At 40.5% G+C, this 60,948-nt stretch overlaps 1 long non-coding RNA gene and 1 pseudogene across 3 annotated transcripts; one reads left to right on the top strand and one right to left on the bottom strand.

Moving 5' to 3' along the window:
- The first annotated feature begins 4,727 nt into the window (after nt 1-4,727).
- LOC131226964 (protein WVD2-like 4) lies at nt 4,728-50,444 on the top strand (annotated as a pseudogene).
- On the bottom strand, nt 16,080-35,960 carry LOC131227322 (uncharacterized). Of its 3 annotated transcripts, XR_009162194.1 has the most exons (9): nt 35,760-35,960; nt 35,522-35,684; nt 20,424-20,578; nt 18,428-19,428; nt 17,740-17,896; nt 17,414-17,527; nt 16,650-17,180; nt 16,393-16,436; nt 16,080-16,303 (listed from the first exon to the last, which is right to left on the bottom strand). It is a non-coding gene; the product is annotated as an uncharacterized LOC131227322 (long non-coding RNA). The 3 variants fall into 3 exon arrangements; XR_009162193.1 differs by lacking the exon at nt 18,428-19,428 and having other exon boundaries at nt 35,522-35,950; XR_009162195.1 differs by lacking the exons at nt 18,428-19,428; nt 20,424-20,578; nt 35,522-35,684; nt 35,760-35,960 and adding an exon at nt 18,008-18,125.
- Nucleotides 50,445-60,948: the final 10,504 nt, after the last annotated feature.

The raw sequence follows: 60,948 nt of genomic DNA, 5'->3' as shown, positions 1-60,948 counted from the left end.
TCTTCATAAATGACTTGCCAGTAATATCCTTATTGAATCACCTTGTGAGTTAAGGGCCTTCCGCCCAAATGGTTTCCACACATGCCTTCGTGGACTTCCCTTAGGACATATTTGGCTTCGTCAAATTGTAAGCACCTCAGATACGATAATGAGAAGCCTCTTTTATATAAGACATCTCCCAAAATTGTGTACCATGCAGACCAATTTTTGATTTTGAGGGCTTCTAGCTTGTCCTCAAGCAGCTCGCCCTGTCACAAGTAGTGCACGATCAGGTCCATTCAATTCAAGGATTGGTTTATTGTGAGGGTCTCCTTTTTGGTGAGGATGGTTAATGTTAGGCGTGGACAAAAATTCAATTGGCATAGTTTTGGCAAGCTTGTCGTCGACCGCCGCAACGAAATTGGCTAGGGCGCCCGCTTTGGAATGTTCTGACGTGGGGATCGGATGACCTCATACTTGTCTAATTCTTTGAGCAAGCCCCACGCTTTTTGCAGATAGGCAATCATTCTCTCTCCTCCGACTTGATATTCCGTAGCGACCTAGTTGACTATGAGTTGGGAGTCACTATAAACTTTTAACACTCGAACTCCTATTGCCTTGGCTAGTCTGAGCCCGAAAAGAAGTGATTTATATTTTGCTTCATTGTTGGAGGCTGGGAACCCAAACCTTAGGGCGTACCCTATATTGGTTCAGTCAGGTGCAACGAGGATCAGTATTACCCCGCTTCCCTGGGAGTTTGATGACCAACCCACGTGAATGGTCTATTCTTATAGGCTGGCATCCTGCTCCTCTTTTGTCTCTTACAAAGGAATGGGGTAAGTAAATTCGGCGATGAAGTTAGTGACAACTTGGCCCTTGATCGTTGTCCTTGGCTGGTATATGATGTCAAATTCACTAAGCTCAATTGCCCACTTTGTCAGCTGTCCAAACGCCTCAAGTTTTTGTAAAACTTGGCAGAGTGGTCGATCAGTTGGAACCACAATAGTGTGGGCTTGGAAGTATGGTTGAAGGCGTCGAGATGATATGATTAGTGTTAGCACTAGCTTTTCTATGTCTAGGTATCGCATCTCAGCCTAGAACATAACTTTGCTCATGTAATAGACTGGTAATTGCTTATTTTTCACCCCGCTTATTAGGTCCAAGCTGATCACTGTTATCAACATCACCAAGTATAGTAGTAGTGGCTCCCCTAGCTCTAGCTTGGACAGTACTGAGGGGACCCCAGATACTCATTGAGTTGTGGAATGCTTGCTCATACTCATTCGTCTAGGTCGGCTTTATGTTTCCCTTCAGTTATTTGAAGAATGGAAAGCATATGTCCGTGGCCCTAGAGACGAACTTGTTTAAAACTGCTACCTTGCCTATCAGTCATTGAATCTCTTTTATCGTTCTTGGTGAGCTCATCTCTAAGAGGGCTTGGATCTTATCAGGGTTGGCCTCTATCCCTCTCTGGTTGACTAGAAAGCCTAGATACTTCCTCGAGCTAACGCTAAAGGTGCACTTATTAGAGTTTAGCTTCATCCGATATTTCTTTAAGATTGCGAACATTTCCTTTAGATCTGTCATGTGGTCTCTTGCCTCGACACTCTTGATGAGCATGTAGTTCACGAAGACTTCCATCATCTTATCGATCTGCTTGGCGAATATTTTTTTGACCTTGTGCTGGTAGGTTGCTCTGATGTTTTTCAATCCGAATGGCATCACTCGGTAGCATCATAGCCCTTTGTCTGTGATGAAGGCCTTTTTTTTCTTGTTGTATTTGTGCATAGTGATTTGATTACATCCCGAGTATGCATCCATGAAGTTGAGGGGCGCATGTCTGGTAGTATTGTCCACCAACTGATCGATCCTCGGGAGGGAAAAGTTGTCTTTTGCACATGCCTTATTGATGCATGACAGGCTAAACTAGAATATATGTGTGAGCAAAGAAATTATCCAACGAAATAAACTAAGCAAATCGATTGAAATATTTAACATTCCACATCATAGTAAAGATAATAATGAAGGAAATATACAATGGTTGAAGACCATCATCACAATTCTATAGTACCATATTCAAATCATGTGTGGATTGGATCCGGTGAGGGATGAGACTTCCCAATCTTGTATAGTTTCAATCCAACAGTCAATGCAGCTTTTCTAGTCCAGGAAATCAAAGGATTTCTGAAATAGGGACGGTTGAAAAATCTGAAAGAGGGTTTGAATCAATTCTCATATTTTCAGGGTATGGGGACTTCAAGAATCTAATTGTAAACAATAGCAATCAAAGAATACTAAGCATAGAAAAAGAAGAAGAAGTTTGGAGGGTTAGAAACAAAATTTAGAAGAAGAGAAGAGATTAGGTGAAGAGAAGAAATTACCACAGAGAGAAAGGGAAAGGAGGCACCAAGCTTTCATTAAAAACATCATTAGGTTAGGGTAAAAAAGACACTAATTATAAAATTTGAATTTTAAAAATGACTAAACTACCCCTATAACAAAAAAATGCGCAAAACAAAGCTTTCTAAAAAATCTCGCATAACAGATCGGTCTTCTAACTCATCATACTCGTGTGTCCTCCTAATATGGGACCGTCAATTAATTCAAGGATGGGTGTAAGGTCTTCAAAATCCTCCTTAGTTGTGCCACGAACCATCATCGAGCCATAAAGATGTACTTGTCGGCCACCTTCGTCTTTGATAAACTTTAAAGGGTCTGATGTCCTCACCAACTCCCCTCGAGTGAGAAGAAATCAGCACCGACGAGTTAAGACTTTTGTGCATCTCGAGAAGTTTCGGATCAATCCACTATAGTTCTGCTTCCTTAAGCCACGTGGAATCAGATAGTGGCTTGTTCTTCCATTTGACAAGATACCTATGGAAGCCCCCATCTTATGTGAAAACAATCTTCTCATCTACTATCCCTTCAATGTCTTCCATATGGTCAATTGATAGCAGAAGGGGTGGAGTGGGTTGAGAAGTAAAGTTGGAAAGTGGCCAAGTGTGGGATGAAAAAAATAATGGAAGGGTTAGGACAGAGGACTGGATCTTCCACATTAATCATCGGATTTATTCCCATTTTAGGTGAAAGGTCTACCATGTACGCTTTAAACCCAATTTTACGTAATACTTTGAATGATCCAATACTACGAGTTTGTAATTTCTTAGTGGAACCCTGAAGAAACCGCTCTGGTCTAATCATAACCATTACATAATCTCTTTCATTAAATTTTGTCCACCTATGATGTTGTTCAGTTGAACATTTATAATTATCATTACTCACATCTATTTGATGTCTAACATGTACATGCAAGTCATGAATGTGTCGTGCAAATGCATCAGCTGACTCAGAAGATCTTTGGGTAATTGACATGGGTACAAGTCTATGCGCATCCTACGTTTGTACCCACTAACAATTTCAAATGTACTCGACCCTGTAGATTTATTGAATGAACTGTTGTAGGCGAACTCAACTATAGATAGAATCAAATCCCAAGTTTTCACATGTTCACCCACTCAGCATTGTAAGAGGTTTCCAAGGCTGTGATTAACCACCTCAGTTTAGCCATCAGTTTGTGTAACACCTCATACTTTTCAGTACTTGAGTGTTACCATGAAAACTTAGCTTAATGTAATCACAAAGCCGATTTGTCTAAACATCCACCTCTGTTCAGACTTAAATCCAACCATTAGGAGGATCTTCATTTGTAGATCGGGCCATCTGGCCCTCAAAGCATAAGACCAGTGGACTTATACTGACTTTAGGATGCCTAGAACTAGTGAGGAGTAAGCATTAGACACTTGCGTTATTGGATCGCCAGATCCAACCGTGGGAATGCCAATAATGGGTATGTAGGACCCTATCAAAGATTAATCAAGTCGTCCATTCGTTGATTTCCAAATCAATCAGTAATATTGGACCCCTAGATCTACCATCCATTCGATTTACAACTAACATGGAGTGGTCTAACACTTCAACACAACAATTGAATTGTCTGATCTATATGGATGACATGGAGGTTCATCTAAGCTGGACTAGGAACCCTTACAACAGTTAGGATCAAACTAGGAAGCTATTTGACCATTGGATGGATGGAAATCATAGTTTGAACCCAAAAACAAACGTCGTGTAACCCATCTGATTAAAATAACATCAGTTTAAAATAAATAGTGGCCCTGGGTGGCTCACTAGTTAGATGAACGGTTTTGATAATGGGAGTGGACCACACACCACCTCGAATCAAGGATAACTAGCACTTAATGGCTATAATTCAGATGATATAGCCCACCTAAGTCATGGATCTACTTCATCCTTTGGGCTGCCCTAATGCGGGCTGACAAAGCCAATGAACGAGTAGATTTTTATCAGGACATCTCTGTGGGCCCCATCCTTGATGCGTGTGCACGACCCGTGAGTGCACCGGCCATTCACTGGACTGGGGAATCTGGTCAATCGGGTTTGACCCGATGGAAATGGCAAGACACAGGGAGCTTTCTCCCGCCCGATCTAATTCAAATGGACAGCGTCCGTTTTTGTTTAAACTTAGCCCACCATGATCATCCTTTGGGATGATCCAAACCATCCACCTTGTAGAGAATCCGAATTTTACCAGTCCCTGCCCAATATTGTCCATCGGATCTCATAATCGTGCGCACAATCTCAGCCACAAACTAGGCTGCGTGCGGCTGTTTTGCCGAAAACGGTAAAATCCGTTTTTCTTCCTCTGTCCAAACCGCTACTGTATTTGAAAGCTGCAGAGAGAGAGAGAGAGAGAGAGAGAGAGAGAGAGAGAGAGAGAGAGAGAGAGAGAGAGAGAGAGAGAGGAGAAATCTAGGGTTTCAGATCGCGAGAAATTTCGGAACTTGAACTTGCAAGAAGATTTCAAGCGCCAAATCCATGGAAATCCTCGCATATCTCGATCGATTCGCTACTCATTTGAAGCATTTCACCTTCAAGCCCTACCTCTAGTCTTTTATTTCGAAGGTAAAACGGAATTCGTGCGTGTACGAGACGTCGTGGAAAACTGCTATTCGTGGTTGGAAACTGGAAAGAAAAGGTAGAAAAAGAAAAGAGAAGTAGAGTCTAAGATCAAGAAATTCATTTCTTCTTTTTATTGTAGATATTTTGCTGTTATGTATTTGCAAACTTGCCAAATAAATGATGTTGGAAATGTGTTGCTATTGAATCCATATTTTTGGCTGATAGATTTAGCTATGATGGTGGATTCTGAAAATGGAGTTGCTTCGGAGAATGAAAATGGTGTTCCTGAGAAAGCCACTTTGGTAGATGGTTCAAGCCTGAATATTGGAAAAGAGAATGAGAATGTTGAAAACGGCATAGACTCCATTCAAGTGAATGTTGTGCCGGAAGATTCATCAAATGTTGACGTTGTTGATTCTATTTCTGCTGGAGCAGAGGATGTTGCCTTCTTTGTGACCGTTTCCGATAGTAAAAGTTAGAATGTTTTGAAGGTATGGACTGAAAATTGTTTCTTGAATTCTATACCGTAGATGAAGAACTTGGTGCAGGTAATGAAACATGACCTTCTATTTATAGAAACCTATGGCCGAACGGGTTGATCATTCAAAGAATGATAAAAAGATGCCAAAGAGTGAAGCAGTTCAGAAAGGTCCAACGGCGATTCCACAGAACCAGAGGCCGAGCCTTTCCCAGAGTCTTTCCTTCCCATCAAGAGGAATTCTTATGAGCAGTTTGAAGAAAAGCATTGATGAGAAACAGATGAAATCCGATACAAAACGTGCCCATGTCAATGGCACGGATGCAGCGTCGGTGGTCTCCAACGGCTCGCTTACTTCAACGTCCCGTTCAAATATTTCCAACAGGCGAGTTTCTGCCGGATTGAGTTCTATGGATGCAAAGATGGGTGGTCTATCTGCCAGGCGAACTACTTTGGCATCAATGCCTGGTACTCGACGGTCTCTGGTGAGTACTGAGAATTGAGATAATTGGTTGCAGGCTACTTTCAGTCATAGGTCAACTACAAAATTCATGTGATATTTCAAATGTTGGATATCTAATTCTGCACTCCATCTATTCTTGATCATCAGTCTGTGAAGTCTGGCTCATTAAATGCAACTGTCGATGGCTCATCCTCCGAAGCCTCACAGTAAGTTCTTATATACATGTTTAGCTCTTACTGATGATTTGGTTCTTCTATCAAATATGAGAAAGCGCTTTAAGAGCTAGCTATTGGTTTTCTTTATTTGTTGATTGACTGCCGTGTATGCGTCTTGCTGTATTTTTCTTGAAATCTGGATTTTACCCTTCAATTTGCATTTTGATATCCTTCTAAAAACTTAACATATAATTGTGTAGATCTCAACATATTTACTTACACATACTTCATATTTATATGCATTTGAACATATCTAGTTTCATCTTCCTATCTTGATTCACTGTTGCCAGAAGCCTGAGTTTTGCCTTTCCGTCTGCAATTTCTATTCTTGTGAATGTTTTAACATAAAAATCTGCATATCTTTATATATTTACTGACGTGTCTCCATATTTACACGTTATTAGTTTGTTGTGCTTGTTTAACACCTTATGTATGCTTTTGGGACGCAGACACATAAGTTACATTGATTTTTGACATATTATATAATCTGTCCCCTGTCAGTTTTAAAGTGTGAATATGTCATCACAGGTCATGTGATCCAAATCCAAAACCATCAAGACAAGGATTGCAAATCAAAGATGATGAAGATGCCCACTCAACTACCTCGTACTGTTTCTCTGTTCTCATCTCCTTATTGGGCTGTTAGCATTCAGTGGAATCTTTAATTTATACAGTTTCTTTTTCTTCATTAGGCTTATGATAGTTTCTATTATTTTCAGAAGCACCACCCGAAGGAGCAATGGTTCTGGTTTTGCTTTCAGGTTAGATGAGCGTGCTGAAAAAAGGAAAGAGGTGAGTTCGACTTAATTTATTAAATATGTATTTTCAGATTTTATTATTTTATTAATGGGCTAGTTTCAATTTGAACGATAATTAGAGGCATTCTTTTGTTCCAGTTCTTCTCAAAGCTAGAAGAGAAGATTCATGCAAAGGAAGTGGAGAAAACTAACCCGCAGGCAAAAGCAAAGGTGTTCTGAAAACACATTTTTATGCCCCTGACACCCCCCCCCCCCCCCAAAAAAAAATAAAAATAAATAAATAAATAAAATTGTGCCCTCGCTCATTTTTGTACTTCATGGTTGTTTTATAGGAGAGCCAAGAAGCAGAAATCAAGCAGCTGAGAAAGAGCTTGACCTTTAAAGCTACACCAATGCCAAGCTTTTGTCAGGAAACCCCTCCTCCTAAGGTTGAATTGAACAAGGTAAATATTTCTGCCACATTTCATTTTTATTATTATTTATTTTATTTTATTTTATTTTTTTATTTTATGTTTTTAACAACTCATCAGTGCATTTTACCATGTAACACGGAAATTCTGGGCATGGCATAAAAGAATCCTCACATTCGAGTTATAATAAATTTCCTTTCATGGTTCATAACATGCTTGCAACACAAAAAACTAGGGGTGGAAAGAATGTGTTAGGGAGAAAAATTGCAGTTACAAAAATAATTGCAGATCACATATTTTGTTCTTTCGTGATGATCACATTTATCAAGTTCAAAAGATAGGTTCTCCTTCCTTCTGGTTTTTAAAGTATGTTTCACCTTGGATATCAGTTTAATATGATGATTGAGTGAGATAATTTAATGTGTTATCAAGTTTTCTGCATTTCTTTATGAACAGCTTAAAGATAATTCTAGATGTCCTAGAGTTCTCAAAAGAATCCCAAGCAATAACATTAGAAGAATTCTCTTCCACAATCAATGGCTTGGAATTTTTCTATGGAAATGATTATTTCATTTCATCACCTCCATGATGTAACCTGTGACAAAATTACTGATAAAAACTGAAGAAAAAGCTGTACTTGGAGCTTTCCCCTTCCCAAATTCAAATATCATCTTACTAACTTCCTCTCTTCAAAAGCCGATCTAAACAATCTGCATTTCCAAGATTTAAAGATTCAAACCTCAGTCCATCGGGGTTAGGTTTCCTAAATTCTTTCTTAAATAATCATTGCCTCTTTCTTGATCTTTTTTGGTTACTCAATGATTGTTTCCTCCCACTCAAGTTTATTGATCAAGTTCATGCTTCAGCATTCGTTGCCCAATGAAGTCCAATTTTTCTATCATCCTCTTAAGCCATAAAGTTTGCAATGTTTATCTCTAAGAAATCTCCTTTGCTTTTGTTATGTTTTGATACTCATGCTTTAACGAGTATGTGTTGGCTTTTTCCTTCCTCAAAAGGGTCTTGGAAGTTTGCTCTTGATCCAAGAACTAAATATCATGAAGAATATTGTTGTTCCTATCATGAATATCCCTTAAGGGCCTGTAATGCAGGGGCATTTTCACACTGGACTCGAGTGGGGTGACATGCGGGATGCAGGGGCACACTAGGGGTGGGTGACCCATGTGAGGCGGGTGGCTCGTGTGAAGTGGAACCCATGTGAAGTGGGGCCCATGAGGGGGGTTCAGCCGAGGTCCTAACCCATAAGATGTGGGGCTTGAGCTATGAAATCAAGGGATTGATTTACCATGCTCTATCAGTTCGAGCTTTTAGAACAACTGGTTAATTATCCTGCATCAAAGTGGTATCAGAGCTGGAGGTCTTGTGTTCGAGACTCCTCACTGGGGGTGATTAATGTAGGGATATTTTTACATTCGGCTCACGTGGGGTCCCCTTTGAGATGCAGGGGCACACTCGAGGTGGGCGAATGAGACCACAATTTGGATGATTGTACATCATTGCCACATGTAACAAGAAAGAGTCACTTGCAAAACTAACATAGGAGTCTAGTCCCCTCCAAAAGAGACTAAAGCCGTCTACAACACCTATTTTGTGCCTAATATTATGAAAAACCCAAGCTCTGTGGGGCCCACCATGCTATGTCTGTGAAGTCCACTTCCTTCATGAAGGATGTGTGTGTGTGTGTGTGTGTGAGAGAGAGAGAGAGAGAGAGAGAGAGAGAGAGAGAGAGTTCTCCCTGTCTGATGGGACCTATTAGAGACCGCAACTACCTAGCTAAGTGTCAAAAAGAGGCACGAATTGTCCCTGCTTTTCTTGGGATCCTGGCGAGGGGATATCTTTCAATGAAAGCTAAACTAGTTTGGCCAATGGATAAAAGCCTGGACAAGCCAATCTGGCCTTCGACTTTTCTTGCTGCCAAACAACCCCCTAAACTCTCTAGTACATACCTTTATCCTTGCTTTCAGGTGTGGAAGCTTTTGATGAAATTTGACTTCCGGCTAATGGCAGCTCTCTCTATATTCTAACTCAAGCATGCATAAATCTAATATATATATATGGAGAGAGAGAGAGAGAGAGAGAGAGGAATGCTCACCTGCGCACCAGTTCTCACAAGAACTCATTAGAACTTTTTGAGAACTCATCTCCCGTTATATAAACCCAAGATCTAAATCATCCACATGATGCAACACCCCATGAAACACCCAAGTCCCAACTTTTAACTTGATCCAAAACATTGGTGGGCCATGGCAAAAGAGGGAGGCAAATCAAGGGAGGAAACTGTTTCATTTTGTCATGGCCCACCAAAGTTTTGGATCGAGGTAAAAGTTGGGCTTTGGGCGTTTCATAGGGTGTTGCATCACGTGGATGGTTTAGATTTTGGGCTCATATCACGGGAGATGAGTTCTCATGAGAATTGGTGCACAGGTGAGCATTCCTCTCTCTCTCTCTCTCTCTCTCTCTCTCTATATATATATATATATATAAGGTTCTATACGGTCGAGCTCATGAGAACTCCCCATGAGGTCGAGTTGTGTGGACCCCACCATGATGTATGTCAGACATTAATATTGTGCATTTGATGGGTCCCCTTTAAATTATTGGATATCCCAAAAATCAACCGTATACGGAACTCAGGTGGGCCATACCATCTAAAATCATGTGAAGACATGCCTAAAACATATAAAATCACTTTGTGGGTCCACTTGAAATTTGGATGCATTTGAAACTTGGTTTGACCCCTCATCCAAGTGGGACACATATAATAGATGGGCTGGATTTGTGAACCACATCTCGGTGGGCCCAAAAAATGATTATGAATGTTTTAATGGAGGGTAACCCCTCCCAGCTTTTGTATGTGGTGTGGTCCACACAAGTCAAGGATTGACTTGATTTTTAAGCCCTAGGCCCACTATGGAAGATGCATCTGACTGATGGGGTAGATGTATGACATACATCATGGTGGGGCCCACACAGCTCGATCTCATGAGGAATTCCCATGAGTAGGGGTGTATACTAACCGAGCTAGCTCTATTAGCTCGCTTAACTTGGCTCGAAAAAGCTCGATTCGACTCGGTTCGAAGCTGAGTTCGAGCTAGCCGAGTCGAGCTGATTTTTTTAGCTTGAAAATGAGTTCGAGCCGAGTTCGAGCAGGCCCCAGATTGACTCGACTCGGATCGAATCCAGCTCAAATCGAACTCGAATCGAACCAGTTCAGTGACTTGGTTACTTTGCCATTGATGTTGCTCACCAACGGCTTCAACTGCCTCTTGACCTTTCTCCTCTGCAGCCATTTCTCTGCCTTGTCTCTTAATTTCCATCAGATTAGTTCTCTACAACCTATGTCACACCAAAGCTAAGGCCCACCAGCAGAAAAGGAGAAAGGAAGGAAAGCCCACCTCAGCTCCACCATTTCAAATGTTGGGTTTGTTGAGATAAAGATGGTTGGTGATGGAGTACATGAAACAACATCCGTTTTTCTCTTTTTTCTCTTTGTTTTTCTTGGTCTTTATGTTGCTCAGAAGGTGTTTGATAAAACACCTGTAAAACCATTGCCTTTGTTTGTAAAACAGTGGGATTTTGAAGTTGCAGTTCAGGTGTTTGTGGAAATGCCTCAATGGCGAACTCGGCTCGATCTTGGCTCGAACTCGGCCCGAGCTGCTGACCGAACCGAGCCGAGCTAGCCAGCCAGGATTGAGGACCGAGCCGAGCCGAGTTCGAGCTGAGGTCAGCTAGTGACTGAGCCAAGTCGAGCCGAGGCCAGCTCGACTCGGTTCGACTCGATGTACACCCCTACCCATGAGCTCAACCGTATAGAACTTTTTCCCACTATATATATTATGTATTATTTTTTCGTTTCTTAGTGACCCAAAACACTTAACCTAAGTTACCTTATTGGAGAAACCAAGTGTCCTTGAACTTCTTCCTTCCCAAGGTGCCACTGCAAATCTGCAATTTAAGGCTGCTTTTTGCTATTAAAGAATGCGATAGGGGAAGGCTTGCAACCATCTTGCATCCATCTTTGTATTTTTGATCTTGTAATGCCCTCAATCAGCTAAAAAGGTACAACTAAGGAAGTGATGCCGGCTAGATGAGAACAAAATAAGAAGAGTAGAATGGATTTTGGACACCACAATTTAAAGGGTTGATCTTATAGGGGTTTTTTTCACTCTGCAAGAGAATACTGTCCCAGAACTCACTCTTTTTTATGCCAATTTTCATTGACCTACAACATCTACACATCTTTATTGCACGTTCCTTGCAATCCTTCATGCTTGCATTAGGAAGCAAGGTAGGCTTGACAGAATGAAACTCTGCAAAACAAAATGCATCTTAAATGTGTAAAGGTGGGGAACTAAACGGGGCTAGGGCTGAGCTGAAAAGCTGTAATTTATAAAAAATGTTGAATGCTAATTATTAATAATAGAGGTATGGCTAGTCGCGTAAGAGAGAAAAGGAGAAAGGTGGTCACGTTTTGAAGCATCTTGATTCCTATTTGTAGTATATACCATGTCAAGTTTTTAAAGGAACGAGCTTTTCATTCTACGACATATGGGTTCCGATCTTTAACATGTTGATTAACAATTATCATACCGCAAATTGTAATAGGGATTGAATCGTATCAAATCACAAATTGTATCCTAAATCCTAAATAATTATTTGCTTATTTTCTTGAAGTATTAAAAAAATTCATAAAAATTTAGGAATCATCAATCATCGATTTCCCATCAATATGCACCTAGTATTTGTCAAGATATTGGCATTTGAGAACTTGTATACAGTATGCACATCATGATAGTGTTAAAGGATTCTTGTGTTTCCTTTATGCTTTTTCTTTCAAGCAATTATCTGTAAGAAAGACACAAGAGTCCTCAATAATTATACCTTTTGAGTGTAGAGTCACGTTGGAAAAAGTGGCATTCTATTCTATTGACTGCAGAAAAAGATATTTTGATTTGTTTTATTTGGGTTTTTGAATATCAAAACCCCCAAATTGATCTTGATCTTGATCGATCGATCAACGGGATATGATTCATATTGCAAATCACACGATTTTGACAACATTGGTTGGAACATGCATGAGGGAGTGTTGGTTTTGCCAATCGAGTGATAGAGTTTGTTCCCCATGTGGTACTCTTAATCCACTTGTTTATGAAAATGTGAGTAATGAAAGACTGGAATTGAGTGGTCTTGAAGTTCACTAAGATGGATGATGAGGGAAAGTAAGTTGGTTCTACTTTGTGTAGGATTGCAGTTAGGAGAGTTTGTTCCACATGCACCACCATTTTGAGGAAGTGAGGGTGGATACCTCTCAGGTAAAAAAAATAAGGAAACAGATTTAGAATGTGGAAGGGCTGGGAAAAAATAGAAAAGTGGAAAACATCAATATCTGAGCAGAGTACGAGCATCCATAAGCATGAGGGTGACCACTGCACATGGCATGCATGTGCTCCAATCCAAGCTGTTGAAATTGTGCGACCCAATGCTGATTATTATAATTGAAAATTGCTGAAAGGATGATCCCAAATCTCTGATCGGCATCCATCAATTGGAAGCACCGACTATGTTTGCGACAGTCCAATATCAATCCACTCTTCCCAAAGACACTTGATTTTGCTTGAGTTGTTTGGGAAAGTCGTGTGTTTTTCAAGTAAAGACAGAAAATTATCTGTTGTAATTATGCACAAGTGGAGTCTCGCAAAAGGGAATTGCATCTGCTCAAGGGAGAATGCAAATATGCCTATCCTCCGTACTGCTTTGTGAATTTATTGCCTTCAGTTAATGGAGGTGTCACAGATAACAAAAGGTAGAATGTAGTACTAAAAGAAAACTATCCTTTACCGGCAGTCAAAACCGCCGGCAAAGAGAAAACCGCCGGAAAATACTTTGCCCGCGGTCAGCTAACAGCCGGTAAAGCCTCAGTCGGTAAAGGCTTTACCAGTAGTCAGGACCTTTGCTGACAGTTGTGCTGGCCGCCGCTACATAGTCAAAAGCTACGGATAAAATTCGTAGACCAGTACAACCGTAGCCATTGGCACCGTAGCTCCTTAAAACTTTTCTACGGATTAAATCTGTAGCTTTATGGGTCATGGCCACTGACAATCCATAGCCATAGTGAAATTCTTTCTTATCAAAAAGTTTTTTTAAAAAAAAGAAAAGAACAGAAAAGAAAAGGTTACGTACCCTGGTTAATGTCAATGATCTCCTTGTTGCCAATGATTGCCATTGTTTCCAAGGGACCGGTTTCTTCTGTCGATCTTTGGTGAGCTGTGTAGCAGTAAAAGGCATTAGCACCAGTTAGCAGTTAAAATTAGCTCACACTCCAAATCACCATTCATTGTGTTCTGAGTGGCTGTGACATGTAAAACACAGATCCATCTTGAATTTACCTTGACATAATATAATAATGGCAGAGAAAAGGAAGTGTGCCGGTGTCACCTGTTTGAAGATAAAGCAGGGAATTTGTAAGACAATTAGAAACACTACATACACATACAAAAAAAAGGAAGAAAAGATTCAAGGTCTAAGTCAGAAAATAGACAAAAAACAAAACAAAATTTAACTTTTTTTCTAGAGTAATACTATGACCATTGATTTTGGAGAAGTGGGGTCTATGTAGATAATCCAAAATGCTGATCTAATGGACCAATAGTGGATGGGACCGGACCAAACACACTTTTTGCTATTCTAGGGGAAAATAAACTAGTTTACCTTTAAAACATCCATTGTCAATCCTTATAGATGCCTAAAGCTAAGAACACGAACTCGAACGTGACTCCCTTCCTTGAACTTTTCATCCAGCTTGCAGACTTCCTCATCAACCACATTAGATATCTGTGACCCACAAAAGAAGAATCTTTACATTTTCAGCCTGGGTTGTAACAACAACACTAGAAGGATCTTTAAATATGAACCAATCACAAAAAAAGAAGGCAACGCCTTCATCAGTATATTAAGAAAAGCTAGAGAGGAAAGAATTCAAAATCAATGCATGAATTGTAGTTTAACTCTCTAATGAGGAAAACATACATGTTCTTCTTCTTTAAAGGACTTTTAGTGTGATGTGTTCCCACCAATTTTTCAACTTGGTTTTTAAATACAGCACATTTGGGTTTTTAGTTTATGCAAGTGGGGCCATGGTTTAGTGATACAATCCATTAATATGCTGGGCCTGGTCATGGTTAGCCAATGAACCAAAAGTTCCCATGGATTGGAAGATTTTAGTTGTAGAATGCAAATTGTTGCTGTTTAACCATCTGGAGAAACTGGTATCTCCAAGTCATGGACTCAGGACGCAAAAGCTGCATCTCCATGTCATGGGCCTAAAAGCCTAATCTAATCTGCAAACAAGATCAGGAAGCCTATGAAGGTTGATTATGCATATTAAGCTGTTTTGGATGAGGGATCAGGATCATGGATTAGTGAAATCCACAGATTTCAAATCTCCTCAACTTGTTTTATAGTCAAGATTTAGAGAACCTGTGGATTTACCAATTCCAACTCCCATAAATCCATAGATTTCACAAAACAGAAAAGAAACCACAAGGAGAAGAATCATACATCAAGTAAGCATTCAAAACCGTTTCTCTTGTTTATGATGAGAAGAACATTCATACTCCATATCAAAAATAAAAAATAAAAAATAAAAAAATGCAACAACCAGTTGAGAAAACCAGCAATACCCGAAAAAATAGATTTAGGAGAGTTCAAGTGCATGTAGACATTCAAAATGCAAGACCCAATTGAGAATACCAGCAATACCCAATTGCCAAAAAGCGAGATATGAGAGTATCCAAGTGCATGTAGAAGTTCAAAATGATACCTACCAATTATTACGTATCTGGCCCATATTTTACTAATTTCCTTCCAAGTTCTCACTACATTGAATCTGTAAAGCATTTAACACCTTCTCTACTTTTCTTCTAGTTCAAGGTATTTTGACAAGAGAAATGATCAACCTACAACTGGTCATATGTCATGACCCACTCAAAAGCAACGTGCTGCAATTTCAATGCAACTTCATCATTATGAATGACCTGGAAGCACCCATTAACTTTTTTATTAAACTGAATGTTCTGTTTTTTTTTTTGAAAAGCATGAATGTTCACAACTTAATTCACTCCAACATTTGAATTCAGCCTAAAAGTCAATATTGACCTCTGAGTATCCATGTTTTTCTTTCCTGTTATAGATTCCCAACAGCAAACTATGAGAAATCAAATGAAATGTAAAATTACAACACCCTAGTAATGAAACTTATTAAAATAGATATAGTATGCACGAACTGTCAGTGGTACGTAACACCCTTCAGCCGTAGCAACATCTATTTGAAATACAAAATTTAATTTAAAAACTAAGCATGCTTCACTTAACATATGATATCTGAAGTAGTATATTCAATCGAATCTGATCAACCAGCCAAAAAGTGTCTAATTGATCACATTAAATTTAGTGAAGGCCTATTTCTCATAACAGAATAAACAGGAGGAAAAAATGAATCCCACCATGTATTAAAGTCAATGGAACAAAATGTTTTCCTGTTGGCTATATGCCATTTTAATCATCCAGTTGCATGCTAAAAGTCTAGTAAAATCCTTACAATGTGGGGACCACCTAAAGTGATGCCTAGCATGGAATGTTGAATGCTTGCCTAAAACAAATAAATAAATAAAATAATAATAATATGAGAAGCCAACCTTAATTGGGTGTTGGGAGACATGTTTGCAGCTCTGGCATTGTAGCCTCAGCACAATCTTTTTCATAGTTTTCGCCTGTAAGATAGATTTAACAAAAGGGCATTACAAAGTTTGGGGGCAAAGCAAACTGACTTGGTTTGTAAATTCTAACTACTATGCTATCAGTGTCCAGACATATACAAACATTTTCCATGTACCTAAAATCCAAATCTTTCAGAGGCATGGGCATCAGTCTGATGAAGAAGAACTTCCATACTAGACCACTTAAACTTTACAACATGCTCGCGGCCACAACCCATGAATTCTGCCCTGGGACCGAGAGAGGAAAATAGTTGATAAATCAAAACCTGCAGGCAATCAAAACTTGGGACCTAGCGAGGGAAAAGTTAACACTAAACCTGCGATGATTAAGCTAAATCTTTAAGTTGTTATAAACCAAAACCTGAAATGAGTAGGCAAAATAAACAATTATCGTCCGAGCTCAAACATGTAAGATGTTACAAACCTTAACCTAAAATGAGTAGCAAAAATAAAAAATTCAGTATACATATGTAAATGTGAAATCTATAATGAACAACCAAAACATTTTAAACCTGTATGCTGATACAAACCAAAACCTGAAATGAGCATCCAAATAATGATTTAACATCCAAACCTATATGCTCGCAAGGCTTTTGTACTCCATCTGTACAGTGTGTCATTTCGCTACAATGGACCACACTTCAAAAACACACAAATCAAATATTCTAATCATCCAACAAATAGCCTATAAAATGGGATGGTTAGGTACTATTTAAGTCATAGCTGCACAAACAAAGGACACCTGTCAAACTAATGAACGACCATCTCGTTAATACCATCCAATAATGGAAATTATACATCACTAATGCACAACATTTTCATAGCAAAGCGGAAAATCTTATATCCCAAATTGTTTAGGCTTTGACTCGGAAGACTTCTTCAGTAATACAACCACATGCAATCCAGATTTTTGTCATAACTTGCAGGTGCAAGAACACTATGGCAGATAATTCGAAATGATAGTAGAAAATTATAAGCTACATAGCACCATCGGAAACCCAACTAATTGAAGACAGACATGCAGTAAAAGTCTGAAGGCTGAAAAGACAAACATATGAGGTTGTTCCCTACCACAGCAATTGCCATAATTTCAAATGCTTGAATCCTGAAACACAGCCACCAACAAAACAAGAAAAGAAAAATGAGTTAAAAATGAAAGCACTTTCCAAAAGAAAATCTACTAAGATCATCAATGAAATGTATCTAATAGGGAAAGAGAGCTTGTCACTAGATATAGAAAGTACAAATTCCAAAGGTTTGATTTATTGGCTACACTAGAGTTCACATATTTAAAGGAGAAAGGAAGCTAAAAGTGAGAAAGCACATGATGAACCGTACATATTGTTGGATGACAAGACTTAGATGATAAGTGAAAGGACTTTGGAGTTCCCACTAGATGATAGAAATCGCCTTTCTTCAAGTCATGCCACAACAATCTTCCATTCTATGGTCCTTCACAAAGAAAATATTTCGATGAAACTCAAAAGTGAAGCAAATACTAATTAGCTAGATAGGGGGAATTTGGATGCCAAATGCATCAATGTACATGTGTTGGTTTCTATACACTTAGCTAAATAAATTGTTTCTCAAATTTGAACACTCCAAAGATAGTGATTAACTAGAAGAAACCACCGACAAGTAGAGCATGTGAGCCATTGCTATACTTTTCTAAATCATGTATGCTTAGAAGCATCAGATGGATTGTGGTGTTTTCTTTATAGTGGCACATTTACTGTAGGTCCCAGTTATGCACGTTTACTGTAGATCCCAAAGCCAACTTGCATTTTACATATGAATTGTCTAATATCTCCATAAATGATCCTACACCTAAAGAAAAGAAAAAAAAATCACTCTATAGCTTCATATTGTCAAACAAAAGCACTGACAGATGAAATTTAACAAATTACACATGAAGAAGAATAAAAGCATCACCAAAAAGATATATGAGAAGACAACATGTATAGCAACTTTTTGTCACTGAGAAAATTTGTTTCAATGTGTTGATGGTGAGTATCAAGTTGTGTTGTAGAAGAGACCACATATCATTTATGTCTCTCTCTCTCTTCTTCTTCTTCTTCTTCTTCTTTATTTATTTATTTATTTTTTAAATTGCTGCTTGACCTGTGGAGGTTTTGTTGAAGTCTTTGGCTTTAAATCTAGAGATGCAGTCCACATTCAACTATTCAGATCTGGGTTGCATTTGCATGTGATTATGTTGAAGACAAACAATCACACGATTAAGCACATTAGAACAGAGATAATGCAAAAAGATAAGATAAATATAGTATTGAAATTGATGAAATGAAAAGGAAAAAGATCCCATAACAAGATGAAATGTGAAAACAACCCAACCTGCAGAAATTGACAACTATATCCATAATATGCAAACCTTATACATGAATGACAAATTGTGAGACCTAATAACCAACACAAAAAATTTATAAGGATGCGGAGATTTACTCACAAAAAGACTAACATTGTTTTATTGTGTAAAAGAGCACTAAAACTGTAAAAAAGAAAAACAAGAACCAGCCAATAATCTTCAATGCATTATGAAATCCAGCTCATGGATAAGAGCACTAAAACTGTAAAAGAGCACTAAAACAAGAACCAACCAATAATCTTCAATGATGACAGTTGAAGAGGATTGAAAATTCAGGATTTTCTGCACTCCTTTTCTCTTGAATTTTAAAAGAGGCCCTTTTGAGGATTTGAAATCCAGGATTGAAAAGAGTCCTCATGATTTGGATGGTTCAGGTTGCATGTAAGAATCTCCATATATACATTTATGCCATGTGGAGGTGGATGGGTCATGCCATGGAGGATGATGATGATTTCTGTATTTTGATTGCGGCAAACGATTTCTGTATGAACAACTACCCCTTATTTTCAAAAATGACAACAATGTTATGCCTCTTACTATCAGCTTCACGACGAGCAAATAATTGGATTGTTAGGATGTGTGTGGTAACCTACAAATAAATGGTTTTGAGCATCAAAAGATTCATGCGTGGTGGAGAGAAAAAAAAAATCATAAGTAGGCAATAATGGAAATATGAACTAATACAGATGGGCAACGACACTTACTCAAACGACGGTGGAAATCGTGTCAGTCCACTAAATGGGCACCAGTGAACTTTCCTCATTTTGTTGAGTCAAGTCGAGTTTCTTTCAAGTCTTGACTAAATTGATTTTTTTCCCCAAGTCTTGATGGTATATGATCAGGTCGACTTGATTGGGCGAAGTTGAGTTTTTCTACAACAAATCTATGGATGTTACCATATTTTCTTGGCATAGCTTTTGTAAATTTCCTTGTTTTGTTGTTGTAAGGAATATATATTCTCCTTTGAGCCCTGACAATAATAACACAAGCACCATGAAAATTCTAGAAAGAAAATAGAAATCAAAGAAATGATGCTCATAATAGAGCTCCAAACTTTTCACCTGCATCTGTCAATGCATTTATAGGATAAAGGTCTACAACCTGATTGCTATCAACACCGCTAGGCATCTAGGCGGCATTATTTTTCTACAAAAAAGTAGATCAATGAAAAACATATATACCCAAGAGCATGGCATCCACCATTAAAAACAGTATGAGAAATTAGACCCATATAGCCTACACTTCCTTCCACCACCATAAACCAAATTGATTTTTCTCTCAACCTGGAAAAACTGGCATATACATAAGAGAGATGAAGCCAGCCAGTAAAAAATACCAATTTAAAATACTACTAGCAAAGCAAAATGGAAAATGTACCAATCACTTTCATAGAGAATGATAACATCTGTAGTAGCAAGGTTGATACCCAGACTAATGTATCAAGTAAATGCAATTTTGTTTGAGATGATGCATAACAGAAAAGACCAACAAGTTTCCTTCTCACCCAAAAAAAGACCATTTGTTTCAAAAATAAAATAAAATCTGAAATGGGTCTTTTCTCTATTTTGCCTACTCTTGAGAGGATTTGTGAGAAAATGAATGAAAACCATTTCAGAATTTTTTTTTAATATTATTTATTTAAAGGTGAATACACACACTCGTAGTCTCTTTCCAACTGCATTTATAACTAGAATTTGGTGAGTCTTCTAATGCAAAAAAACAATTCATTGAGCAGGGGATGACAAACATAAGGGCAAAAAAAAGTGTCCTACAATCTGATTGTAGCTCAGATTGGGAAAACATGTTTTTAAAGATCCTTGTGTTCATAAAGTTCCCTGTCAAACAAGAAAAGACCTTCCACAAGAAAATGTATAAATTGAAGAGACGTGTCTTTCGTATGCTATCAAATGAAACTAATATAAAAAATAAATGAAATTTGCTTGAGGATTTTGAGATAGAAATAACATTTTTTTTCTGCTGCAGCAAGACAGGTTACATAAGAGTGCTGGTAGAGTGTATTGGTGCATGTCCCATTAGACAAATGATAGGAAAATATATTTTGGAGCTTTGGGGACCTCAAACTTCCTCAGCTTCTCAATTGGCCATTCTTTTCTTTTAGCCTGAGATAGGAACATAAAGGAAAGTTTGGTGGGGATTAGTACTCAATTAAAGGAAAGTTTAGTGGAGAAGATGATTCAAAAAAATGTGTTAAACAATAATACTTATAAAAAAAATGAAAATAAGAAATTGCATATGTAAGTAATAAAGAAGTCAAAGTAAAAGAAGTTGCAAATGTAAGAATATCACAGAACTTGAACTGTAAGCTTCAGATGACAAGTTAACCAAAATGAAATGTGCTAAACAATTAGAAAGAAAAAAAAATCATCTTTATATGAGCTGCATACAGGATTGTTGGGTGCACAGAAATGGACAAGCATCGACACAGTAAAATAAAAAGAAGTGAAGTCCCCTGTTACATAGGAAAAACCAAAAATGAGCAGATCCAATCATAATAGCCATAGTTGAGCACAGGACTTCTTCTCAGCCAAGGTTTCAGGAAATAAAGGTAAAGAGACCACACACATAAACTAAATCTCTACATTGATGGTGATACACACACACACACACACACACACACACACACACACACACTGTAACGTCTTGGAAAAATCCGTACAAGGACCCGAGTACCACCTCAGGCAGAAATTACCCAGGACCAAAACATTTAGAAATTAGGTTAATGTTAGCAAGTGCTAAACTAGAGTGCTTATGAAATTAGCACTAATCACTTTAAATATGATCTGCAAGACCCAAAATGTGCAGAATCATTGACGCTACATTACCCTGAAATCTAGAATCCTTAAACCCAATTGCTCTCGGGAGCACACCGAAACTCCGTATCGGACCTGGACCGTATGTCGAAAGTCCAATTACCCCGAAACTATACGGATATGACCGCATTATTGGACTTGACCACCCCCTCAGAAATCAAGTCCTAATTGTGTCTAGAAATGCACAACTTGAGCCTGGAGCAAAGTGTGTGAGAAACGTGAAAATATTTAGAAATAAAAATCCGAATTTAAGTAATCTGAGTTGTGTCGCTTGCGGGTCAAATATAATGATTCAGACCATCAGAATCTGACCCAAATACACCCTCAGATCAGGAGAAATGTCCCACACATGTTGATGTACTTGTGGCCCTGATGGAATGACCGTGACCGTTGAACTGAAACTGGTCCGCCACGGTCGATCTGTAAATCTGATCGAAATGAAAACTTAGCCTGACCTAGATCCATGGTCAGGGAGCTTAAGTCCGACCGCACGTGGAAAAAGGGCCACCATAAGTGTTCCGTTGGACCGGAATGGTCCGTATTTGGATATAACCTAAGTATACCTTGGCCCTGGGGCCATTTCCATCAAACCTGGGCCTATATAAGGACCTTAAACCCTCTCTCTCTCACCCCATACAAATTTGAGAAACCCTAGGAGAGAGAGAAGAGAAAAGAGAAAGGAAAAGAGAGGAAGTGAGAGAGTGAGTTGGAAGTTCTTCCTGGGATTCAATCCCGCTATTCCACGCACTCAACTACCTTTCCTGTGTCGCTATACAGGCGATTCTGATTTCGTTCTTAGGTAAGAAAACCTAACCCTAACCTGTTTTAGGGTTTCAGATAGTGTAAGTTATGAAATAGCTAACCTAATTTATGCTATAGGTTGCCAATCTGCCGTAGACAAAGACTTAGCTTTAAAACTAAGTTTGTTACGAGTCTACCGGCAAAAGGTGCGGACTATAAACATATAGGTTATGGTTTTCAAGGCTTTCAATGTCGGTTAATGGTTAATTACTGATGTGGGTGCTATTTCACATGTCAAATGCGATGTTTGTTTCGCGTTTCAGATATATATGAACTATATTGACTATAGTGTATTTTAGGTATTTGTTGAAATGATTGAATGCGTGTAGAATTGGGATTCGTGTTTGCCATGATTATCTGTCATGGATAGGGAATAGTTGCATTTGTAACAACTCCTCGGCGAAATGATTTGGCCCAATATGTGTTACGGCCAACATACGTCATGTATGTTGAAGTGTGTAGACTAAGTGTTTGTCGAAATGTCTGAGTGAACATGGAACCATGATTAATACTTATTATGATAGATGTTTGTTAATACATGACTGTTGTATGTGTCGCAACTCCTATGTGAAAGGATTTGCCATAATATTCGTTTTAAGTAAATAAATCTATGTATGTTGGAATATGTAGTCTAAGTGTTTGTAGAAATGTCTGAATGATCAGGCATGTAGTATTTGTACTTTACATGGGTGTTGAGATAAGATTCTCAACTACCTTAACGATGTGTATGATTTTCTCCACGTAATTTGTATTCTTTGTCTGCTTTACTTAGACACTGCATATGTGTGAATTCATGTTTTAGTTGAAATCCATCAAATGCTCACATGCTTGTATGATTGAAATTGTTGATCCATTACTATTTTGATTAGCTTGTATGATTATCTATTATAATTGAATGTGTCTGGGACAACGGAATAGTCCAGGCAATCGGTAATAGGCACTTAATAGGTGGCTGAGATTGTCTCATCACATAGGACGTGTTCGATGAACCCGAGTCGTACCTTGGTTGTCGGCAGTGGTTAGGCCACACGGAGTGCTTACGCACTTCATGTCGGTCAATTCAACGTGCGCTCGTATTAGTCAAGCTCGTCAAGTAACCCAATTGACCCGATGTATGTTCACCATGTATGAACGCTACTGTTTGAATCTAGGGTACCAAACTCACCAGTGAAAATTCCTTAAAACTTTGGTACCTCGATCCGCTAAGATTCATGAGCCGGGTATGGTGGTATGGGACACCATGGTCGAGCTGTCGGCCTACGCTGGGGTGACGAGCCTCCCCGTAGTGTCCAGTGAGCAACACAGTCTCGTGAGCTGAATACGGTGGTTTGGGACACTATATTCGAGCTGTCGGCCTACACTGAAAAGGTGACGAGCCCTTTGTAGTGACCTCGAGCATACTCTAGGACTGCGTAAAGGCGACGAGCCCTTACGTAGCAATAAGAGTACATTAGGCTTACACTGATAAGGTGACGAGCCATTTGCATCGACCTAGAACCACAACATCGTATGAGAATTGTTAGGATTGACGACCCTAGAATGGATCATTGTTTGGGAATTGATATAAGGGAGGTACCTTAGCTTCCCAATCCTGCTGTATAAAAAGGACTAATAAGAACTTGGTAATCATGCTTATGCACCACATTGCATGTGCCGTTTGGCGATGTGTAGAGAGCACGAGGAAGTGACTAACATGCGTGTCCGTTAGATGAAGATCGCTGAGGGAGTGCAGGCGAGAGCATGCATCATTTATTCATACAATCCTGCATTAATCAGAGTATATAGGGATGTTCGATTGTATTGCCTTATCATTACTGCTTGATTGAATTGATAACATGTTAACCTTTGCTTTATTATTCCACTGAGTTGATCACTCACTCCCACGTTACAGGACGGTGTTTTAAACACCAACAAGACCCTGTTGTAGGTTCAGATGATGGCGCAGCCTGCGAGGTGGAGCCGGACTTCGAGGATGATGAGAAGGCATTCTCATATATGCACTATTCAGGCGGGTTTACATAGACCACTCTGATCAGTGGGGCTTTAGGGTTATACTTGTAGTGGACTACTACATTTTGGCATTTTGTATTTTGAAACCAAACATGTAATTATTAACCGGGTAATGCACACATACTTTGGGACTTATACTAATTTGTAAACTTATATATATTCGTTTCAGTCTTCTGCTCACGTATTACAACTGTCTCTGGATTATGTTTTGCAGTTTTGGCTTAATCTTATTCATGTTTATGCACTAATACAGACAACATTTAATCATCATTAAATATGTTGCATAAGTGATGCGTTGGAAATCGGGAGTTGGACTTTTACTCGACCCCCGATTTTCAGGGCATTACAAGTTGGTATCAGAGCATAATTTGGATTAAACCGGACCTGGGTTATGGTCACACGACCTACGCTGACGCATTTAGTCCTAGGTGGGTGCGAGAAAAATGTAGAAACGAGCTTAGGTTGTCCAGTTTTGCCAATTGGCGAAAGTTACCGAAAACGATCGCCGAGATCAGGTTTGTACACATTTGTGATCGCTTGAGACGACCCCGGATCATCCCTAGACCATCAAGCGATGGGTTTAGACCATAATTTGCCCAATCCCAGCCTTCAACAATCGAGAAAATACGTACTTACATCAGAAATTTCTCGAAATAACCCGAAACGACTCAAAACGGAGTCGGGGGCTAAACAAAATAATTCTAGGGGGACCTAGGGTGGGTCCCACATGTTTTTGGAGTTCAGGGGGCAGGAGGACCTCACCTAAAGGGCGAGCCCTCACCGGACTGTCCAGAGACCGGCGAGGACCTCGCTGGTTCCGCGAGGCCTTGCTAGCTAGCGTGCTTGGCCGGGCGGGCCGATGCTCCTAGGGCGTTGTATGGCCCACTGACGTGTGTTGGGATGAATTTAAACCCTCCTAACCCACCTCCCTTTCATAATTTACCCCTCCAAGCTTTCCTTTTTCTTCAAAATTCTTTGGTTCTCTCTCAAATCTCTCCTCCATTCACCCATTTCGTTATTTTTCTTCAACACACATACCCTCCCACCATTTTCCATCAAAACCCTCTCCTATCTCTCTCTTTTTCTTTGATTTGAGAGCACAAATCCCTCATTTGTGTCCCACATACCCTCAAGTTCAACAACCCCTCCTTTTCCCACCATCTTCTCTTTTCCATGGCCTTGTTCAAGCTTGTGACGACCATTTTCTTGATTTCCATGCTTCTTTGTCTCATGGGAAAGAAGAGGACTCCTACGGATGAGGCCGGGCTTAGTCGCCCTACTCGTTCAAGGAGGCCTAGAGGTGCCGCTGCTAGTGCTAATGTTGATCGGGAGATACGGACCAATCGGGAGCTTGATCCCCAGGCTCCCCTCGAAAATATCCTCCTGGCGGATATGTCTTATGGGAGATTTCAGGGTCGCAGGGTCCTCTTTGAAGCTCATATGGATGAGAAGCTCTTTGGGCAATATCTGGTGATGGACTGTCTAGTCGAAGCCGGGTGGGGTCCTGTGTTCGAGGGTGAGTACCGCGCAAATGTGGGCACAGTCCGAGCCTTCTACACCCACATTCGAGAGCCTATGTTGGAGCCCTTGTAGTTCAAGATCCCTGTTGGTAGAGATCGGGAGGCCACAATTGATGCTGGGTTGATAGCTCGGCTTATGACGATGCTGCTTGGCGAAGTGCATGCAAGCGAGAAGAATTTGAAGAGTGTACGTGAAAGGGATCGTCGCACGCGATTCCTTTGTGGACAACTGGCGGACAACTGGCTCGCTGAAATCCGAACAACAGTCTCCTAGCAACTAACATGACTGACGACTTTTGCCTGCTCTACCACATCTTCACGTACAACGTGTACCCTAGGTGGAGCAACCGCAGTGAATGCACCCGTCTGATGGTAGATTTCCTGTACCAAGTAGGGCAGGAAGAGAAGTTGTGCGTGCCTACACACGTTCTGCGGCAGATAGTTCTTACCACACACTCCACTAGAGCGTCTGATTCGCTCCCATTCGACCAACTCATATGCAAGATTGCACGGGAGTTTGGCTATAGACTTGGGGCGGAAGTGCCGGTGCCGACCCATTACATCAACGAGGCTACTCTCAACCAGATGAAAATTGGGCCACGACAGCGACAAGCTCGCCTCAATGAGAGTGAGGACGAGACGGCTAGTGAAGAGTATGATAGCAAGGAGGAAAGCAGAGAGGAGATAGAAGAAGAACAGGAGGAAGAAGTGGAGGCTCAGGACACGGATGATAGCTCCCCACCTACGGCAACGGACAATGACCCTGATCGGGCTGCTAGGGAAACCCGTCTAGTTCAACTTGAGGAGGGCCAGGCTGCCCTACGACAGGAGATAATTGATACTCGGGCCCTCGTGAAGCACAAGTTCAAGAAGTTGACCCGCACCTTGAAAGCTATCCTGTGTTGCCTGTAGGATAAGAGCGCCCCTCCTCCGTTGCCAGACTTAGATGTTTAGTCATCCATGTCGTTGCCCAGTAGTTTGCTTTGTTGCTGTCTTAAAATGTCTGTGTTTTAATGTTTAAGTGCTTAGTAGTATCGTAAGTAAATAGTATGTTTGTGTTTGTTAGTTGTCTTAATGTTAGCAGCTTTACTTGTAATAGCTCATATGCGTTTCCTGTCATGATTCATGTTATGACGTATCTCATGTAATTGTGACAATTTTGGTAAATGAAATGCATGAAGTTTCTTTAAGCTGTGTGTAAATGCTATGTGGTTGAGTTTGTGGGCATGCTGAATCTGACCTGGGTTGCACCCTATGTTGTATATAAGGAATGCCACCTAAGGCCACACGGAGTACGGCACGTCTCACTCTTGGTGATTCGTTTGACGGGGCACCTCCCCTAAGCGATAGCCATACGGACCCCAGTTCGGGCCTGTCTCCCTCTGACACTATGCCGGACTCTCAGCCGGCCACTGGCCCCACCAATGGGCCTACACCTGTTGTGCCACTGGTTCTAGAGGAGAACCGTGCGTCTTCCTCAACGCCACCTGTATCTCAGTCGGCTCCCCCTACTGATAGGTTAGAGCAGATGATGTTGTTGATGCAGCAGCAGTAGATACAACAGCAGCAACAACAAGCACAACAGCTGCAGCAGTAGGCACAGTAGCAGTAGCAGTTTTTGACCACCATGGCGGGGATTTTTGCCCAGACAATGGGTGTGGCTTCGCCTACTCCTTTTTCGCCCCCTGCTGGGAATGCAGGTGTCAGTGGCCACCTTGAGCGATTCCAGCTCTTATGGCCCCCTACCTTTGCGGGTACTCACAGACCCGAGGAGGCTGAGTATTGGCTTGACCACATCTCTAAGATACTAAAGCCGCTGCACTACACAGAGCCCGAGCAGGTGGAGTTGGTCACCTTCATGTTCGAGAAGGAGGCCAGCTTATGGTGGGATAGTGTCCTCTGTACTGTTGCGGTAGGACACATGTGGACGTGGACAGATTTTGAGGCACGCTTCCATGAGAAGTACTATCCCGTCACCTACCACCACGAGAAGGGGAGTGAGTTCCTTCGCCTCCGACAGGGAGGGATGACAATGGCTGAGTATGAGAACAGGTTCACAGTGTTGGGCAGGTACGCCCCGTTGATTTTGGCAAATGAGCTGATGCGTATGCGACGTTTTTCTGAGGGCTTGCGACCAGATATTCGATCTAAGATGTGCTGCGCTAGCATACCTAGCTATTCTGAGCTAGTGAGCATGTCCATGAGGGCCGAGCAGGACGGGGACAGGCAGTCCCGTATGCGAGCACCAATGGCTCCTAGGCCGCGACCTGAGATTTAGAGCAGACCATTCCTCGGGAAGAGGCCACGGGCAGATTCACCGCCGAGGCTGATGGCTCCACCTGCCCTTGTGAGGCGACCTGATGTGTGGTGTGCCTACTGCAAGAGGCCAGGCCACGCGGAGGTGACTTGCTTCACCAGGATGAGGGATAACGGCATCTCACCGCCACAGAGGATCAATCGCCAGCTTCCCCAGACTATATCATCACCATCTCTACGCTCGGCACCAGCTCATCCATCCTTCCGGCCACCCATACCTCGATCTAGGCCGCCCCAGCGACCTATGACTCCTCAGCCCAACGGTCTCAGTAGGCGCGCGTCCATACACTTACAATGGAGGCGCCTGATTCTACAGCTACCATACCTTTGGCCTTCGAGCTCACCACCCACATTGAAGGTACCCCTATATTTCTGTTGGTGGATAAGGGATCCACTATATCCGTGATATCATGTTCTGCAGTCCAGCGCTTAGGGTTGAAGACGACTCCGATGGTTGGGGTGTGGGTTATCGCAGCACTGGGGACTTTTACGGATGCCACCAAGATGTGTGAGGGTTGCTTAATATATCTAGGGAGCAAGACGATATGCACTGACTTGATTGTCACCACGATATACCATTTCGACGTCATCCTTGGTATGGATTGGCTGACTAAAGTGAGGGCCGAGATTGACTGCGAGACCTGATTGGTGACAGCTCACGGACCTGAGGGCACGCCCTTTACGTTCCCCGTGCAGGTCAGTTGCCCTTTTCGAGTCCTTTATTATGCTTCCTTACTGAAGAATGTTGACGGCCCGGTACTTGAAGACACACTAGTGGTTCGAGAGTTCGAGGACGTGTTCAGTAAGATACCTGGACTACCTCCTCGACGCGAGATTGACTTCACTATCGACCTTGTGCCCGATGCGACACCAATATCTCTTCCGACATATCGCATGGCTCCATGTGAGATGGAGGAACTGAAGAAACAGATCAACGATCTATTAGATGCTGGCTTCATACGGCCGAGTGTGTCTCCTTGGGGAGCACCCGTGTTATTTGTGAAGAAGGACGGTTCACTACGATTGTGTATTGATTATCGCAGGTTGAACCAAGTGACGGTGAAGAACAAGTATCCCTTGCCCAGAATAGATGATCTGTTCGATCAGTTGAAAGGGGCGCAGTATTTTTCAAAGATCGATTTACAGTCAGGGTATGACCAGTTGCGCGTCACGGATGAGGACGTGCAGAAGACGGATTTCAGGACTAGTTTTGGGCACTACGAGTTTCTCGTGATGTCGTTCGGTCTTATGAACGCTCCGGCTGTGTTCATGAACTTGATGAATAGGGTATTTCGACCGTTCCTTTATCGATTCGTCATTGTGTTTATTGATGACATCCTGATATACTCCAAGAGTCGGGAAGAGCACGAGGAACACCTACGAGTAGTCTTGGATACTCTGAGGAAGAACCAGTTATTTGCACAGTATAAGAAGTGTGACTTCTGGAGAAAAGAAGTCAAGTTCCTGAGACATGTGGTGTCCAAGGAAGGGATAGCTGTGGACCTTAGCCGCAATTCAGGACTGGGAGGAGCCCGGTTCGGTTACCGAGGTGAGGAGTTTTCTTGGTCTGGCAGGTTATTATCGACGATTCATTCAGGACTTCTCGAAGATAGCTAGACCTTTGTCTCAGTTGACACGGAAAGATCCGAAGTTCGCCTGGAATGAAAAGGCAAAAGCAGCTTTTCAGGAGCTGAAGGACAGGTTGACGTTCGCCCTTGTGCTAGTATTGCCAGAGCAAGGGGTCAAGTATGTTATATATACAGATGCGTCTCGTATCAGTTTGGGTTGTGTCCTTATGCAGAAGGACAGGGTGATTGCATCTGCCTCAAGACAGTTGAGGAAACACGAGGAAAACTACCCTATGCACGACCTAGAGTTAGCAGCCGTCATCTTTGCACTGAAGCTCTGGAGACATTACCTTTATGGAGAGGAGTTCGAGCTCTTTTGCGATCACAAGAGCCTCAGATACATATTCACTCAGCGAGACCTGAATATGAGGCAGCGGCGATGGATGGAAACCTTGAAGGACTTCAAGTTCGAGGTTTCTTATCATCCCGGTAAGGCCAACCTTGTGGCAGACGCACTGAGCCGCAAGAAAGCATTGGCGTTTGCGGCTCCGTTGATGGTAGCAGAGTGGGACATGGTAGAATTTGTGTGAGACTTTGAGCAGAAACTCACGATGGAGGAGCCGTATGAGGGCATCGCACATATTCGAGTACAGCCCCTCATTGATGATAGGATCATCGCGGCTCAGACAGATGATGAGCTATTGGCAAAGATGAGAGAACAGGCTAGCAGCGATGAGGATGCCGAATGGAGAGTTCGTACAGATGGAGGCTTACGTTACCGTGGCTGCCTATGCGTCCCGAACCTCCCTGACTCAAGAATGGCTATGCATCCAGGCAGTACGAAGATGTATCGTGACATAAAGAGGTCATACTGGTGGGACAATATGAAGGCTCACATAGCAAATTACGTGTCCCGTTGTCTCACGTGCCAGCAGGTCAAGGCAGAGCATCGCCGAACTCCTGGATTACTTCAGCTCATGCCCATAGCAGAATGGAAGTGAGATTTCATTTCTATAGACTTTATCTCTGGATTACCGAAGACGAGGAAGAGGCATGATTCCATTTGGGTGATCGTGGATCGGTTGACGAAATCAGCTCATTTCCTCCCTATCAGAGTTTCGAACTCTGCAGATGAGTTGGCTAGGTTGTACATAAAAGAGATTGTACATTTGCATGGAGTTCCTTTGGAGATCGTGTTTGACCGAGACACGCGATTTGCATCAATCTTCTGGACTCGTATCCAGGAAGCGATAGGTGTGAAGTTGAAGTTCAGTACCGCGTTCCACCCACAAACTGACGAGCAGACGGAACGGGTGAATCAGATTCTGGAAGATATGTTGCGGGCCTGTGTGCTGGATTTCAAGGACAGTTGGGATGACTATCTTCCCTATGCAGAGTTCACCTATAATAACAGCTTCCAGGCGAGTATTGGCATGGCTCCTTACGAGGCACTGTATGGGCGCCCGTGTAGAGCGTCGTATTGCTGGGCAGAGGTTGGCAAGAAGAGCTTGATTGGCCCGGAGTTAGTTCAGGCGACTTCAGAGAAAGTCGACATTATCAGGCGCCGACTTCTGACGGCGCAAAGCAAACAGAAGAGCTACGCCGATACGAGGCGGCGACCGCTAGAGTTCGAAGTCAGAGACCATGTGTTCCTCAGAGTTTCCCCTATGAAGGGAGTCCTTCGGTTTGACAAGAAGGGGAAGCTTACGCCTCGATTCATTGGCCCATTCCAGATACTTGATCGAGTGGGGGCAGTAGCGTACCGCCTTGCTTTGCCCACACCACTTGCAGGCGTGCATAACGTATTTTATGTTTCTATGCTGAAGAAATACGTTCCCGATCCTTCCCACATTATCAGATGGGAGCAGGTGCAGTTGAGCGAGGACACTACATATATACTGCGACCGACGCGTATCCTGGACAGGAAGGAACAAGTGCTGCATAGCAAAGTTATTCCACTTGTGAAGGTGCTGTGGACGCATCATACGGAAGAAGAGGCTACTTGGGAGACAAAAGCCGAGGTTCGAAAGAACTACCCTCAGATTCTCGAGGAGTATGAAAAGGTACAAATTTCGAGGATGAAATTTTTTTAAGGGGGGTAGATTGTAAAGACTCGGAAAAATCCGTACAAAGACCCGAGTACCACCTCAGGCAGAAATTACCCAGGACCAAAATATTTAGAAATTAGGTTAATGTTAGCAAGTGCTAAACTAGAGTGCTTATGAAATTTGCACTAATCACTTTAAAAATGATTTGTAAGACCCAAAATGTGCAGAATCATTGATGCTACATTACCTTAAAATCTAGAATCCGTCCTAAAACCCAGTTGCTCTCGGGAGCACACCGAAACTCCGTATCGGACCTGGACCGTACGTCGAAAGTTCGATTACCCCGAAACTATACGGATATGACCGCATTACTGGATTTGACCACCCCCTCGGAAATCAAGTCCTAATTGTATCTGGAAATGCACAACTTGAGCTTGGAGCAAAGTGTGTGAGAAACGTGAAAATATTTAGAAATAAAAATTCAGATTTAAGTAATCTGAGTCGTGTCGCTTGCGGGTCAAATATAAGGATTCAGACCTTCAGAATCTGACCCAAATACACCCTCGGATCAGGAGAAATGTCCCACACATGTCGATGTACTTGTGGCCCTGATCGAGTGACCGTGATCGTTGAACTGAAACTGGTCCGCCACGGTCGATTTGTAAATTCGATCAGAACGAAAACTTAGCCTAACCTAGATCCATGGTCAGGGAGCTTAAGTCCGACCGCACATGAAAAAGGGGCCACCAGAAGTGCTCCGTTGGACCGGAACGGTCCATATTTGGATATATCCTAAGTATACCTTGGCCCTGGGGCCATTTTCATCAAACCTGGGCCTATATAAGGACCTTAAACCCTCTCTCTCTCACCCCATACAAATTTGAGAAACCCTAGGAGAGAGAGAAGAGAAAAGAGAAAGGAAAAGAGAGGAAGTGAGAGAGTGAGTTGGAAGTTCTTCTTGGGATGCGATCCCGCTATTCCACGCACTCAACTACCTTTCCTGTGTCGCTATACAGGCGATTCCGATTCCGTTCTTAGGTAAGAAAACCTAACCCTAACCTGTTTTAGGGTTTCAAATAGTGTAAGTTATGAAATAGCTAACCTAATTTATGCTATAGGTTGCCAATCTGCCGTAGACAAAGACTTAGCTTTAAGACTAAGTTCATTACGAGTTTACCGGCGAAAGGTGCGGACTATAAATGTATAGGTTATGGTTTTCAAGGCTTTCAATGTCAGTTAATGGTTTATTACTGATGTGGGTGCTATTTCACATGTCAAATGCGATGTTTGTTTCGCGTTTCAGATATATATGAACTATATTGACTATAGTGTATTTTAGGTATTTATTGAAATAATTGAATGCGTGTAGAATTGGGATTCGTGTTTGCCATGATTATTTGTCATGGATAGGGAATAGATGCATTTGTAACAACTCCTCGGCGAAAGGATTTGGCCCAGTATGTGTTACGGCCAACATACGTCATGTATGTTGAAGTGTGTAGACTAAGTGTTTGTCGAAATGTTTGAGTGAACATGGAACCGTGATTAATACTTGTTATGATAGATGTTTGTTAATACATGATTGTTGTATGTGTCGCAACTCCTATGTGAAAGGATTTGCCATAATATTCATTTTAAGTAAATAAATCTATGTATGTTGGAATATGTAGTCTAAGTGTTTGTAGAAATGTCTGAATGATCAGGCATGCAGTATTTGTAATTTACATGGGTGTTGAGATAAGATTCTCAACTACCTTAACGATGTGTATGATTTTCTCCACGTAATTTGTATTGTTTGTCTGCTTTACTTAGACACTACATATGTGTGAATTCATATTTTAGTTGAAATCCATCAAATGCTCACATGCTTGTATGATTGAAATTGTTGATCCATTACTGTTTTGATTAGCTTGTATGATTATCTGTTATAATTGAATGTGTCTGGGACTACGAAATAGTCCAGGCAATCGGTAACAGGCACTGAATAGGTGACTGAGGTTGTCTTGCCACATAGGACGTGTTCGATGAACCCGAGTCGTACCTTGGTTGTCGGCAGTGGTTAGGCCACACGGAGTGCTTACGCACTTCATGTCAGTCAATTCAACGTGCGCTCGTATTAGTCGAGCTCGTCAAGTAACCCGATTGACCCGATGTATGTTCACCATGTATGGACGCTACTATTTGAATCTAGGGTACCAAACTTACCAGTGAAAATCCCTTAAAACATTGGTACTTCGATCCGCTAAGACTCATGAGTGGAGCATGGTAGTATGGGACACCGTGGTTGAGCTGTCGGCCTACGCTGGGGTGACAAGCCTCCCCGTAGTGTCCAGTGAGCAACACAGTCTTGTGAGCCAAATACGGTAGTATGAAACACTGTATTTGAGCTGTCGGCCTACACTGATAAGGTGACGAGCCCTTTGTAGTAACCTCGAGCATACTCTAGGACTGCGTAGAGGCGACGAGCCCTTACGTAGCAATAAGAGTACACTAGGCCTGCACTGATAAGGTGACGAGCCCTTTGCAGCGACCTAAAACCACAACATCATATGAGAATTGTTAGGATTGACGACCCTAAAATGGATCATTGTTTGAGAATTGATATAAGGGAGGTACCATAGCTTCCCAATCCTGCTGTATGAAAAAGACTAATAAGAACTTGGTAATCACGCTCATGCACCATATTGCATGTGTCGTTTGGCGATGTGTAGAGAGCACGAGGAAGTGACTGACATGCGCGACCGTTAGATGAAGATCGCTGAGGGAGTGCAGGCGAGAGCATGCATCATTTATTCATACCATCCTACATTAATTAGAGTATCTAGGGATGTTCAATTGTATTGCTTTATCATTACTGCTTGACTGAATTGATAACATGTTAACCTTTGCTTTATTATTCCACTGAGTTGATCACTCACTCTCACGTTACGGGACAGTGTTTTAAACACCTACCAGACCCTATTGTAAGTTCAGATGATGGCGCAGCCTGCGAGGTGGAGCCGGACTTCGAGGATGATGAGGAGGCATTCTCATATATGCACTATTCAGGCGAGTTTACCTAGACCGCTCTGATCGGCGGGGCTTCAGGGTTATACTTGTAGTGGACTATGACATTTTGACATTTTGTATTTTGAAACCAAACATATAATTATTAACCGGGCAATGCACACATACTTTGGGACTTATACTGATTTGTAAAATTATATATATTCGTTTCAGTCTTCCGCTCGCGTATTACAACTGTCCTTGGATTATGTTTTGTAGTTTTGGCTTAATCTTATTCATGTTTATGCACTAATATAGACAATATTTAATCATCATTAAATATGTTGCATAAGTAATGCGTTGGAACTCGGGAGTTGGACTTTTACTCGACCCCCGATTTTCAGGACGTTACACACGAATTTCAAAGAGATTTTGGCCTAATAAGCCCAAATAAATCAGCAAAAAACTTGAGCTCTTATCCAGTCCTAGGCCCAACTCCTTGAAATCTGACGATACCTGAAATAAAGGAAGCTTAACTTAAAGACTCAAGCATGCTTTATATATTCTTGGGTATGTGACCTGCTGTGGATGGACCACACTTCCCAACCCTCCCAGATTGAAAGCCGAATGTAGACCATTGCCGCATTTCACTTCTAAACTGCCACTTTGCAGGCCAAATTATTGAACTTAGGATGGTCCTATCCAGGAGAATTTTTCAAGCAATGGTCCTTCCAAAGTGGGGCCCAACTGACAAACGATCTAGATAACAGAACATTACACAAACTGAAAATGAGCATGTTGTACATCTTAGGGCTAAGGATCAAACAGTTCATCTGCATTTCAGTTCTAGGATAAGGAAATGGAAAAAAAATAATTAAAAATTAAAAACTGAAAATGAGAATCCAGTGCCCATCACAGAGTTATTATGCGGATTACACATCATCAGAAGAATGAAGTAGCTTCCTTGCAAGGATCAAAACTCACTTCAAAAAATACCTTAAAAACCTCTTCCAGTCCCACCCCATAGAATTTTGCTCGTCCTTCTCGAGTATCTTCAAAACCCCTTTGAAAAAACCCACCTCACATAATAAAATTAGGCCCCTGCACGTCTGGAAATCGAACTCCTCTTCCGCTTTCTTCAGCACGTCTGGAATTTGCACTTCAATGCCAATCAGATCTACAACTCCAAATGCCTAAAAAATCAAAAAATAGGACTTCTCACAAAATGCAATTTCTACAAGAAACCCTCCACCAAATGCTTCGGCCTCAACTAGATTTGCTCCAAGCCATATTCAAAACCCTAAAAACGAGTGAAGGGGGAAAGGCTAAAGGAAATCCAAACTAGATCTGCTCCAAGTTGTAGAGAGAGAGAGAGAGAGAGAGAGAGAGAGCGAGAGAGAGAGAGAGGGAGGGAGGGAAAGGTACTAGGGGAAGAGGGTGCTGAGAGAGAGAGAGAGAGAGAGAGAGAGAGAGAGAGAGAGAGAGAGGGAGGGAAAGGTACTAGGGGAAGAGGGTGCTGAGAGAGAGAGAGAGAGAGAGAGAGAGAGAGAATGGGGGCAGAGGGCGCTGGGAGTGAGAGAGAGAGAGAGAGAGGGAATGGGGATGGAGGGCGTTGGAAGAGAGATGATATAAGAAAAACACTCGTTTCTTTTAGCTTTTTCTAGTGGTTGCTTTTAATCAGCGCAAAGAGTTCCCCCAACACCACACTTTCGGTGGCGCTCATTTCCTTCTATCGTCAGCAGCTGCACGAAGCCCAACGATTCTTACCTTTGCCCGCAGTGAGTATTGGTCATCGGCGAAAAAAAGAGTCGGTAATGGCCCACTTTCTTGCAGTGTAAGTTGTGTTACTACATGTTTGTTTGGGCAGTCCCATGCCTTTGATGGCTGATGGATCCGATGTCCCCAAATGTTTATCAAGACATGAAGAGATCATGTTCTTATCTGGATTGAGATGCAATGCAGTCACTTCTGAGATGGGCCTTTATTCATGCAACATGTCCCTTATCTTTCTTAGATTCTAAAGAAAATGTTAAATCAATGGTGTCATGCATCTTGTTTCGACATCTAATTTCTTCTTATCATTTTGGAACTAAACATCACATCATTGTGCTTTTCCCTTTGTCAATCAGCATTGTTTACACCATCCATATTTGATAGTTTATGTGTCATGTTACTCCCAGAAATTACATATATAGAACTGACATAACACAGACACTTGACTCCCATTTTTTCTCGGGAACCTGGCATGGTCACACATTCATACTTGTGTAGGAAAGATACAGTATTGTATCACAATTGGGTGATATAACTACATAAGCACTTATGATCTAAAAAAATAAGCAGAGGACCGAGGATGTGAAAATGCATGTTGATCAAGAGAAATGAGGAATGTAAGACAAACAACAACACTTCTTAGTGTTGCATTATAAAAGAAGCTGTATTTATCAGTCATGGTAGGTGTAAAAAAGTGCCTTAGTAACCAGGAATATCGAAATGAAACCCAAAATAATCCAGTGACTAGTAGAGATGAACCCTTCATTTGTTGTTGACTTCCAAAAAAAAAAAAGAACATTGTCAATGTAATAAATACATCTGTTGTGGTGAAATAGAAGAAACTCCTATCATTTTGGTTGATATTACAAACATACCCCTGATTTTTTTTCTTTCCTTCTTCTTATTCTTCTTTGAGTGTACATACATTAGTGTTGAACCCTTGAATCCCAGTTTGTGGGGCTTGGTAGGGCTGACACTTTTGCTGCAGTTGGATTCAGACACACATATCCCTTTCCATGCACTGTAGGCTGCAGATGAACATTCCTCAATTGATAGTCTAGAATTGTCTTATAACAAATGACTATTGAATATTGAATGCGTTATTGCATAGGTTAGTACTAAATGAAAACTAGTGGTTGGATTGAACTAGTTGGGTCAACTTTGGCTCATGGAATGTCAAAGTAGCTGAAAATCCCGTAGTACGAAAAACAATCAGATTGAGGATGGAGGAATTATAGGATCCTCAATCTGGAGCTTTGCAGTCTATTCTCAGGTTTTCAGTTCTGACAATTGGGTCCATGGTTCAGTAATCCAAGGAACTATTGTCTGTTGCATACCACCGTGGATGTACCATGCCCCAAAACCTCCCAGACTGGACAATCCTAACCGTTCAATTGATTCAATTGGTTCAGAAGCGAAATACAAGGTCTACATTCAACTGAAAAAGTGTCAAGATTAGTGATCTCCCTATCTGAGAGAGTTTTGGTGCATGTTTCATCTATGATGGGATGCAACAGACCAAAGGTGTGGATTACTGAATCATGGGACCCACTTGTCAGAACTGAAACTCCTAGAGTCTGCAAAACCTTATATCCATGATCCTATAATTCCTTGAGGGGGATTGCATATGCATATCAAGAAAACTTCCAGGAGAAATTTGGGACTGTGGACCCCACCTTTTATCCAGCTGTTTTTATGAAACAATACAAACTTTGTTTTGGAACTTAGACCTGCTTGTACGGACAGCGAATTTGAGGACTAAAATACCCCTCCTTTCACGGAAACGGATTGGGTACTCCGCCTGCCACCAGCCAATGGCGGACGGTCGGTGGTCTGTGGGCCCCACCATGATGTATGCTTTTCATCCATGCCGTCCATATATTTTTCCAGATCATTTTATGATATGAGACAAAAAATGAGGTATATCCACATCTCAAGTGTACCACATTACAGGAAACAGTGTTGAACGAGCATCGACCATTAAAAACTTTTAGGGGGCCCACTGTGATGTTTGTGAGATCCTCCCTGTCTAAGTTCATTCATAGGGTAAAAAAGACCTGGATGAAGAGGAAAAACAAATTTCATAATGATCCAAAACTTTTGTAACCCCTAAAAGGGTTTTAATGGTAGACGTTCAATTCCCCACTGCCTTTTACAGTGTGGTCCACTTGATAGTTAGATCTCTCTTATTTTTCGTCTCAAGCCTTAATATGATCTTGCCAAATAGATGGACGGTTTGGATATAACACAGACATCATGATGGGACCCACAAAAGCAACAAAAAAAAAACAGACGGCCGCGGCACTGCCGTTGCTGCAGTCTGCTACGGTTATAATCCGTAGATATAGTGTATTGAAACTTGTGCAAACTCGTTGGACAGTTCTGGACTTTTTCGACAATATCGAAAGACCCTCGATACTTAACGAAGGTGATTTTACCTATAACTACGGATTATAACCGTAGCCATAACTGTAGTCTGTGACAGTCTTTGTAAAATTCTTTTTATTTTTTATATTATTATTATTATTTTTTTTAGTTTTTTACATGGAGAACTTTATTCTACCTACAATATTCTCTAATACATATTTATATAAATATGTATATATAAGCATATAAAAAAAAATTCTCTCTTTTTTTTCATTTCTTTCTTTATTCATTTAATAAGAATATTTTCTAAACCAAAATTAGTTACTTGACGTACCCTATATGATTTTGGGGTAGGAGAAGCTACTTTTGCCAACCAACCTGGTTATTTTTCAAGATTCCATCAGGTCGATGGTCGAAAATCCATTTCATTCACTTCGCGGTCAATTTCATTCATTTCTTTTACTACGCGATCAATTCCATGCATTTCACGATCAATACCGGCGATTCCCCTTCACTTCACGGTCAATTCCATGCATTTCACCGTTAATTCCCTTCACTTCACGGTCAATTCCGTGCATTTCACAGTCAATTCCCTTCATTTCACGGTCAAACAGAAATTGAGCAGGGCAAACTAGAAATTCAGCGGGTCAAACTAGAAATTGAGCGGGGCAAATGTGAAATTAAGCGGGGCAAACTAGAAATTGAGCAGGGCAAACATGAAATTGAGCGGGGCCAATGAGAAATTGAGCGGGGCAAACATGAAATTGAGCGGGGTAAACTGAAAATTGAGCGAGACAAACATGAAATTAAGCAGGGCAAACTAGAAATTAAGAGGGACAAAGTAGAAATTGAGCGGGGCAAACTAGAAATTGAGCGGGGTAAAAATGAAATTGAGTGGGGCAAACTAGGAATTGAGCGGGGCATGCTTCAAATTGATGGCTCATGTTTGTCCCGCTAAAATGAAATTGATGGCTCATTTTAAGGCATACTTCAAAAAATGAAGTAGATCGAGGCCCAAGCTACGAAGCTGGAAGTTGCTGCGACAACCTGTGCCGAGATCAAGACCTTACAGATGGCCCTGAGGGTCTCTCTCTCCTCTTTATTAATTCAGGTTTTTTTTTTATTATTGCTTTGATTTCTTATAGCTCCATGCTATTTCACTTTTTTCCTTCAATTTGAACACCAAAAGAAAACAATTTGTTTGTCTCACATCTAATAACTTTTCAACATAAGAGGGGTGTTTAGTTCATAAAATTGGTTCTTCCATTGACTATCGAAAAATGATGACCGTAAAGTTTCTATTCCCTCACTTATAGGTCAATTAAACATCCATTCCTTGCTAATAATGGCAGTTTGACTCACTGGATGCAAACGATTGCACAAGCAGAGAGAATGCAAACGATTTGCTACATCTTGTCTTATAAGTGAAAAGTCACCCAATTTTCAAGAGTATATTAGGTGCACCCCAACCTCATCTAGAGTGATGCAGCCCTTACCATGAGGCATTTTTACAAACACCTGAACTGCAACTTCAAAAACCCACTGTTTTACAAACAAAGACAATGGTTTTACAAGTGTTTTATCAAACACCTTCTCTAAGTAACATAAAAACCAAAAAAAAAAAAAAAGAGAGAGAAGAAAAAGGTATTTGTTTAATGTGCATGTTTGCCCCGCTAAATTTTCGGTTTGCCCCGCTGAATTTCTATTTTGCCCTGCTGAATTTCATGTTTGTCCCGCTGAATTTCTAGTTTGCCCCACTCAATTTCATGTTTGCCCCACTCAATTTCTCGTTGGCCCCGCTCAATTTCATGTTTGCCCCGTTGAATTTCTAGTTTATCCGGCTGAATTTCTAGTTTTCCCCACTCAATTTCATGTTTGCCCTACTGAAATTCTAGTTTACCCGGCTGAATTTCTAGTTTGCCCAACTCAATTTCATGTTTGCCCCGCTGAATTTCTCGTTCGCCCTGCTCAATTTCATGTTTGCCCCACTCAATTTTCAGTTTGTCTTGCTTAATTTCTAGTTTGCCCTGCTCAATTTCATGTTTGCACCGCTCAATTTTCAGTTTGCCCCGCTCAATTTCTAGTTTGCCCCGCTCAATTTCATGTTTGCCCTGCTAAATTTCTCGTTGCCCCCGCTCAATTTCATGTTTGTCCCGTTCAATTTCATGTTTACCTCGCTCAATTTTCGGTTTGCCCCGCTTAATTTTCAGTTTGCCTCGCTTAATTTCATGTATGCCCCGCTAAATTTCTAGTTTGCCCCGCTCAATTTTCTGTTTGCCTCGCTCAATTTCATGTTTGCCCCGCTCAATTTTCAATTTGCCCTGCTGAATTTTTAGTTTGCCCCGCTCAATTTTCAGTTTGCCCCACTCAATTTTTAGTTTGCCCCGCTCAATTTCATGTTTGCCCCGCTCAATTTCTAGTTTGCCCCGCTTAATTTTCAGTTTGCCCCGCTCAATTTCATGTTTGCCCCGCTCAATTTCTAGTTTGCCCTGCTCAATTTCATGTTCGCCCTGCTTAAAAGAGATCAAAGTTACATGGGCCCCACAGTTATGTATTTATTATATCCACAACGTTCATCCATATTTCAAGATCATTTGGGAGCATTAAAAAAAAAGAATCATATCCAAAGATCAACTGGACCACACCACAAAGAGTAGTGGGAAAGTTGAATTTCATCGTTAAAAATTTTGTAGGGCCCACCATGACATATGGTACGTCAAGTAACTAATTTTGGTTTAGTAGATATTCTTGTTATATGAATAAAGAAAGAAATGAAAAAAGGAGAGAAATTTTTTTTTATATGCTTATATATACATATTTATATAAATATGTGTTAGAGAAAAATGTAGGTAGAATAAAATTGTCCATGTAAAAAAAAAATAAAAAAAATTCAAAAAAAAAGTGCACAGGATACGACTATAGTTATGGTTATAATCCATAGCTATAGGCCTTTTGTTTGAATTGGCGATGAATCGCGGATTCCACGATCCATCCCCAAATCCTACAACGAGCTGCTGTGGAATCGCGGAATCTGCGATTCATTCCTGATTCAAACAAAAGGCCTATGGCTACAGATTATAACCGTAGCGATTACTGTATCCCAGCCACAACAGTATGTTTTTTTTTTTTTTTTTTTTTGCAGTGGAATTTTCGTTGCTTTTGTGGGTCCCATCATGAGGTCTGTGTTATATCCAAACCGCCCATCTATTTGGCGAGCTCATATTAAAGCTTGAGACGAAAAATAAGACAGATCTAACTATCAAGTGGACCACACTATAAAAGGCAGTGGGGAATTGAACGTCTACCATTGAAACCCTTTTAGGGCTTACAGAAGTTTTGGATCATTATGAAATTTGTTTTTCCTCTTCATCCAGGTCTTTTTTACCCTATGAATGAACTTAGACAGGGAGGATCTCACAAACATCACAGTGGGCCCCCTAAAAGTTTTTAATGGTTGATGCTCATTCAACACTATTTCTTGTAATGTGGTACACTTGAGATGTGGATATACCTCAATTTTGGTCTCATATCATAAAATGATCTAGAAAAATATATGGACGGCATGGATGAAAAGCATACATCATGGTGGGGCCCATAGACCACCGACCATCCGCCATTGGCTGGTGGCAAGCGGAGTACCCAATCTGTTTTCGTGAAAGGAGGGGTATTTTCATCCTCAAATTCGTTGTTCGTACAAGCAGGTCTAAGTTCCAAAACAAAGTTTGTATTGTTTCATAAAAACAGCTGGATAAAAGGTGGGGTCCACAGTCCCAAATTTCTCAACTTCCAGTTCAACAGGGAATTTCAAGGAACCCCCTCTTCTTCTTCTTCTTCTTCTTCTTCTTCTTTTTCCAGTTCCTAGTCAGTTTGTATTTTGCACTCTAACCAGAAATTGATGTTTTCTTGAAACTTCAATTGCTGATTTATACTGTACATATACTTGCATGTAAGCCCCGTTCTATTTTTTTTTGCTTATTTCTTCTGCGGCTGGTTATCCTGTGATCTTTTCCTTTGCTCATTCTTCTTTCCTTTCCCTTTAATAATTTTGTATTATTAATTATCTTGAGCTTTATTTCTGTTTGGATCCTTGATTTAAGGTTTGGTATGCTCGGATTTTAGTTCTGACAAATGTGGCCTGTGTTTACCACATACAGTCTTTGCATCCGCCGTGGATGGACCATGCCTAGAACTCTCCCAGATTGAAAGATACTAGACACCCATCTTGGTCCCATTTTTAGTTCAATGTGAACCTTTGCTGTATTTTTCTTTTCAAAATTCCATTTGTAAACCGCAAACAGAAAATGTGAGGATTGTCATGATGAGGTGATATTTGGGGCTTAGTCGATCCACGGAGGACCCCAGCAAATAAATGGTCTGGACTACAAAGCCAGGGCCCAATTGTCAGAGCAGAAACTATTATATTTTGTTTTAAAATAATATTAAAATTTGAATTTTTAAATTTTCGGTGATTTCCCTCCATTTTTGAAAAGTTGTGGTACTTTTGAGTTGTGAGTTTTGTCCCATATCGGATTTGACAAAGTAAACTATCTTGTATATAAGATAGTATTTTTACCTAGGGCTTGAGCCCCTTTCAGGGGGCATGTGAATTTGGTCCTGTGGGGGGGTTATGCCAATAACTCTAATCTATGCCATTGACCACACGCGCGCGCGCGTGCGTGTTGAGCCGAGCCAAGCTGTGTCGAGCCGAGTCCGAGTTCGAGTCCGTGTGCACGTGTGCGATGCGATGGGGTGGGCTGGGCTGGGCTGAGCGCGGGTGTGGGTGCGGTGTGAGTGTACTCGCGTGGGTGTGTGTATGGGTACTCGCAGGACTTTATGTGCGAGAGTGTACTCGCACTTGCGCCTTTTCGTTTTAAACCAGAGAGATGCATCTCTTCCGGTTGGTCGCCCCTGTTGGGTTTAAACCCCATGGACCTAACCTTTTGTAAATACGAAAAATTCTTCTCTTATAAAAGCTCTCTGATATTCAGTTTTAAGCATTTTTCTACTGAGTTCATCGCTGAGCCAACTCAGCACTTTCGGATTAAACTGCAAGTGGTTCGAGCCCGTGTACAGTGAGTACACCACTGGGACCGGGTCATAGTCGTTATATCCTGGAGGTCGATTGCTCTGGAAACCAGTTGGAGCAAATTCAAGCCGAGTGACTCAGTCACGCCTCGACTCAATTCAATAAGTTCTTCTTTCTCAAAATTTTACTTTCTTTTTTTGGTTCTCGATTTAAATAGTCTATTTAATTCAACCAAATATTCCAACAATCTTGAAATCGAATTTGTGTTGAATTACATAGACTATGGATACAGTAACAGTAAATGCTTCTGCTGAGTTAGCCAAAATCGAACCGTTTGCTGGACAATCATTTAAACAGTGGAATCAAAAACTGATGTTCGCTCTGACCACCCTGAATGTTTTATACATTTTATCTGAATCATTTACTATAGATCCAGCAAATCAAACTGAAGTAACAGATGAAAATAATTGTAAAAACTATATTCTAAACTCTTTATCCAACGAATTATATGATGTGTATGCTTCTTACATGTCTGCTAAAGACATATGGACTGCTTTGGAAAAGAAATACATATTAGAAGATGCAGGCGCTAAGAAACATGCAATTGCTAATTTCCTTCATTATGAAGTGACAGATGATATACCTGTCACAAATCAGATTCACGATTTTCAAAGTCTAGTTCACGAACTATCGACAGAAGGAATTAAGTTGGATGAAGTGTTTCTGTCAGAAGCGCTAATAGAAAAGTTACCGCCCTCCTGGAAAGAATATAAGAATAGAATGAAACATAAAAAAAACGGTGTTTCTTTGGAAACCACTATCGTACACATACGAATAGAGGTGACCAATAGAATCAGGGACCAAAAAGAAAATAAAAATGAGATAGATTCAAAGGCGAATCTTGTGGAATCAAGTTGGGCAAATAAAAAAAAAGAGCAACTGTCATAACTGTGGCAAACCTAGACATTATGCAAATGAATGCAGGCTCAAAAAGAAGAATGCAAACAATCAATTCAAGAAAAAAAGAAACTGCTATAACTATGGAAAGCTTGGGCATCATGTCAAAACCCGCAGGCTTAAGAAAAATAAAGATAAGTCGCAGGCTAATCTTAAAGAAACAGGCAATGAGTCTGACATGGTAGTAGCTGTGGTGTCAGAAGTCTTCCTTATAAATAACTTGGAGTGGGTGCTAGACACTGATGCAACTAGGCATGTGTGCAAGGATCGTAGCATGTTTACCTCCTACCAAGTATCAGGAGATGATGAACATGTGTTCATGGGTAATGCTAGAACGTCTCCAATTGTAGGGAAATGGAAAGTACTTCTGAAACTCACTTCTGGAAAGACTCTAATATTGAATGATGTCTTACATGTGCCTGACATTAGAAGAAACTTGGTCTTTGGTTCACTCCTCAATAAGGCTAATGTTAAGTTAGTATTTGATTCAGATAAGCTTGTAATGACTAAGAATGGAACCTTTGTTGGTAAGGGGTACTGTAGCGATGGTTTATTCATTATAAATGTATCCAATGATAATAATAAGAAGGCATTCAGTTTTGTTTATATCGTTGAACCTTTTTATCTATGGCATAGTAGATTAGGTCATGTGAATCTAGTATCTTTAAAGAAAATGAAAAGATTAGGTTTATTACATAATTTAAAGATAAATGTAAAACATGTGTCGAATCAAAATTCATTAGAAAACCCTTTAAATAAATAGAAAGATCATATGTTCTATTAGAGTTAATACACAGTGACTTAGGTGATTTTAGAAATCACATGTCTGGAGGTGGAAAAAGATATTATATAACTTTTGTAGATGACTACTTTAGGTTCACTAGAGTATATTTGTTAAGAAATAAAGATGAAGCTTTAAATGCTTTTTCTAAATACAAACTTGAAGTTGAAAATCAGTTAAATATAAAAATTAAAAGACTTAGAACAGATAGAAGAGGTGAATATGAATCTTCTCAATTTAGAGAATTATGTGAAAAGAATGGAATAGTTCACAAAACTACAGTTCCTTATACACCAGAACAGAATGGAATAGCAGAACGTAAGAATCAAACTCTAAAAGAGATGATGAATGCCATGTTAAACAGTTCAAGCTTACCCTCAAATATGTGGGGAAAAGCAATTCTATCTGCTTGTTATATCCTAATAGGATTCCTTCTAAATCTTCTGAACAAACACCATATGAACTTTGGAAGAATCATGTTCCTAGTTATAAATATATTAAAGTGTGGTGGTGTCTTGCTAAAGTAGGATTACCTGAAACTAAGAAAAGAAAATTAGGTCATAAAACGACCGACTGTGTATTTATAGGTTACGCACAAAACAGTGCGGCCTACAGGTTTCTAATTTTAAAATCTAAGGATAATATTCTAGATCCTAATATAATTATAGAAGCTAGGGATGCAGAGTTCTTTGAGAACGTATTCCTTATGAAATCTAAATCTATAGGAATAGAGGAAGTCAATGAATCAGATATTGTGTCTACTAGTAAAAATGCTTACGAGAAAGTAGTAGAAGAGATACAACCAAGAAAAAGTATTAGGGTTAGAAGAGAAACTAACCTAGGAGATGGTTTTTTCACCTTCTTAGTAGAAGATGATCCTACAACTTATATAGAAGCAATTAACTCTCCAGATGCAACTTTTTGGAAGGAAGCAATAAATGATGAGTTAGAATCTATTATATCTAATAACACATGAGAACTTGTAGACCTAACACCTGAAAACAAACCAATAGGCTGTAAATGGGTGTTCAGAAAGAAACTAAAACCAGATGGAACTATTGATAAGTTTAAGGCTAGGTTGGTAGCGAAAGGCTTTAAACAAAAGGAAGGAATAGATTACTTTGATACATATTCCCCTATAACTAGGATTACAACTATTAGAGTCTTAATAACGATAGCCTCCATATATAAACTAGTGGTATACCAGATGGACGTTAAGACGGCTTTCCTAAATGGAGACTTAGAAGAAGAAATATATATAGAGCAACCTGAGGGTTATAAGATATTAGGTAAAGAAAATAAAGTATGTAGACTAATTAAATCACTATATGGTTTAAAACAGGCTCCTAAACAATGGCATGAAAAATTTGATGGTGTTTTGAAATCAAATGGTTATCATATAAATGATGTAGATAGATGTGTATATAGTAAAATTTCTGGAAATGATTATGTTATTATATGCCTTTATGTTGATGACATGCTTATTTTTTAAACTAATATTAAATTAGTTAATGCAACTAAGAAATTCTTGTCATCTAAGTTTGACATGAAAGACTTAGGAGAGGCTAGTGTAATCTTGGGTATTGCAGTAACCAGAAAAAAATGGTGTTATTATATTATCATAATCTCATTACATTGAGAAGATATTGAGAAAGTTTAACCATTTGAACTGTTTACCTATTAGTACTCCTTATGATTATAGTGTAACTCTCATGAAGAATACAGAAAATAGTGTCTCAATTGGAATATTCCAGAATAATTGGTAACCTTATGTATCTAACAAACTGCACTAGACCAGACATATCTTTTGCAGTAAGAAGGCTAAGTAGATATACACATAACCCTGAAAAAGAGCATTGGAATGCCTTGTCTAGGATTTTGAGATACCTAAAAGGCAGTATGGCCTATGGTTTACATTATACCGGTTAGCTTGCTGTATTAGAAGGATATAGTGATGCTAACTGGATCAATGATTCAAATGAGACAAAATCTACAAGTGGATATATCTTCACTTTGGGTGGAGGAGCAGTCTCTTGGAAGTTAACCAAGCAGACATGTATCGCTCGGTCAACTATGGAATCTAAGTTTATTGCCTTAGAAAAGGCTGGAACAGAAGCTGAGTGGCTTAGAAATCTCTTAGCTGATATACCATTGTGGCCAAAGCCTGTATCGGCCGTGTCTATTCATTGTGACTGTCAAGCAGCTATAGCAAAAGCAAAGAGTAAAATATATAATGGAAAAGGCAGGCATATTAGACTCAGACACAACATAGTGAAACACATGTTGCGTGATGGAGTCATATCCATTGACTTTGTGAGGTCAGAAAAGAATCTAGCAGATCCTCTGACCAAAGGACTATTTAAAAGGTTAGTCAATGATACATCGAAGGGAATGGGGCTGATCCTAATATATAAGCTGCCAGTGTCGGCAACCCAACCTATATAAGTGGAGACCCCATGAGATAAGTTCAATGGGTAAACAATAAGACACGAGGTAAACGATTGCACTGAGTTATATGAGCCCCTTCTATGGTGTACATTGTGAGCAGCAACGCAGAAGGATGAGGTTTTAGAACTCTTAATGGATCCATAGCCATATATTTGGTGGTGTATACAGTTGCTACATATACTTGATAGAATTCACCTATATGGGTGTGGAGGTGGAGGCCATTTCCTATGAAAATCTAGGCGAATTCTCTAGAGCACTCATGAAATTTAGGTAATGGTGTATGTCCGAAACGCACCGAACCGCAGAATCACTTGCAGAGGAAGAGTTGTGTGAGTGGCATGTACTTGCGATCTACATTAAAAGGATTCAGGTTCAAGACTATGGTGTCACCTGATTCTTGTAAACCTGTCTTGCTTACTCTAATGTCGGTTCAATTCTATGGTGACACCGGCACCATTGCACAACTATTACGCTTTAATCCGAAAGAATTTTATTTTAAAACATGTGGGGGATTGTTATATTTTGTTTTAAAATAATATTAAAATTTGAATTTTCAAATTTTCGGTGATTTTCCTCCATTTTTGAAAAGTTGTGGTACTTTTGAGTTGTGGGTTTTGTTCCACATTAGATTTGACAAAGTAAACTATCTTGTATATAAGATAGTATTTTTGCCTAGGACTTGAGCCCCTTTCAGGGGCATGTGAATTTGGTCCTGTGGGGGGCTATGCCAATAGCTCTAATCTATGTCATTGACCACACGCGCGCACGCGCGCGCCGAGCCGAGCCGAGCCGAGTCCGAGTCTGTGTGCGTGTGCGTGTGTGCATGCACGACGCAACGGGACGGGCTGGGCTGGGCGTGAGCGCGGGTGCGGTGTGAGTGTACTCGCGTGGGTGTGTGTATGGGTACTCGCAGGACTTTATGTGCGAGAGTGTACTCGCACTTGCGCCTTTTCGTTTTAAACTAGAGAGATGCATCCCTACCGGTTAGTCGCCCTTGTTGGGTTTAAACCCAACGGACCTAACCTTTTGTAAAGGGTGCTTATGCACCACTTCGGAGTCTATATAAAGACTACCGATTCCAGTTTCAAAAATACGAAAAATTCTTCTCTTATAAAACGCTCTTTGATATTCGGTTTTAAGCATTTTTCTACTAAGTTCATCGCTGAGTCAACTCAGCACTTTCGGATTAAACTGCAAGTGGTTCGAGCCTGTGTATAGTGAGTGCACCGATGGGACCGGGTCATAGTCGTTGTATCCTGGGACTTTATTTGTGAGAGTGTACTTGGGACGCTGTCCAAGGGGAGCAAATTCGATTTCAAGCCGAGTGACTCAGTCACGCCTCGACTCAATTCAATAAGTTCTTCTTTCTCAAAATTTTATTTTCTTTTTTTGGTTCTCGATTTTAATAGTCTATTTAATTCAACCAAATATTCCAACAGAAACAATTTACAAAGCCATGGGTAGAAGATTAAATAATTTCTCTGATATAATTCTTCCTACATACAAATCCCCCCTTTCCCCTGCATTTTGAAGCATTTTCATCATCACTGAAATGCTAGTTGTATTGCTTCATTTTCATTATCCGCCTGCATCTGTCCATCGATGGCAGAAACTGATATTTCCCCTAGATGTGATGATCTGATCATGGCTAGAATCTAATTATCAACTCATTCTCATTATGGGAGGCAGACATGCTGTGCCATCTTCATTTTCTTGTGCATGTCCAAACAGGGCCCAGAAAAATAAGGATTTGTGGATTGGTTGGTACTCCGGCATGAGCTTTTTCAGACTTGCAATTGACTGGAATGATTTTGAGTTTCACGTTTTAGTGAATGTCTGTCTTTGTACTTTTCATGTGCAACTGCTCACTTGTCTGTGGCAATAATCTACTCACAATGCAACAGATACCAACAACACTCTCAAAATCACCAAAGCTTGGGCGACACAAACCATCCCTTGTGGCAGCAACAGACAACTCTCCCAAAGTTGGTGGATCTTGCAGGAGTTCACAGTCGAGCATGGACCTGAATAAATCAAATGGAGGCGGCCCACCAAATGGGAATGGTGATTCCACTGCTTCAAAGAAGCCAGTTAGGAGGTCCCTCTCTAAGCTACCGTCTCAGAAATTGATGGCCACAAAGACAGAACCAAAGCCTCTTGGCTCGAAGTAGAAGACCATAGTCCCAAAAACCAAAAATGAGAAAGCCCTTATTGAAGAGAATGAAAGCAAGTCCGTGGAATATGCTGTGCCGGTAAATGGAGCTACAACCGAACCAGATTTGATTCAGAACTCCATTCAGGATGACGGGAATGATTGGAGAATGCCATTGGGGATGACGGTAAGATGGTTAGCTTATCGGAGCCGGTTTCTATGCCGGAGGAAGTCTCAATACTAGGTTGAAAGTGCAAGTCTCCGTTTTTGTGTGTTTGTCCGGATTGCAAGTCGACGTGTTGTTGTGAATAGTATGGGGTGTGCATCTGCTTGCTGCTGCTTGGAATATTTAAATTTGCATTCGTGCAAAGGTGAATGTAAGTCTACTTTCATTTCTAACTAATGTGTGTATTTGTCCGGATTGCAAGATCGACATGTTGCTGCTGATTGAAATCGATACTCCCACTAGTTAGAAATGAAAGTAGACTTCCTATTCACCTCTTCACGAATGCAAATTTAAATCTTCCAAGCAGCAGCAAGCAGATGCACACCCATACTATTCACAACAACACGTTGATCTTGCAATCCGGACAAATACACTCAATCCGGTAGGAACTCGCCTGTTGGAAATATTTGAACAGGACGTTGAAGTAAGCGAGCCGTTGAATACCACCGATGCTGCATCAGTGCCATTGACATGGGCACGTTTCGTATCGGATTTCATCTGCTTCTCATCAATGCTTTTCTTCAAACCGCTTGTAAGAATTCCTCTTGATGGGAAGGAAAGACTCTGAGAAAGGCTCGGCCTCTGGTTCCAAGGAATCATCGTTGGACCATTCCGAACTGCTTCACTCCTTGGCATCTTTTTATCATTCTTTGAATGATTGACCCGTTCGGCCATAGGTTTCTATAAATAGAAGGTCATGTTTCATTACCTGCACCAAGTTCTTCATCTATGGTATAGAATTCAAGAAACAATTTTCAGTCCATACCTTCAAAACATTCAAACTTTTACCATCAGAAACGGTCACAAAGGAGGCAACATCCTCTGCTCCAGCAGAAATAGAATCAACAATGTCAACATTTGATGAATCTTCCGGAACACCATTCACGTGAATGGAGTCTATGCCATTGTCAACATTCTCATTCTCTTTTCCAATATTCAGGCTTGAACCATCTACCAAAGTGGCTTTCTCAGGAACACCATTTTCATTCTCCGAAGCAACTCCATTTTCAGAATCCATCATCATAGCTAAATCTATCAGCCAAAAATATGGATTCAGCAGCAACACATTTCCAACATCATTTATTTGGCAAGTTTGCAGATACATAACAGCAAAATATCTACAATAAAAAGAAGAAATGAATTTCTTGATCTTAGACTCTACTTCTCTTTTCTTTTTCTTTTTTTTCTACCTTTTCTTTCCAGTTTCTACAACTACACAAGAAATTCAAAACTACTCCCAATGAATCAAATGCCTAACAATCTGCTACCACACTATAGCCAAAATTGTGCTGGATGACTTTGAAAACATCGAACCCAAAGGGAGGTTCTGGAAAACAATCAGCCCAAATTGCACGTGTTTGCATTCAGGTAGGCATTCCACACAGGTTGGGCCCATCTTCACGTGATCCGAACAATTCATCTGATTAAAAAATTTATGACTCCCAATGGTATAAGGGCCTAGCTTATCCCAAGGCTTTTAACGTAGTAGTTATGTTCCTATCATTTCGTATCAGACCCAACCAGAGTCCTGTGTATGAGTCCCAGATGGGGCAACAAGTGGAAAAGGCAACTTGGAGCAAAGTGAACACTGCCACAAGGTGGAAAGGGCTACCTAGACAAGAGTGTGAGTGCCACCACAAAGTGGGCTGATACGGATATTGGCTGTGGAATGCTGTGATATATTATGATCCTCAAGTGTTGAAGGGACTAACTTAACACGCTCAATCAGTCCCACATCCTTTGACATATTGGACCCAGTAACAGGCTTTTGGCGTATTAGTTATGTTCCTATCATTTAGTATTTAGAGACAATAAGAGTCCGGTATTCAAGTCCCGGATGGGGAAACCTGTGAAAATGGCAACTTCTGCCTAAGTGAAAGCCACCACAAGGTGGAAAGGGTTGCCTAGACAAGTAAGCTAGTGTGAGTGTTACCACAGAGTGGGCTCATATGGCTGTTGGCTGAGGGGTGTGGCAGTATGTTATGATCCTCAATTGTTGAGAGGCCAAGCTTAATGCGCTCAATCAGTACCACGTCTTTTGACACGTCGGACCCAGCAGTGGATAGTTGAATGTCCAAAAATCTCCTCTATCTAATAGCCCCAGTCATCCAATTGTGGCATATAGAAACATGTAGCTCCACTTCCCTTCTGGCAACAATTGGGTGGATAGGAGAGGCCCAAAGAAAAGCTAAACAAAGCAGCAAACACCCACCACGGGTTCCACCAGATGAACAGTCTGGGTCACTGAAACTCGTCACCTATTAATTGCACTAGAAAGATTGAAAACGCCCAAAATTGAGGCTGTGCATTGTATATTTCCTCGTTACACATATACCACATTACAATAATAGCTTTTTCTGAACAAAAACACTGAAAGAAACAGAAAATTGTCAAGAAACACAGAGATGCAAGGCGATTTTAACCGAACTACATGGATCTACACTCTGGATCTCCTGGTCGATGAAAGTGCAGGAAATCCGCAAGAACACCCGAGTTTGTAGTCCTTGGACCTCTTCACAGCACATGCTCTGACTCTCATGATCAAAACCATCGATCCACTGGGCCACACTCTCGCCAGTCCATGTCTAAAAAACCTGCACTAGTTGTGGACAGTTGTGTGGACCACACCATGGCCCGCAAACAAGCGGCTAAAAAAAAGGCCAGCAGCTAACACTCTCCACGCCAAAGTTCGCTAACCGGACAGTCAGGTTCGTCTGATCTTTGCAACTTTTTTGCACAGTGGGCCATCAGCCAAGATGCGCATTCAAACGAACGGTTGCCAATCATCAAGGGTGGAGCTGCGTACACTAGAAACGCGAGGACTAGAATTTCCGATAATACCTCGGGCTACTGTACTGGTCCTCATCTTATTAAAAAACGAACTCCAGTCACCGGATTTCCATGAACAACAACCGCAAGAATCAAAGAAAAAGCAAAATCTGTACAGATCGGGAACGAGAGAAAAAAAAAAAAAAACTCGATTTCGAGAATTCCGTTTTACCTTCGAAATAAAAGACTAGGGGTAGGGCTTGAAGGCGAAATGCTTCAAATGAGTAGCGAATCGATCGAGATATGCGAGGATTTCCATGGATTTGGCGCTTGAAATCTTCTTGCAAGTTCGAGTTCCGAGATTTCTCGCGATCTGAAACCCTAGATTTCTACTCTCTCTCTCTCTCTCTCTCTGCAGCTTTCAAATATAGTAGCGGTTTGGACAGAGAAAGAGAGGAGAAGCCCTCATTCGACGGAAAAGGTTTAAAAATAGGACGGATTTTTCAAACGAGTGCATGAGCGGGGAAATTCCGCGTGTTTTGCTATCTGGCCAAAATGCCATGGGATTGCTGTGTATCCCATGGGATTGCTATATCCAGGCAAAAGTTCCACGCGTCTGTTTGGCACACCCGGCCAATCCCGGGATTGCTCCTTCCAATCCCTTCCAATACAATCCAATCCCTTCCAATCCGCCTGTCCAAACACGCCTAAACGTCTTATATGTGATGGATACACCATGTGTACCCCACATCTATCCGTTGCCAACGGAAGCTTAAGCTGGTACAAGCATTATTAAAACTAGATAATTTACGGTCATGTCAAGTTAGATTGTGTTCTTAGGGTTTATAATGTCAGCGGAAGGAATACATGCGGACCTAGAGAAAGTTAAAGCCATACTTGATTGGCCTAAACCGAGGAACATTTATGAGGTGTGAAGCTTCCATGGTTTAGCCACATTCTATCATTGGTTCATTAGGAGTTTTAGTACGATTATAGCTTCCATTACAGAGTGTATGAAGAAGGGAGAATTCGTATGATTGAAAGCCGCAGCTAAGGCTTTCAAAGAAATTAAAGGCAAGATGGTTGAAGCTCCGGCCATGCGCCTTCTCGACTTTTCTAAAGTCTTTGGGGTTATATGTGACATGTCTGGTGTTGGTATAGGTGGACTCCTGAGTCAAGAGGGTCATCATGTTGCCTATTTCAGTGAGAAATTGAATGATGCAAATAAAGATACTCTACCTATGGCAATGAGTTCTATGCGGTAGTGTTGTCTTTGAGACATTGTCGCCATTACCTCCTATCGTAGGAATTTGTCTTATTCTCTGATCATAAGGCTTTATGTTATCTTTACTCCTATAAATAAATAAATAAATTAATTAATTAATTAATTAAAAACTTAACCCAAGGCATGCTAAGTAGGTTGTGTTCCTTCAAGAGTATTCGTTTATCTTGAAACACAAGGCCAGAGTAGAGAATAAACCAGCTGATGCCTTTAGCTATAAAGTGGCGTTACTCAATTCTTTGAGTGTAGGAGTTGTCAGCTTTGATCAACAAAGAGACGAGTACCCCACATGTCCAGATTTTGGGGTACTTATATGTCACTATCGAGTAATCGGTAAAGTGCGAGGGATTTCGTGTTAAGAGATTGATTCATTTTTAAAGGAAATCATTTATGTATTCCTCGTACATATCTTCGTGAATTTCTTGTATGGGAGCTTCATTCGAGAGGGATGGCTGCCCACTTTGATCGCGATAAGACTATTGCACTCATAGAAAATCATTTTTAATGGCAAAGTCTTAAGCGAGATGTCGTCAGAATTTTAGAGCAATGTAAAACGTGTTAGATGGCGAAGCAGCAAAAGAAAAATTCTGGATTATATAAACCTTTACCTATGCCACATGCTCCATGACAAGACATTAACATGGATTTCGTGCTTGGGCTTCCCAATACGATTAAAAAGCACGATTTCATTTTTTTGAAAATTGTGGATTGCTTCTCTAAGATGGCGCATTTCATCCCATGTTTTAAAACTTCGGATGCGTTTAATATTGCTAAGGTCTTTTTCGATGGTGTGGTCTGTCTCCATGGTTTACCTAAAACCATAGTGTCTGATTGTGATGTCAGATTTACCAGCTATTTTTGGAAGACATAATGATACATGATGGAAACACATTAGTAGTTTTCTACTGCATACCAGCCCTAAACTGCAATGCTCCGATTTTCGAAACCTGAGTATATTACTCGTTTTCCAAAACCCGAGTGCTAGCCTTTAAAATTCAGTCTAAATTTAAACCATCTTATCAAATATCAAAGTTAGCAGCAATTGTTGGCAGAGTAAAACATGCATTGTATAAAAATATTTTTATCATCATAAAATTTCAAATGTAGCACCCATACAGGACTTATACAATCCCAAATAACAAAGTTCATTAAACAAAAACAGGAATCTATCAATTAGTGATGGAGCTTAATATGGGTCGCAGGGACTCCATCTAGCTTCTCAGCTATCTGATCTGCTCTAGCAACCTAGTGAATAACATCGGCTCGCTCTACACCTGCATTAATTGATATGGTTTGATAACGTCAATGGCTATCGCAGTAAAGAGCACCCTCTAAGATTACACACTCATTATTTATAATCTAGGATAAATCGCAAGTCATAATAATGGATATATTAAGCAGCGCAATTCATATTCATGATCATATACTTAAAAATTAAGCCAATCAATATAATTTCAACATTAAGGAAATGTAGTAGCAATCGCAATGTAAGTGAACATATCCAGATAGTCAAATAATCAATCATACAACTTTTTATTGCACTCGAAAATCACATTGTACGTGAACTCCGTAAAATGAATATAAAATCAAGCTTTAAACCTCTACTTCACCCTGAAATCATATCGTATGTAAACACCGCAAGATGACTAGAAAACTAGTAAGCGAACTTCTTCAGTTCCACCTAGAAATCATGATACGACTGAACACCGCAAGATGAAGAGAGAATTAACATACAAACATCTACTTCACCCATAAATCATATCGTACATGAATACCGCAAGATAACTAGAAAATCGATAAGCGAACTCCCGCTCCACCTGGAAATCACAATACGACTGAACACCACAAGATGAAGAAAGAATCAACATATAAACTCTAGACCACCCGAAAAATCATATCATATGTGAACACCACAAGATGACTAGAAAATCGATAAGTGAATTCCCTCTCCATCTGAAAATCACAGTACGACTGAATACCGTAAGATGGCTAGAAAACCAACATACATAACTCTACTTCACCATTTAATCGACAAACGAACTTCAGCTCCACCCAAAAATCACCAGACGACTGAATATCACATAATGATCCGAAAATCAACAAGATATGTGAATAAAACCAACAAGCCACAAAAGGCCGCCAATGTTCCATCAAAGCCAAAAAAGGGCACATAATGTGATTTAAGTCATGTAAGGCAATGTACAATCCAAGCCATATAAGGAAGATGTGCGATCCAAGCCACGTAAGTCAAATATGGACTGTAAGATGGTACGTTCATGACCGATTCCATTCATACCATTACTTAATCGCAAGCAGCAAACATACAGTTAATTAACAAATATATAACTAAAGATAACATGTTATCATCAAATCATTTTTTCTTGCTAAAATTAAAGCGACATGTCCATTATCTAACATAAGAATCAATTTCACAACAGATTAGCATATTCATATAGTAAGATAAGTAATTCAATGAGAGAAATCAAGGCATCATCTATGTCTAGATTGATAAATTTAAGTGGAAAGCTCAAAGGGTAAGTCCTCACCTTAGGATATGAGTGTTCATCGTCATAGGGTTTGAGGGCGTGAAGTAGCTTGAATCAGGTTCGACCCCATATCATAAAATTTCTCAAATATATATGATTAAAACTGACCAATAAATTTCTAATTTAAATAACTAAGTTAGACTTACCCAATTGGATCAATCCGATTGACACAGCCAGTTGGGGACTCAAATTAACTCAATCTAATAAATATGTTGTTGGACAAACCGACCACCACTGACACTCTAGCAATGATGGAAGCTCAACGCAACCTCACTAAGTTGACTCGAGTAGCCGAATCAGTTAACGAGTCGACTCGAACTCGACTCAACAGTAGTCGCACCAAAGCTCCCTCTCCTTCTCTTCTCCTTTCTTTCTTTCTTTTCTTTTGCTTTTCTTTTATTTTTGCTGGAATGTCCAACAATGTCTGGACTAGGCCCAAACCCAACTTGACCGAGTCAGACCAACTACAACCAACCCTCTTCTCTTCTTCTTCTTTCTCTTTGTTCGGGAGACCAGGTAGGACTCTAGACTCGACCCAACTTAACAACCTGGCAAGTCAAGCCCCTATGGTGACTCGGCAGTGAGTCATGGTGCGGCACATGCGCATGCTCTCTCTGACCCTCTTTCTTCTTCTCTTCATCTTTCTCCTCCCATCTCTCTCTACCTTCTTCTCTTCCTCTTCTCTAGAGACACAATAGAGCCCTTGGCTCGAACCAGACTCAATTCGGTTCGAGCTGGTGCAACACAACATAGGGGTGCGACATTGCACCGTGAGCAACAGCTCAGCCTCCCCATCTTCTTCTCCTCCATCCTTTCTTCTTCTTTTTTCTTCGCTCTCTTTCTCAACTTGCAGGGGATCTGGGCTTACGAGGATATCATCCACTTGGTGTTTGGCTCAATCTGACTCACTGATTGCTTGCCTTCAAGTGCAGAGGTTTATAAGTAATATCCTGTGAATACAGGGTCGATCTCCCAGGGAGATGAATTGCGAGAAGGAGAAAATCAAATGCAAAACAAACTAAGTAATAAAAACTAAACTAATAATTTGATTTTGGGATTTTCGAATGGATGTAATTCAACTGAATTAAAATAACACCCAAGCTTCAAAGTTCCACACATCGGTTAATGTTCTAAAATCATGATGACTTGGACAATATAACTAGGATCGGAGCACTATGGTCAGCCTAATCGAAAAATAAAACAGTTTAAATATTTTAATAAATGATATAAAAGATGAGAAAATCATGGATTTGCCACATTGATACATATTCTCAAGCATCAGTGATTTTAAGAATTTAATATCAATGAGATAATGAAAATCAAAGAAATATAACAGGTTGAGAACCTCTCCTATCTAGGAAATCTGATTGATCTAGGATAAGTCTATCCATCAATGTGGATCTCATATGATGGAAACATATAGATCTAGCATGAGAATAAAAAAACTAAACCTAAACAATCGATAACATGCATACACCATTCTTCTCATCATTAAAATAATTAATCATCATAACTTAAAGAATTATTAAACCCATGTGCTTCCCTTCTAGCTTGGGCTAGAAGGAACTTAGAAAAATATGATTAGAATAGAGAAAGAAAGCAACAAGAAAGAAATAAATGCAAATAAAAAAATTTAAAAAGAAAAAACAACTTATAAAATTGAAAACCCTTTAAAAACCTTAAATCTTGGTCTTGAATGCTTTGAATAATGCTTAGGAATGCCCTAGGAAGCCCTATTTATAAGTGGGGAATTCCAATTTTCGTACAAAGTTGGAAAACTCTAAAAAAATGCGTAAAATTTACACAGTTTTCCAAAATAGACTTCTTGCCACACAGTTTCGTTAAAAACCTTCACGCTGCATAGTTTTCCAAAATAGACTTCAGAGTTTTAGAATACACTTTTTCAGGATGATTTCAAGATTCTTCACTTCAAATCTTCAATTTTCTTCATTCCTCACTTAATTTTCTTGGATCATTGGCATGTGAATTCTTCAATCTTAGGCTTCTAAGATCCATCCCTTGCCTTGGTAATTCTTGAGCATCAAATCCATGGTTTTTAGCACCCTTTTTCAATCCAAGCTCTTAAATTCGCCTTACAACACATACATGAGTAAAATAGAAGATTAAGTTGATTCATGTTCATAAAACCAGGATGTAAATGGGAAAAATTATGCAATATTTCAGTCTTAACACTCACTTGGTGCAGTCGAACAACGAAGAAGAAGGCATCGACGTCAATGATAGATTTCCTCCCGCTGCTCCTTTCTTCATTTCAACAGTATGGCACAGTCACTAGGGACGCAACAGAGCTTGTGGATGCAGGAAAGCGAAGGTTTGAGGAGATTTTCTCAATGGGTTTGGAGGGAGAACGAGTTGGAAAGTTTTTCTCCAACAGCCGTAGAAACGGAAGGAGGGGTGTCCTTGCTAGATTTATTCCCCCTTCTAATGTTACCCTAACAAGTCCCAGGTGGTTGGATTAAGAATGAACAGTCGAGATGTGATTTGTTTTGCAACAGCTGCCACATGTGGTTGTCAAGCCAAAGCCGGCTGCTGGTTTGGTCTTTAGCAGGGTTGAAACCCTAAAATGAAGGGTTGAGATGGATTAGAATGGAGGGTTGGGATGCTGCAGAGACAACCCACGTGGATTGCCAGCGTAGAAAGAGGAAGAAAAACAGATTTTTTCCATTTTCGGCAAAACAGCTGCACGCAACTCAGTTTGTGGCTGAGATTGTGCGCACGATTGTGAGATCCGATGGACGAGATTGGGCAGGGACTGGTCGTCTTCAGATGCTTTACAAGGTGGATGGTTTGGATCATCCCAAAAGATGATCATGTTGGGCTAAGTTTAGAGAAAAATGGACGTTGTTCATTTGAATTAGATCTAGTGGGAGAAAGCTCCCTATCTCTTGCCATTTCCATCGGGTCAAACCCGATTGACTGGATTCCCCAGTCCAGTGAATGACTGGTGCATGCACGGGTCGTGTACACGAATCAAGGATGGGGCCCATAGAGATGTCCTGATAAAAATCTACTCGTTCATTGGCTTTGTCAGCCCGCATTAGGGCCCATCCCAAAGGATGAAGCAGATCCATGACTTAGGTGGGCCATATCATCTGAATTATGGCCATTAAGTGCTAGTTATCATTGATTCGAGGTGGTATGTGGTCCATTCCCATTATCAGAACTGTTCATTTAACTAGTGAGCCACCCAGGGCCATTATTTATTTTAAATTGATGTTATTTTAACCAGATGGGCCACATGACGTTTGTTTTTAAGTTCAAACTATGATTTCCATCCATCCAATGGTCAAATAGCTTCCTAGTTTGATCCTAACTGCAATAAGGCTTCCTAGTCCAGCTTAGATGAACCTCCATGTCATCCATATAGATCGGACAATTTAATTGTTATGTTGAAGTGTTAGACCACTCCATGTTAGTTGTAAATCGAATGGATGGTGGATCTAGGGGTCCGATATTACTGATTGATTTGGAAATCAACGGATGGACGACTTGATTATTCTTTTATAGGGTCCTACGTACCCATTATTGGCACTCCCACGGTTGAATCTGGCGATCCAATAACGCAAGTGTCTCAGGCTTACTCCTCACTAGTTATAGGTGTCCTAAAGTCAGTATAAGTGGAGATCTAACCACTGGTCCTATGCTTAGAGGGCCAGATGGCTCGATCTACAAATGAAGATCCTCCTAATGGTTGGATTTAAGTTTAAACGGAGGTAGATGTTTAGACGAATCGGCTTCGTGATTACATTAAGGTAAGTTCTCATGGTAACACCCGAGTACTAAAAAGTATGGGGTTTACACAAACTGATGGCACAACTGAGGTGGTTAATCACAGCCTTAGAAACCTCTTACGATACTTAGTGGGTAAACATATGAAAACTTGGGACTTGATTCTACTTATAGTTGAGTTTGCCTATAACAGTTCATTCAATAGATCTATAAGGTCGAGTCCATTTGAAATTGTTAGTGGGTACAAACGTAGGATGCGCATAGACTTGTACCCATGTCAGTTACCCACAGATCTTCTAAGTCAGCTGATGCATTTGCACGACACATTCATGAC

This window comes from Magnolia sinica, chromosome 15 (genome assembly GCF_029962835.1).
Source record: "Magnolia sinica isolate HGM2019 chromosome 15, MsV1, whole genome shotgun sequence".
Taxonomy (NCBI): domain Eukaryota; kingdom Viridiplantae; phylum Streptophyta; class Magnoliopsida; order Magnoliales; family Magnoliaceae; genus Magnolia; species Magnolia sinica.
Note: the sequence above shows the minus strand (reverse complement) of the source record. Positions and strands in the feature narration are given on the sequence as shown.